Source organism: Lissotriton helveticus, chromosome 3_1, assembly GCF_964261635.1.
Source record: "Lissotriton helveticus chromosome 3_1, aLisHel1.1, whole genome shotgun sequence".
In the NCBI taxonomy this organism is placed as follows: Eukaryota; Metazoa; Chordata; class Amphibia; order Caudata; family Salamandridae; genus Lissotriton; species Lissotriton helveticus.
This window is the reverse complement of record NC_136061.1, coordinates 2,006,863,595-2,006,935,683: the sequence shown is the minus strand read 5'-3', so window position 1 is coordinate 2,006,935,683 and position 72,089 is coordinate 2,006,863,595.

Sequence of the window (72,089 nt, the reverse complement as noted above, 5' to 3'; positions counted from 1 at the left end):
TGACGCTACAATCGGATGCGCCAGTGGATGCAGATACACTGTTGGTTCCTACCAAGGTTCACGCTTTGTGCTGCCCTCAAAGGCTGCCAATCCTGATGACGGCATTCCTGGAATCTTCACCACTGCGATTGAAGAGTAGTGAAGTTCAAGATGAAAGCAACATCGAACAGGTACGACCTTCTGTCAGCAATGCAAATCAGAATGTCAATGGAGACGATCATGCGCATGAATGCATGGTTACCCCTATTTCCGACTTAGTGGAACTTTCCCATGAAGCTGTTGACAGTTTTTTCGAAAGCCTGAATGATATGATGTTCTCTCCGGAACAGAAATAGAGACTTTTGAGTAAACTCGCACACGGCGTTCCCTGAATTCGGCCTTCAACTTTAAAAATAAAGTCACATGAACAATTACCATCCAGTTCACGGACAGCAATTTTTTCAGCATGCCCCTTAAAATATTTTTCTACATATTTTTTCCCGGGACACTGATCTTCTGCTTAAAGTAAGAAACTATTCCTAGAGAACTAAGATTTCTATTTTTAGATACTTTATATAAACTTTAGCTGCCCGCTGGTAGGTTCACAAATATTTTATTATGTGATGAAATGGTCTCGGACTTCCTTTCTGTATAGCCATATTAAGAGCCATTTCATGTGTATTTCTCATATACCAAAAAGCAATAATGCATAACAATGCGTGTTTACTTTTGCATTTAATTCATAGCTTAAGTGCATATAATATATATGACTGCAATTGTTCAGTATATTTGAAAATTTCAAAATGCATTTATGTATTTTGGGGTGGTAAGGTATACACTATACTCTATAGTATGTTGTACTATGTTATACTATGCATAGATTAGTAGATATGACCATAGTTAGCGTGGAGTGGGTGTCGTGTATTTCTATAGGTTCTGAATCGATCCCCCTATTCCTGACCCTATTCTGGTTAAACTAACTATCAAGTTAACTAACAGTCAGCCCATGAGGCATGAAATCCCCCATGATGCAGATACCGTTATCTGACGCAGTCACACTACGGCACAGGAACGTGTTATCTGATTAGGTCATAACGCTTGAGATCTAATTAGACAAGCGACATTCCTCCAGCCCCTGATAAGGCATACGACGTTCTCATAACAAATCAAACCTATGACAACCTGGATAATCCGTGCGGCCATTGTTTTGATTTCACAGAGAACTTTTGCAAAAGAATGTGCTAACGAGCAAGTCGTATGACATCTTTATTGACGTACCTATGTCCATCCTTACGTCAATCTCGGCACCTTTAAGGTATAAATATTGCCGACCTTGCCCTATGCAAACACACGCGTGGTGACAAGACGGAGCAGCCATACTTGCCGAAGCCGAGAGCAGAAGCAGACCCCGCTGGCAGCAGCCCCGCCTTCCTGACGCGCTGAGAGACGCGCTGATATCTCAAGCCGAGAGACCCAGCACCGGCGCTTCCGGGTAGCCCTCGCAGGCAGCCTGGAATATCGAGAGCAGAGAAAGAGATACCATTCCTCATCCATCCTAAATTCCAGGTACAGAACTGAATAACCCCTCACAGAGAATTCTTTAGTTATTCACTTGGCAAAAACAAACTTAACTTAAACTGTAACTTTCTATTCCCGCCCACGCATTAGACTTAGGTCAGGTACACGGGGTAGGCGTATTTAGAAACACCAGTTGAGTACGTTTAGTCAAATGTATATGTGTATGTAAATATATTTTAATCATTTTAAACATCATATGGCTCAGAAACCATATCAATGTTTTTACAGTATTATTTTATACTATTGCTTCTAATGTATGCACTTTACTTAACTATAAGTATTGCAATAATATCGATCCATTTCTCTTGTACGAGAAAAGAGACTGATCAATAAATAACATCTTTTATTGAACACGCCCGTCTCTTCCTTTTCTCTACATTCTGATGAGACTAAGAATGCACGTACTGACTGAGTAAAATAATTGCCTTGTGCTCACACGACTCTCGAGATTGACTCTTGATTAGGGGAGAGCAAAGTTGTCATGTTCTATGGTTGTCAGAAACTAAATCCCTTCTTGTCTAATCAGGGGAGTTAATTCCTTCCTTGAACATTCGAGAAAGTTTCTAGCGAACTCTGAGCTTAGCTGGCAAACCCAAAAATTAAGTCTAGTATCGACAGTAGTAGACCTAGTTAACGTCTGGCCTAGGCCTTTACTGCTGTAGGTACTATTCCAATGCGCAGAGCCTATTGGGAAAATAGGAGCTACACTACAGTGGGATAGCTGTTTTCTTCTCCTTCCTGCCTGGGCCATTGTAAGATGTATCCCACATGGCTTATAGAAAGGATAACATCATCTGTGGGCAACGAATGATATTTACAGTAATTGTATTGTACAGGTTAATTACTCGCACTGACACTGCTGTCACTAGACAACATTCGCATAGAAATTTCCATATTAAATGGATGTTGATGTCACTATATATTACAGAAATGTTTTGGGAACTTAAAGTTTCTCACACTAGGGTTCATTGAACCTGTTTTTTGTTTTTAATATTTTTTCATCTTGATATCAAAAACCTCCATCATTCATTGAGGTAATAGATTATGATTTCCAGCAGAATGTTTTTTTTTCCTGAGACCTTCTCAGGCCCACAGAGTTCTGGGGCTGTCCGAGGACACTGCATTTACTCCCCTTGAGTGGACCACAGTGTCTCCATTGTTGTTGGTTGCTTATGACAAAATGCTAGTCTCCTCTTGTTGCTGTTCATATTTCCTCCTGGTGGCACTGTAGTAGACCATCAGAAGGAAATTAGCATGTATACATGAAAACAGTTCAGTCTGACGATCTTCCAGCCTACCACTACCTTACGTAATCACTTAGCTTCAGGGCTTTACTGCCTGATTTACATTATCACGGGCATCTAGATGGGTGATAATGTTTAGGCAATGAAGGTCATCTAATATGTCAAAATGTGTTAACCTTTAATACTTAACTATTTGGGTGGACATCGCATAGGAAGCATGTGACATAAGTTCATGGAGGCTATTGAATAGCAATTTGGGTGGACCTCCCATTCGAAGGATGTGATATAAGCTCACAAAAGCAATGGAGTAGTTTTATGGTTTATTTGAAGGTTTGAATACACCCACAACCAGGAGAGCCCGGCATCTGCGAGGCCATCCAGCAACTGAAACTCACTGCGGTTAACCATACAGACACTGTTCAAATCCCGCATGTGGAACCACTCTTAAATATCAACAAGAGTATCCTTGAGCTAAAGACATGCATGAGGTTACTCAACATTTCCCTTCCTTTTATTTTTTTTTTAAACAATGAAACAAGTTTTGGCTTATCAAAATAAAACACAATCAAGTATGGGACAATCTATAGTCATTAAATCTGCAATGTGCTCTTCTCATGTTACTGTGGCAAGCTGTAAGCAAATTTTAAAATAATACATATTCCTTAAATCTAAAGCAATACTAAGGGCTTATTATGACCTCGGTGGAGGTGCTGACACTGACACACCAGCAGTCTGACTGCCCCATTACAACTTGAGTGGGCGGACTGCATTGGCACTGCAGCAAAAGCCAGGGATCTAAGATCCCTGGTGATGTTGCAGCAGTCTTGAAGCTGCAATATGCTCGCTGGGGCCACTGTGGCCCCACAGAGTGTATTATAAGTTTCGTCACCATCACAATTTTCATTGCGGTGCGACCGCCATGAAAGGTGTGGAGGTGAGGAAACAAAGGCCCCCTTGTGCCACTCTGCCATGGGGTGCATGCAAGGGGGCACATGTTGTGTCCCCCTGTCTACATGCACCCCTAGTTCCTGAAAGGTATAGACTTGCAGTCCATGCCCTGCAAGAACAGCCTTTCATGATCCCTTTGCTGTGATTTTTTCAAAGGCACTGCCATGGGACCGCCAAAGAACTGCCGAAGAACTACCTGACAGAGACTTTACATACTCTGGCAGGTGGTTTTTCATTGCTTTGGTGGTCTTGGAGTGGGGCGGTGGTGTGGCAGCCCCACTCCGAGAACTCCAAATTCATAATAAGGCCCATAGTCTTTAAATATTCAAGGTGTATTTCTTTGGAGAGACCCCACTTCCCTTGTAACTGTGGCGCTAATGGCCTCCTGCTCAACCAAATCCAAAGGGCTTGTTTTGTCAATATCTGAAGATAGCTCACCTAGAGAGATAGAGAACCTTTCTTGTGAGTTCTACAACCAGTTTAACCAATCACATTGATCCACCTTATCCTCAGAAGGTTTTCTCAAGGAGTCCGCCTGCACATCCGAATGATGTACAAGTCTCCTTTTTTTCTACCATCCCCTATCACCACGAAGAGCTGACCCTTTGCTCACTCTTGTGACCTGCACAGGAGACAGACCCTTTCGCACTCTCCTGAGATATCTTATTAACACCCAGTCACCCACCTGGATGTCCATATTTTTTAAACTCTTACCAGAATCATATCTTTTCTTCATGGAACATTGCTTCTGCACCACCTGGGAAACTACAGAGGCATCCTTCAATTCAACATCTTTCCACATGCTCTTGCACTGCAACCGTTCAGGAAACAAACTTCTGTGCACCTTTTTTCCACCTCTATAGTGTAAAAAGCGAAACACCTGTGGTGCTGTGTGCTGCAATGTAGTAATTCCAGATCTCAGCATTCACAAACTCCTGCACATCCTGTCCTAAGGAAAGTGCTGTTTGAATCCCTTCTTTCACTATTCTGTTCACGCTCTCAATTAAACCATTCAAGCCTGGGGTATATAAAGCACCTTAACATGCCTTACATCATTAATGCTAAGAAACGTGCACATTTTATGTAACAGTATGTATGTACTGCTGTCTGTAACAATCATTGCAGGTCAACCTTCAACTGCAAACATGTTCTAAAACTGTAATGGCATTCCCAGTACTAGGGGTATCACAGAACATATGACAAAATCACTTGAAGTGATAATCTATTATTAAAACAAATACCTGATCTTGCAAGGTAGGATTTACTATGGCCCGATAAATCCATCCCAACCATTTTTTAGTCTTTCTGGGAACGAACAAGATGGAGGGAAGTTACTATTATTTTCTACTTCTTATCATATACCAGACACTCAGCACTCATGTCAATCAAGGGTTTGACTTGCGACTCTATGGAAGGTCAACAATAGTAAAGTTTGAGAAGTTTTCATGTGTTCGGCAACCCCTAAATGTCCACAGTGAACAGCAATTATTGTGTCATTTCTTAAACCTTCTGGTGGAATGACTAAATCATTACGCATAAACATGTCATTAACCACAGACAACTCAGTGGCTCCTTGAAAAACGTTTTGAGTAACCAGACAACTTTCTTCCCTCTGGCGAACCACCTGAGATAAACTCCTTGACCTGACTAAGCATTGAATCCCTTGTATAAGCTTCCAGGTATGCTTGTTCAGTGACGGGAGCACATTCCTTCATAGCATCTAATGCAGCCACCACACATTCAGTGTATTCCAACTCATCCAGATCATGCTCATCACTCAAGGACATACGTGACATGCAATCCGCTCAAAGTTTTTTCTCCTGGCAAATGTTGGAAGCTGAAATAGTACTCTTCAAGTTTGGATAACAAACAGACCGGCCTTGCTGAGGATTTACCTGACCACTGCAGCCTAACATGTGCATTTGGGCTTTTTGGTCAGTGAAAACCTCGAACTCTCATCCCCAAATGTAGGTTCTAAATTTGTTAATTGCCCACACACAGACAAAAGCTATAGTGTGTTCTTGTCCTGACACCAACTGCCCTAGGGGCATGCTCACAAACCAGTTAGGCTCACATCAACAGTGATGAAACATTTACAATCATCCTTAAATTAATGAGAAATATATTTTCTCATCACCACACCCATAAAGAGATTTCCTCACCCAAACTGTTAGAACATGTAGTTTTAACTTCATATATCTACTGAATCAACTATTCACACATCTTTGGACAGTCACACCCCCCCCACCGAACCACACACACTTTCACACTCCCATACAAATACTCAGTTAACTAATCGATAACTAATATAGACTTTCACATAGCTAGTAACCAACTGTAGAATCAGTTTACACAACAACTGACAAAGTGATACAGATATTCACACAGTTTAGTCACTATCCACTATATTTAGTGAGACAATATAAATTGGTCAAGTAAACAGTCAATTACACTGCTACTAAATCCTCCATCCCAATATTTATTTATATATATCCACTCATTCTTCAATGTAAATTGCTATATATATAATGCATATTTAAATAACGAAGCAAACCACATTCACTGGATGATGTCATCAGTGATGTCATCAGTGATATCATTTGAGATGTCATCAGTGATGTCACTGACCATGTCATGAATGATCTAATATGTGACATCATCAGCAGTGGATTGCGGGTGCGCGAAATATAGTTAGTACAACTAACTATATAGGAGCAATTTCATTGGTTTTGTATGAGTAAAATGTCCAGCTAACTATAACACCACTAAAACGTATAGTTTTTTGAGTGAATTTCAAAGGTTTTATAAAAACTAATTCCTAACTATATAACTCCTGAAACCTATGGTTTTTTCAGTGAATATACATATATATATATATATATATATTATATATATATATTACCTACTGGCGGTCGCCAGTAGGTATATATAGTTAGGATTTTTTTGAATAGGGATTTCTGAAAATTCTATGTTGAATAACTTTGGCGTTGATTGACGGAATTGGCTGAAATTTTCAGGAAAATGGCACATTTTGTTTTTGAGCGTCCCCTGAAAGTTTGGGAGGGTTTCGTCAAGCGGGGGCCGAGAAAAAAGGGGGGTCCCAAAACGTGTTTTTAACATTGAGTTTTCCATAGGGCGGTTGGACTCACTTTTAGCTCGAACGGCTGAATGGATTTCTATGAAACTTGGCAAAATTGTAGAGACTGTTTGCCCGATGTGCCTTTGCTAGGTCTCAAGATATGTGCTCCAGTGGATTTTGAGAAATTAACGTTCAAAAATATATATATATCTGTGACAGCGTCCCAGTTAGCGCCCCGGTCCACGTACCAGACGCGTAACAGAACTTCGGGAGGCGCAGCTGATTGGCTCTCCGGTGACTGTCAACATTCTAAACAGTCCGGAGCGGCCGCCATCTTGTCTCTCGGTAGGATCGAGAGACAAGAGGTGGAAATAAACGAAGTGGGAAATGAATGAAAGGGGGCAAGGTAGACCCATCCTGACCCCCTAGGATTGATGTGGGGGCTATTAAAGGGCCCCGCGGGGCAATAAATAAAATAAAAATTTTTTTGATTTTTCGCGGTGGAAGCGCTACCCGGTACGCGAACCGGGTAGCTCACCGGTAGCGTAACGGGAGTCCGCCATGTTGTGTTTCGGACGAATTTAGTCACAAGATGGAGGATAAACAATGTTGGGAATGGGTATAAGGGGGCACGGGAGACATATGCTGACCCCCTAGGTTTTCTGAGGGTGGCTGACGAGGCCCATATATGTAAAAACAAAAAACTTTTTTTTTCAAATTTTCGCACGGTTAGCGCCCCGTCCGCTCACCGGGTAGCGTTCCGGAAAGCCTAACAAGGGGAAAACCAAGGGAAATATTAAAATAATATTTTAGAGTGCTTTGAGGTAGGGTAGCTCTGAATAGAGCTGTTGTGTTGTGTGGGTGATGTAAGTACCAACATGTAGGTACCAATGAAGAGTCTAAAATTCAATGTACACCATCTCCTCTGTAGATATTTTGTATGTTCTAATATGGGTTATTTAAATGTAAATGTGTGGAAAAGCACTTCATGCTTTAAAGCAATTGTATTTTTGAACTGATTGTTCTTTCCTCTTAGTCCTCCTCTTTAGTTTTTTTTCCCCACACTCTTCTTCAGCATGATAGTTGATAAATTCGTTCCCTCAAAAAATGTATATACATAAAAAATTATATTAAATACATATAAAATATATTTTTCCTTTAAAAGAAGAATACATTTTACAGGTTTTGATATTTGCTATTAAAAAACCATTGAAATTCACTGAAAAAACCATAGGTTATAGACCATATATAGTTAGGAATTAGCATTTACAAAACCTTGAAAATTCACTGAAAAAACCATAGGTTATAGACCATATATAGTTAGGAATTAGCATTTACAAAACCTTATTTTACTCACACAAAACCATTGAAATTCGCATATATAGTTAGTTGCACTAACTATATATCGCACACCCGCAATCCACTGCTGATCATGTCACATATTACATCATTCATGACATGGTCAGTGACATCACTGATGACATCACTGATGACATCTCAAATGACATCACTGATGACATCACTGATGACAACATCCAGTGACTGTATGTTTCTGTAAAGTCAAATTATGTCTTACATATTGAAGAATGAGTGGATGTATAAGTGTCTGGATGAAGCATTTAGTAGGTGCATGACTGACTGGATGAGTGAGTGATTAAATGTGTCTCACTGAGTGCATGGGTTAGTGACTAAACTGTCTTAATTTGTGCATCATTATGTCTGTTGTTCTGTAAACTGCTGCATGTGTTGATCAGTAGCTATATGAGTAACTATATGGGTTATTGATTGGTTGCCCAAGTATTTGTATGGGAGACTGAGTGTGTGTGTGGGTGGCTGGGAGGTGTATGACTCTGTGCATAGATGTGTGAGCAGTTGATTCACTAGATGTATGGGTTCAAAAGTGCATGTGGAAACAGCTGTATGGGCGGTTGACTGTGTGCATGAGTGTATTGGTGAGTGAATGGATATCTCAGTGCTACATGTCAAAGTAAGTACATATGTAAAACACAGTACATGTGAGAGTTGACATATATAAATAACTGTGCATAAGAGCCAGTGAATGTGTGAGTGGCTGTATGGATCATTGTGAACTTGTATCAGGGATTGTATAAGAGAGTAAATATGTGTTAGTATATGTTTGAATAAGTAAGGTGTGTATAACTGTATAGTTGAGGAAATGGAGGTGTGATTGATTCTTTGCATGACTGACTAGATGTGTGAGTAACTCCATGGATGAGTGACAGTCTGTGAGTGTCTGTTTACACTGAGTATATCTAAGGTTATATTAGAGTCTGAAGAGGTTCATCGTATTATCACATGAATGATGTCATCAGTGATGTGATCAGTAATGTCAAATGAGATGTCATCAGTGATGTCATTTGAGATGTCATCAGTGATGTCATCAGTGATGTCATCAGTGATGTCATTTGAGATGTCATCAGTGATGTAATCAGTGATGTCATTTGAGATGTCATCAGTGATGTCATCAGTGATGTCATCAGTGATGTCATTTGAGATGTCATCAGTGATGTCATCAGTGATGTCACTGACCATGTCATGAATGATGTAATATGTGACATGATCAGCAGTGGATTGCGGGTGCGCGATATATAGTTAGTGCAACTAACTATATATGCGAATTTCAATGGTTTTGTGTGAGTAAAATAGGTTTTGTAAATGCTAATTCCTAATTATATATGGTCTATAACCTATGGTTTTTTCAGTGAATATATATATATATATATATATATACATATATATATATATATATATATATATATATTTATATATATACTGATGTATGCCTCAAATTTGCACATAGCCGCTAGGTCCCTTATGGCCAAACTATATTCCTGTATGCTTTCATCTGTGCACTGCTTCCTCATAAAGAAATTATGCCTCTCAAGTATGATGCTCGGCGGTTCATTAGCATATTGCAGGCTCATGCATGCCAATGCTTATTTGTAACAATCCCAATCTCACTGTCACCAGAACATCCTTGTGGATGGAAGATTTTCAAAGATATGCTTTGCTGCAAAGCCAATGCAACTATACAAAATTGAGACTTTACGTTTAGGCAGGAATTTAACTGAGTCAATGACTACTAAATAGTTCTCAAATATTTTCACCCATTCACACCATTTAATACTTGGTTTGCCTGGTTGCTGTAGAAATGGGGGTAATTGTGCAAAATGCTGTGGCCATTGCAAAAGTAGCCTTAAAATATGAAAATGCCTTTTAAAATGTGTATAGGAACATTTTAACGATGAACCACATGGGTGTCTGTAACCATATGTACCAGGGGAATCTTACTTGTGATATGATGAAAAATGTTAGGTGGCACCAACCCGTCTCACCAGATGACCCTTGCCCACCTAGGGTCCTGCAGTTTGTTCTGGACATTATGGCAGAGGCCATGGAGAAGATCTACTTGGATGTCCTGGAGTCCAGTGTGTACTCACAGGGATGGAAGGTGGTAGTAGTCATTCCTCTGAAGAAGACGCCTGACGGAGACTCCAGCGATCTGAACATTTTCTGTCCGATCTCTTTGTTGCCTGCTCCTGCCAAGAGTTTGGAGAAACATATACATTAGGAATTAGCCAAGTATCTCCTAGATCAGAAACGCTTGGACCCTTCTCAGGATGGGTTCAGAAGGAATCATAGCACCAAATTGGCACTTATAGCTACCATGGATTAGATTCACAGGCAAGTAGACCAGGGCGGGGCAGCTATCCTGGTTATGCGAGACCTGTCGGCAGCCTTTGGCACAATATCTCCATTGTTGCTGGGGCAAAGGCTGCAACAGGCTTGGCTGAAGGACATGTCCCCTAAATTGTTGTGGTCCTTCCTGTCGGATAGAACGAGCACAGTTAGTAGTGGAAACTTTAGAGCAGCACCATTTTAGCTCCCCTGTGGGGTTCCCAATGGCATTCCCTTAAGCCCAAACCTAGTTAATTTATATGACTCCCCCCCTGGTAAAACTGATGCAATCTTTTGATTTTCATGTATCGTCCTATGCAGAGGACACCCAGATCATCCTCTCCATCTCTGATAACTGGAAAAAGGTGGCGGACAGGTTTATGGCTTGTATGCTGGAGTCCGCAGGTGGATGAGGGAGAACTGGCTCAAAATGAATGAAGAGAAAACTGAGTTCATGATGATCGGAGTGGATAGCTCAATCTGGACCAACTGTTGGTGGGCAGAAAGATGTGGAACTTTACCCGTTTCAGTGGCCAAAATCCTGGGTGTGATTTTTGACAACACCTTGGCTTTTGCCACCCACGTTAATAGAACAGTGAACTTCTGATGCTGGATAATTGGGATCTAGAAGAAATTCCTGCTTTTCTGCAGAAAGAGCTCGGGTGTCAGTGGTCGTTGCACTGATCACCTCTCGCCTAGGCAACTGTAATGCCCTATATCTTAATACCAACCAATACTTAATAAATAAGCTCTAAATCATTCAGAATGTGGCTGAATGCTTGGTCCTGGGAGTATCCAAACAGCCCTGTGTCAGGGAAGGATTGAGATCCCTTCATTGGCTCCCAGTTCAGAAGCAGGTGTCCTTTAAACCACTTTGCTTGACACACAAAGATGTCCACTCTCAGGGTAGAGCTATCTTGGATGGCTCTTAATTAGTCTGTACCACGGAGGACTCTGAGACCAGCTGAACGATACAATGTGGTGGTCCCTCGGTGCAAGAAAGTCAGGTAGGGGGAACGTGCTTTCACAGTGGTGGCTGCAAGGCTGTGGTACTCCCTTCCTGAACAAATCAGGAGCCTAAGTTTGCACCTAATGTTCTATAAGCAAGTTTAAACTGCAGTCCTCCCTCTTAGTGGGCGGATTGCTCTGGTTCTTTCTTCCTTGGGCTGTCACCTTTCACACAGTTCTTTGCTATTCTCAGCGCTATGATGCCTTCTGATTTAACGCACTATAGAAATGCTACATACGCAAATAGGTGTGCCTGTTACTGTGAGTACAGGCAAACAAATCACTTACCTGCTAGACTTGCTTTTTGCTATGAGGATCAGGTGTGGCTGTCACTGTAAGTGAAGGCAAGGAAGCTGCTTTCAAACCATTCCTTTATAACCACGGGAAAAATGCACCTGACGACTTCTTGTTGATGCCACACACCTCTTATGTAAAGCTGGGCATAAAAAGCTGCCCAAACAAAGGTAGCCGATAGCGTAATGATGCACTCAGCTCAGACATTAAATTGGGCCAAAGAATCTGCCTAAACAAAGATGGTTGCCGGCATAATGACGTATCCTTCTTCAGCGAATACACGCATCAGTCTATATGCGCACTAGTGCCCCCAAACGCAGGCCCTCGATAAGAAACACTCACTGGGGTTGTGCAGCCACACAGAATGTTACTCATTGTCCGGGGCCATCCCACACAAATGAGGAGTGAGTCATTGTTGGAAATGGCCCTTTTTCAGGGTTATCTACAACCTTTTTGCTTCTCCTATTTTTTCTGACCTGTTTTTGTTGGCTATAGGAATCTAGGCACTTTACCAATGCTGATCAGTGCTAAAGTGCATTTGCTGTCCGTACAAATTGTAATTATTATTGGTAATCCATGATTGTCATATTTAATTTACTGGTAAGTCCCTGGTAAAGTGTGCTAAGTGTGCCAGGGCCTGTAAATCAAATGCTACTAGTGGACTTGCAGCACTGATTATGTCACCCACAGGAGTTGCCCTGTAAATATGTCTCAGACCTACCACTGTGGTGTCTGAGCAAGCAGTTGTTAACTGCCATGTTGGCCTAGCAAGTGCACCCACTTGCCAGGCCCTAACAATCACTTGTTTCACATGTAAGGCACCCCCAGTTAGGCCCAAGGTACCCCCATGGGCAGGGTGCAGTGTACGTAAATGGTAGGACATGTACTAGCGTGTGACATGCCCTGATACTAAAATAGTGCCAATTTTGTTTTTCACTATGAAAGGCTTGCTGCCACATAGGCTAACATAGGAGTTATTATGTTACAGCAAGTGCTACTCCCTTGATATGATGAATTTTCTTCTTGGTTCTCTCTTTCCCACACATCATCGTAAAGGATTTTTAAAAATTAACTACCATGTCCTTATCCTCCATGTAACTACTCCTTAAAACTATTCCTACCCTCCCACTCATTTCCTCTTTTCCTCTCCATCCCACGGCCCTCAATTCTCCTTACACCTTAATTTGGCGGTTTTGTTCATTTTTTCCTGTCATAGGATAATTCACTTATATTTTTCAAGTTTAAGTGAGTCGCTGGTTTTGAAGTACTAGTCCAATTGTTATGTTATGTTATGTTAATTAGCTTTTGTAAGGCACTGGTTCACCATCAGGTCTCTTCGCGCTTCTAGGGGGGAATTTTAATACAGACAATGCGTGTAAGCTAGTGTGAACGAAATATTTCGTAGTCAGTGCCTCCACAAACAAGATAGGTACCAACCACTGCCTACACTTGATTGTTCATTGAAAGTTCGGCATCGATTTTAATACCCAAGCTTTTTACCACTGGGACTGGAGTAGGGATGGCTCCCAACTCCCTTGGCCAAAACAGGTCACACCATGGGCTATTGATGTGTGGGACAACCAGAATTTCCGTCTTATCTGGGTTTATTTTGAGTGAGTTGTCAGTCATCCAGCTCGCTGTAAAGCGCAATACCTCTCGTACGTGTTCCTGAGTAACACTGGAGTTGTTAATCCGTACAAGGAGCTGGGTGTCGTCTGCATAATTGAAGACCTGGCAGTCCAATTGGGCCAGAGTCTCCACCAATGGTTGTAGATATAGATTGAAAAGCAAGGGAGACAACGCCGAGCCCTGCGGGACACCACACATCAAGGAGCCGGTGAACGATACCTGATCACCTAACTGCACCCTCTGCGTCCGATTGGACAGGAAGGATTCAAGCCATTGATAGGCAGGTCCCTCTATACCCACATTGGCAAGACGGGACAAGAGGGTTTTATGGCTGACCGTAACGAATGCTGCTGACAGATCTAATAGAATCAGGCACTCGATACTTTCTTGTCAGCCATAACCCTCATCTCATCCAGAACAGATTCTAAAGCCAGCCTGTCTGGGATGTAGCAGTCTATGTTCCTCAAGGAAGGTGGGGAGTATTCGGAACTAGCAAAGGCTGTCAAGAAAAAGAGCAGTACCATAGTGATGCAGCTAGGGTTGCCTCTCACTTCATCCCAGTCTTGCTCTGTAAACCGCCTTTCTCATAGAGAGCTACTAATCTCGATAGCTTTGCTGTCTGCCTTGTCTTCACTTTCACAACCCACTCTTCTCGACGAATTGCCTCTCGCCATCCACATTTTACATGTTTACATTTCTTTTTTGTTTGTGGTCTATATGTACAAATAGCAATATTGTTTGTTGTTTCTTTTTTATATTTATTGAAGGATTTTAACTGCTACATGAAGGGCTGCTGGGGACCTTGCATTGTGTGAACCATCTCAGGAAATTACTACTTTCTATAAAGTTCATGGAAAACCATAGTTATGCATGCATTACCTTTACAAGAGAATGATTTAATACAAACGGCTACCATATATAGGCTCAGGTCCACTTATTGGCCCTGACGGCTTAATTTTGCTCGAGCCACGTATACTTATTAAAAAGTGATGTCTGCCCATTGTTGCAGAAATTGTTTTGCCAGCTGTTATGAGAAGAGACTTCCGACAGAATGACAAGGAAAGAAATTGATGTTTCTTTATACTGCAAGATCTTTTTTTTAACATGCATGTCGGTCCTCCGAGACCCCTGACCTTAAAAAATCAAATCAGTAAATTCACTCCTGTTCATTTCCTCTTCCTGTGTCCAAAGTCACGGGAAGTGGGTTGTGACCTTTAACAGATAATGTGGCCCACGCGCGCTGGAGAGGAAGGGAGAGCATCGTTTAAAACAAAGGCCTGGACCTTTGAATTAGGTATAGCAGGAAGAAGAGCACGAGGGACTTTTCTACAGGAAATGGCTGTCACAAATAACTGTAGTAAAGGGAAAGGCTTCTGGCACGAACACACGAGCTAACTATTAGGTCATCTGTAATAAAGACGGAATATAAAACCTTCTTGAGGTGAACGCCTTCGTGACTCGCAAAACCAATTAAAACTGCACTTAAGTTCCAATAATCAACTGTTACAGAAGGTATACGTGTTGCATCTCTATAGTGCAGAGGAATTAATTAATAAGGTAACAACTTCACTTTAGGTCCTGGCCCGCATTACTATCAAAGCATCTTACTGCTGGATTGTAGTACATTCTGTAAATCTGAAAACAGATCACATGGTGTGAATGTGTGAATTGAACATGGGCACTGAGTGAGGTTTTGTTTAGTGCCATGAAACCACAAACTACAGAAATAACGTTTTATATTAAAGGCACCTAAGTACAGTCTTTCCCCCTAAATCAGAGACTTGTTTCTTCTTACAGTGGCAGTGCAGTGACACACGATTAGCCTGCATCAATTGCGCAATGAACTACTTGATGGCACATGCTCCGGCTTATTCATTGGTTAGGAAAATATGCCTCCTCCGAGCCCCCTAGCACAATAGGAGACCCTCTTTACTTCTGCTTGAAGGTGTTTTGCAGCACTTTGGAGTTTGGACCGCTCACGTCCACGGCTGCTGTCTTTTACTGTCCTATTCATTTCATTGGCTTTAAATAATCATCAGGAAAGACCTTTAAAATGCAGACTTGCTCAATTATGAGCCCAGCCCTGCCCTGACACGCTACGGACCTTTTGTCTGAAATGTAAAACTCAAAGTGATGTCCCCTGCAGCCATTGCCGGATCCATTTGTGTGGAGGGCCTTTTGTCTCTTGTATGCCCCTCTCCTGGGATGGGCCATGGTTATCCAGTGAATGCTGAGTAGGTGGCATTGCATCAGCAGATTTACTGTTAATGGAGGGAAGAGCTTGACAGGGTAGATCAGAACTGGAGTTATCAGTCCACTCACTCTCCTTCACATAGGTTTAGGTCCCTACATGACTAGGGTAGGGTGGCTAGGTTTAGGAAAAGGTAACATCTTGATTTTTGACCTGATACACACCAAGGTAAAGTGGCTTTGACTGGCCATGTTTGAGGCAAAAATGCAATCTTCGAATCCAACAAACTCACTGTTGTTTTTGTGATAGGCACAAAAGATTCCGGTCACAAAAACACCAGGTGCCCATGGTCTTTTATTGCTAGAGACCATCAGGTCATAGTATCCAGCATCACTGTACATCACAAAAGGAGGATATTGGTGTTGGAGTCTTAGTAGATTTCAGTTTGAAAGTTGCACCCAATCTTATGTTTTCTTATTATTTCTGTATTTATAAAAGACATGGCTGCCCTATAAGGCATGTGAAACAGAATTGGTGGAGGGTCTAAGGGGAAAAAAATGGTTAAAGACCGAGAGTACAGACTAAACCCCCTATTCACAATATGACAAAACAAAGAAGACTGTCATTGGTCTATACGGCTGATATGGGCGAAGGAAAATGCAAAAAGCTCTGTATCTACCTATAGAGTATATACAACAAAATGGAAATGAATCCCATCAGCCCACCCACATGGCAGAGCATCATCATCTAGGATAAATCCAAAGATGGTCCGGCTAAGGAGCTACACACCTGTTGGTCTTGTGTGCTTCTCCAAACCAAAGAAACCACCAGTGATGGATCATACCAAAAGACAAATATGTTTGTAGTGGTGTGGGATGTCAATTGCAGTGAAACATTTTTTTTGTGTGAAAAGAAATCAAAAGTGAAGTGTAAAATTGGCTACCATGACATAAAGAAAATTTTATTGGGAAAAAATCATGGTGCCATTAACCTGAATATTCCCACCGCCACATCAGGATGGCGGTGGGAATGGGAATGGGAATGGTACGCCGTCCGCCGTGGTCCCTCAAGGTGGTCCTTTCCCGCACGCCTTGCAGGACATGGTACAATGAAGCAATGCAGCAGTGCCGTGCAGGCACCGCCATGGGCATTACGATGCCTGTCTTTTTCGATGGAGATCCCGCCGCAAAAAGAAAGGCGGAGAATGCCTTAGGGGCCTCCCCTCGCGGGCCCCTGGGGGTGGGGTGCTGCACGTGGAGGGTACTTATGGTACCCCCCTGAATTTGCATGTACAAGGTGGCAGGCACTGCACTATGCCTGTCAAGTTGTACATTCAAATGCACAACATGTATTTTTATATAGTGGCGGTTGCTGACGCCTGCCGCAATGCAAAGATACAGGATGCATCCGCCAGTGTTGCGGGTGCATCCTAATTGGGATCCTAATTGCATCCTAATTGGTATAGCCGGACCGCCGCACCTATGGCGGGTGGTCCCTTTTGCAGCTGCGATGGTGGGCGGACTTTGTCCTCCCGCCATCATAATCAGCCCCATAATTCCAAACATGAGAAGGGAAGATACACCCTAGAAAAGAACCCTTTCCTTCATTATGACCCACTCCAAACGAGAAAGTCATACACCAAGTGCGTGTGGTCTATCAAGATGGAGCTTTTTAATCACATGAAAAATTGCTCAGAGAATTGGGAGGCACTTGCATAAACCCAAGGTATGTAAAGCAGGAAGGTATCACAGATTGCACAGCAAGTGAGACTGTAAAATATACATACAACATATGGGCATGAATCATCGATTATAAAGAGTTCCACATTGAGGATCAACTCCTCCAGTTGCATGACCTTAATGCTGGTCATACTACACACAGCAAATATTGTCATTCATATTCCTATACATGCTTCACAATAGGTCTAGGCGAGGGATGGAAATGACAGATTAATACAAAAACATACAACACCAGATAACCGCATATTGCACCGTCCCTGAATGGGCACCTGTGACCAGATCAGCCTCTAAGTGAAAAACCTGTCAATAGTCAATCCCAGGCAAGGCTGAAAAGTCCAGGACCACCAGCAGGTCATCTCCCCTCTCCAGCCAGCCCAGTGCATAGAAAGTCATTACTCCGTTAATGGGCCAAACCATCAAAGTAGCTACATTTATTGAGTAGGCCGGTTCTTATCTGCAAAACGTTCCGCTCCTGTTGCCAGGTGAAGGTAGGTGGGTTTTTTGCCTAGTGGCCTCCAGTCCCAGAATCAAGGTGTCTGGCGAGGCTTTCTCTTCCATCATGTGGAGAGGAGAACAAAGAGACAGCTCCTTGCTGCATTTAGAACCCCTGCCGAGACGCCCCCGGATGACATTGCCATTTGTGGGGGTGGGGGCACTAGACCTTGAGCCCCTCACTTGTCCAGCCAATCTGTTCCAGCCCTGGAGCGACTAATGGTAACCCTCTGCTAAGTGCAGGAGTCACCACCCCAGGAGACACAGGGAAATGGGCAGGTGGTCAGAGGAGACTCCATGCAGCAGGGGATGGGGTCAGGAATGACACAGGCATATGGCGAGAGAGGTCAAGGAGTAAAGGCGTTATGGAAGGAAGGGGGCAGAGATGACAAGGGGCAACTGAGGAAGGGGGGCTAGAGGAGACAAAGGACCACGGGGGAGGTAGGCTAGAAGGGACTTAGGCTTCAGAAGGCGGGGGACCAGAGATGACTCAGGCTGATGCGGAAGGAGGAACAAAGGAGAACCAGTGCTACACAATGGAGTGAGCCCCATATAAAATGGTGCAACGAGGGGTGCAGGGATAGGATGTTGCCAAAAGGAGACCTGCACTTTCACATATCTGCCAATCCTAATCACTGAACCGTTTACTTGAAAGGTCAAATCGGTCATACAGGTCCTTTTGGATGGCATAGTAAGCCATACAGGCAAGACAGGAAGTTACATACCTATCTTTCCTGCAGCTCACACCCCTTTCTTTGGCCTAGAGATAGCGCAATGGCAAACAAACGAGGATTGTAAATACTGCAGAATTTTGTGATTGTTTGTGTGCTTTTTTTGCAGGCTGAAAATCGCAACTTCATCAGACTACTTGTCTGCTTAACATGGGTATTTAATATGCCTGAAGATTTAAGTGGGACCACGTGTTCATACTTTGCTAATGTGCTGTCCATTCGGACACTGTCGTTACATTATAATTATTCATTTCCTGAAAAACGTCTGTCAGCAGATCTTAAATGCAAGACTTCTCTGAGTGTGGCGGGACGGATGTCTGGGTGGAGGAGGGGTTGTATTGGGCTGTAATGTAGCCGTTGGTGCTTTACATGTGATTCACAGAAGTCATGTACATTAGACAGCAATAACACTGCCTCTGTAATTTGCCATCCATACTTATATCACACGCATAATAAAGAGGCCTTGAATTATCATAGTGTGTTAACACAGTTGTCTGTCAAAGGAATGGGAAAAAATGCAGTTCCGTGTGTGGGATCATTGATTAACATTCATGCACTGCAGGGAAGAGAATACAATAAACACAATTCCATTTTTTCTAACTGCATTATTGTTTACAATGCTGTGTAAGTATCAACCCAAGCGGTCAAAAACACTTGCCCACATGAATCGTGTTTAGGACACAAGACCCACTTCCGTATTCAAACCAGATTATTTATTATAAAAATTCATACATAGACTAATCCACAATAATTATATATATAAAACAAGGCATATAATGACATACAGTAAATATGAGCAAAAATGTAAAATACATAAACACAATTTTTAAACAATAATCATAAATTTCATAAAAACATAATAATTCCTCAGTCAAGTATTAATAAATGTGTTGTCGACGCGCGTTTCGGCGACCAGCGCCTTCTTCAAGACAGACCAAAATATCAGGTACCTAAGTACAAAAACATAATTACTGATCACAAAATTACATTCATTAATTTAACTAAAAAAGAGAACAATTTTTATTTAATAATAGACACCATAATATATACTGGCACCATAATATCATACAGTGACTTTAAAGAGCCAATATAACGGAAGTGGGTAAAAGTATATGTTCCCCAAAATAATTAGCAAGTTTTGGCCCTCAAAATGAGGGATAATTAATTAATACGGACTTCGGTGCTCATATGAATAAGGATAATATTAGGGTTCCAGATGCCAGATAACAAACAAGTATAAAAATAGCCATATAATAGTAGTCGGCACAAAGAAAGGATACAAATGGTCCTAATTAAAAAATAAGGGGAGTGTAGGGAGAGTGCTACAGGAATCCTGCATATGTCCCTTGGAATATTCTAGCTGGATTTATTCTAGCTGGATTTATTAAACAGCACATATATTCTGCTGGTACACTTTTATCTTATCGATCGGGACTAACTAAGACTGGATTTGTCAACCATATTCTACACTATGTTTGTCTAAGGACCCAATGCTGACACTAATTGATAATGAATAATTGCAAATGCACTTACTTGTGATAAAATCTATGTACGATCCTTTTCTGTGTTTAGTAGATAAGGGTGACTTGTCACATTAAGTTAAATAACTCTGTAAGATGAAAAGCCACTATCAAAAATGAGATGACATACAGTATTCTCGTGAATTACTTAACGTGAACACAACATGTTAAAGTGTACCAGCAGATTATATGTGCTGTTTAATAAATCCAGCTTGAATAAATCCAGCTAGAATATTCCAAGGGACATATGCAGGATTCCTGTAGCACTCTCCCTACACTCCCCTTATTTTTTAATTAGGACCATTTGTATCCTTTCTTTGTGCCGACTACTATTATATGGCTATTTTTATACTTGTTTGTTATCTGGCATCTGGAACCCTAACATTATCCTTATTCATATGAGCACCGAAGTCCGTATTAATTAATTATCCCTCATTTTGAGGGCCAAAACTTGCTAATTATTTTGGGGAACATATACTTTTACCCACTTCCGTTATATTGGCTCTTTAAAGTCACTGTATGATATTATGGTGCCAGTATATATTATGGTGTCTATTATTAAATATAAATTGTTCTCTTTTTTAGTTAAATTAATGAATGTAATTTTGTGATCAGTAATTATGTTTTTGTACTTAGGTACCTGATATTTTGGTCTGTCTTGAAGAAGGCGCTGGTCGCCGAAACGCGCGTCGACAACACATTTATTAATACTTGACTCAGGAATTATTATTACTATGTTTTTATGAAATTTATGATTATTGTTTAAAAATTGTGTTTATGTATTTTACTTTTTTGCTCACATTTACTGTATGTCATTGTATGCCTTGTTTTATATATATAATTATTATGGATTAGTCTATGTATGAATTTTTATAATAAATAATCTGTTTTGAATACGGAAGTGGGTCTTGTGTCCTAAACACGATTCATGTGGGCAAGTGCTTTTGACCGCCTGGGTTGATACTTACACAGCACTTTTTCCCTGACCTAGGGGTTATCTCTATCAGTTATACAGGGTACCCTTGTTTTCCACAATTATTGTTTACAATGCACATGTATACAATCAGCAGCCCACAAACATAGTATTGGAAGGATAGGCATTAGTCACTGGTGTATGTAAGCAACATGCTGTTCAGATACATTGTGATATGCATAGTGCGCACCTGAGTACGATGAAAATGGTATGTGAAATCGATACTTCACAGTTTTTAAGCAAAACGCATTGGACTTGGCTTCTGCTCTGTATATCTTACACAAATAAAAATGGACCTTTGTGAACTGCCACTTTGTGTTGAAAGTAATGTTGAATCAAACTCTCTTTGATGTAGAATGAGGAAGGACAGTGTAGTTCTTTTTTTTCTCTGTCCAAAAGTTGTGTTCTGCAACTACTATTCTCTGCCCGTGGTTGCACTCTCTGCTTACAAATACCCATGTTTACACCCATATACTGCAGAAATAAGAACAATTCCGATTTTCTGTGGTGTACAAAAAGGCTTCAAATAGCAGCTTAGTTCAGTGCTACACCCTCGTTGGCCACTGGGGGTCACTTCCATATTTATGTCTGCCGGTTGCATTCCCACCACTCCCTACTTCTATATAGAAATGCACGTGCTGATCTATCTTTAAACCAATATATGCAATGTTCCTTTTCTAATCTGCTCTCGGGATAGACCAACATACCTTGTTGCTCAATGAAACTATAATACATTACATTGATAACTCCACACTGAGTACACTGCCATTTTTTAAATGTTTGTTTTTTATCTATGCCTATTTTTTTAATACAAAGTTCCTCGAGAGAGTACTTGCTGTGTGGTGCCTCTGCACACATGCTTTCAAGTTCCATCCCTCTCCTGACACTTGAAAGTTGCTGTAATCACCATGTACAAGGAAGATTGTTTCTTGCACAGTAGAATTGGCCTCAAGACGGCATTTGTTCAGATGAAAGGAAGGGTTAAATCTGCTCTTAGTGTATAAGGAGGCTTCGGAAATAAATGTCTAGGTTGAAGAGTTCAGATGCTAATTCTTCTGTATCCTGACTATAAACATAGTGTGATTTATGACAACCACTAATGGTATCTGAGTTTAGATCAGCCGCCTTTGCTTTTTTCTCATCTGTTGCTTTAAATTCATCAGATTCCTTTACTCCCACCATGAATCGTTCACTACAAAGAGACGCTTCTATCAAGAATTTGGGAGTTCTTTAAAAACCATGCCACTGGTAAATGTTAACAGCCCTTATCCATGCAAATTACTGTCGAGCATTCTTATTTATAATACACGGTGGATGTGCTTATTTAAATATGCTCAAAGGGCCCTGACAAGTTCATACTCACCAGACTACATTCCCTTAATGACATTTATTCATATTTGTACTCCCCTTCCTTGAGTCGTTTTGATGAACTAATTTCATTATTTTGGGCATATTTCGATCTTTAGACATTTTAGTGGAATGCAATTGAAATTTTCAATTGCAAGCATAGGTAAAACGTATTTGACAAGGCTTCTTCTCGACCAGTAGTGTACTTAGATGCTCAAAACTCTTTGGGCCTCATTTAGCGTTTGATGCACAGAAAATGCAATCAAAACATGCAGGATATCCAGTGCCATAGGCTATAATACAATTTCAATATGGCGGACCTGATATTATATTTATTTATTTGATTTCTACAGTGAGGACTTAACCACAAGGCAAGTGGAGCCCATTACATCCAACAAGGTAGAACAGAAACATTAAACCAAAAGAGCAATACTACTAGGAGAGAGAGAGAGGTTACAGTTTTGCGAGGCTTCTTCAGGTTCTTACAGAAGCAAGGAGAACAATATGGCATTTACACGTTATAATAAAAGAGCAGTAGCGGAAGGAGAATACCTGAAGCTGCGGGTTGTTGGACAAGCTATTGCATCAAGTGACACAAATATCTGTCTTAATATATTGTGATGTCAAAAATATCAAGTATTGTAACCAAGAATTGCATGCAAGTGACTAAACACAGAGTTGGGATTAGTTTGATGCAGTTGTTTTTGTTTAATGTGTGTAATCATACGATACTGGATAAGATGTGGACTGCAATTTTTCTCCTTTATATAAATGTGATGATTTATAAGTCAATCATCATATGGAAATCCTGTATTGACCTTCACAGACTCAATAAAATGTGTTTAGAAAAAAATATCAACTATTGAGTAGAAACCAAGTAAATTTTTTAAAACAATTTTTTATTATCATTGTTGAAAATTTTGTTATAGTGTTGTAATGTAAAGAATATACATTTATTTTTATTTTTTGGTTCCATTTATTAAGGAACGGTATGGTGAGAAAACTCAATATTTATTTTTTACGTTTTTCATGTTCAAAGTTGTGTGAATTTTTCAATAATACATTTTTTTATATTTTTTTCAAATGATATATGTATTTTTATTTTTAATTCTTTTGAATTTCATTTTTTGGGATATCATGTCTTACATTTTTAGGTTGAACATCAGCGCACATGCGCTGCTGCAAGACTTGTATCTAACAAAACCACTGTACTCCTACCCGCTACTTAACATTCGTCCCCTCCTCCATTGCTCTTCTTTGCTGCCTCCTAAGTTGTTAACGCACCAGATACAACACTTCCATTCAAGGCTAAGGAGCACCAACCAAGTATGGTCTCCTTACGCATCCTTTTTTTCATCTGTTGTTTTACTGAACTTTTTTTTGAACTGTTGCCTTTGGCCCCTTGCAGCTTCTGCCCCCCCCGACCACCGTCTGACAGAAACGTAGCATTTCCCAGCATTTGCAATGTGAATGTCACGGTGCAGGATACCAGTTTGTTTTAACCCCTTGCGTGCTGCCGACGGCCCCACACATCATAGTGGGAGTGTGTGGAGGATGGCCGGGGGCCATCCGAGCCCCGCCCACTCTTCATTTCACCCGCACAGCACATAAATTTGGCCAGCGCACAAGGGGTTCGTTTGCCCATCCCGCTTCTTTTCATTTGAATATTTTTAAGATATATTGTTGACTTCCGCCTGTTACAGTTTATTTTCATTGCACAACCCCTTCTTGCAGTCCCTTTGACCATTTTGGAAAAACAGTAATGATGTTGCTGAGACCTAACTTGCACTTTATAATCAATCCTCAAAATGTGCAGCACGAAAATGGTGAAAGAAGAGATTAACGTGTTGCTTGGAGACCATTTCAGGAAGAACAATAAATGTAAGCCCAAACCCGCTTTATGGTACTGTGACTCACTTTCACTTGTTTTCTTTGTTGCCAGTGCCTTAAATTAACTTTGACATGGAAAAATAAAGATCAAACAAGGTCTTGTAGACCTTGGGATTGTGCTGAAATAGGTCTTTTTGAGTAGGAGTGCCATTTTAGAGCTTTGTGCAAACTGCCCTCACGGTTTTCACTTACACATACTATCAGTATTTTGCTGGTGATAACTGTGAGAGAATCGCATATTTTGGTTCTTTATATAGCATGCACATAAACAGCATAATTTTAATTTGCACAAATTATTTCCCATGTTTGTGTCAATGTAAACATAGGGCTCTAAACTCAGAAAACAGCACATGGAAAATATGTTGAAGCAGCATGATTTTTTTAAAAGAAGAACTTGCATTTCCAGTCAAAGAATTTTCAGTTCATCTGGTATCAGTGAGATATCTATGGGCATCGGCGTTTATGCTAAAACTGCATGTTTTCTGTTCACACCCTGGAGTTAATCTCCCTCTGTACGATATGTCTCGAGAATACCTAGAGCGGGTAGTTAAGACCCTGAGTGATGCCCACTCATGAGAACAAACAGGGAGTCACTCATTCTTGGAAAAAAGAAAAGCCATGATTTATTACACAGTGAAACCTCGTGATCACAAACATTCATGACAGTACACACAAAAGAACTAATATGGAGCTAATATACCCACCAGTTATTACATATTGAGGTCCTGTCACATTCAATTCTCCTAAATGCTAGCATAAACATAACACTGTGCAACCTGGATATCAAGGCCAAAATATCACATCCAAATCATCAAAAGCAGTCGCGACTGGCATGACTGGCTGGTGGAGGTGGGGGAGGTTGGGCGGGGAGTGGGGTAATTACATTTTTTTTTTAAATGTGCCTTCGCCTCCAGTCTCGCGTCGCGTCTCTCTGTGCCGCCGCCTTACAAGAAGCAGGCAGCCTCTCTCTTCTTCCCTAAGCCAATCACAATGCTGCAATGGCAGCGTTGTGATTGGCTAGGACGCCAACCCCACAGGCATCTATCGGGAGGCAATTTTATCTATATAGGCGGCATGCATGTATGACTTGTTCGTTCGTCCTGGGGCTGCCCAAACACAGTCAGTGCACTCAGAGTGAGCAAGCCACTCCTCCCCTGGAGGACCGACCACCCACCCACCACAGCCAGCAATACCCTTCTGAATTCTCCCAGTGCGAGAAGCAGAAACATAAAATGGTATTTTAAATACCATTTACATTCTGCTTCACACACCGTGAAAAAGCAGTGGGGTGACGCTCCTCCACCCATATGGAGGAACCGTCCCAGTCAAAAGGTAAGTATGTATAGATTTTCTGTACCTAACACTAGCAATATGTATCTTGACGATATATATATACACATATATATCTCCAAGGTATGTCGATGTGGATTTAGGAATAGTTAATCTATCCTTCCTCCATACCCACTTACGTCTCAATAATTTATATCCCGCTATTTTGTCCATGATATTCTTTTACCGTGATACTCATTACCTCGATATTCAGTAGTAAAAACAACAAAGTTGTGAAGAATGCACCTTTTCTGAGCAATAGTGATGAGTGCTGGGTGGACAAAAATGTTGAGACCCAGGCTCATGCCACCACTGCCAGATTTATCTACTGCCTCACCCTTATGCTCTCCCACAAACCAGTACATAAGTGCTTGAGTGTCAGTGGCTAAAGATGACCCTGCCCTAGGCATTAACCCCTAGCCCACAAGGTGGGGGAAAAGTGGAATATGTGGAGGGACTTATTGGCAGCAGATTGACTTCACTGAGGAAAAGTTAATTAAGAAATGATGACTGACAGCAACAACTACTTGACAATACTGTGGCAAATTTAACCCCAGTATAATTGTATGCTGGTGGCTTCAACTTATTGTTTACTGGTCTATCATTAATTGACATGCTGTGTTTTGATGCAATGTTGTTCTGGTACATTTGTTTTTTAATCAAGATCAGTCACAAGAGGGTACTGAGTGTAACCAAAATACATAATATCATTTTGTCTTGCTCCACTGAGGCTTGGTATTGTTGTTCTGTGGTTTTAGAATCTTCTTTAGAGATCCTTTTTCATGTATTCGAGCCATTCATGAGTGCTGGACCAGAACTTATTTTTCATCATTAGACTTTGAAACTGGGCAAGAGAGAGAAAGGCAGGAAAGGAAGCAAGGAGAAAGAAGAAACAAAATAGGAAAAGAGGAGTGCTTAATTTGTTAAAAGAAAATGTGCAGGGGCTCTTAGTCATTATTGCAAGCAATCTCATGAATATCAGGTTGCCAAATACCAAGGTGTTCAAGTTTTGGTTCCATTAACCTACACTTCCTGTTCATTTATCTCATTCTTGCAGGCCTTTTTTTTTACCTATGCAGACCTTACACTGTCTCATTGAGATATGCTCATCTAGGCTATGGGATTCAAAAAATGCCCATCTTTTTCATTGGTTCCTGTTGCTGTCACTTAGAAATGCTGGATTTTCTTTGGTAAATACTGCTAGTTGTCCCTACTTTTGGAATGTTTTATCCTGCCCCTCTTACATGTGTTCTTACTGTTCAACTGATCTTTTTACTTGTGCAGTGAAACTTCTCTCCCATCATTTGCTTTCCATTACTTTATCTCTGTGCCTCCCTCTCACCCTTCCCATAACACTGCTTGGTTACTTCATATCCTTTAATCTCTCCGTGCCCCCCCTTGCCCATGCCACAACACTGCTTGCAGGCAGCCACCACGCCTCTGAGGCCACTGTTGTTTTGCTTGTTTTTTTAACTTTAGAAATAGCGCTCATACCCATGGGCTCAGAGAAATTAAACAATCAGCCCATTATCACAGGATGTTGAGCCTGACAGCAGACTCAAGCACGGATCCCCAGCTCTCCAATCTCCAGTTCTCACCACTGCGCCATATCCTTTGCCTAGCCATATTGCAGGGTGAAATACTATATGTGGCCACAGGACACCTGTTGACAGCCTGTGGTACTCCACCCTCACAACACTGCTTCTTTTATTTTATTGGCATTTGTAGTGTTAACACATGATGCTTCTTGAATCAGACACTTATCTCAAGATTTTTTTTTAAGGTATTACTCTGCATCTTTGTAAGGCCACATTAAATTACACTGTACTCGGTCTAGCACACAAGTGATACAATCTTTCAGTAAACTTTTACCATAGCTGTTAAAGATCTGCAGCCTTCGCAAAAAGGAGAGTTTTCTATTCATCATCATTTTGTATCTATTATAATTTGTTATCTTTCTTTAGCTGTTCGTATCATTAACATGTATTTTTTGAGCAATTCACACTTTATTTCCATACAGAATAAAACCGATGCATCCATTTTCTGGGCTGCATCAGAATCTCACAAGAAATGATAGCGTACTTTCTTGGTCTCTAGGGGTGGGTTTTTTCAAGGGAAATAATAAGGCAACCACTACGAATGCCGTTGAAGCAATACCTCATGTTGTGGTCGAATTTGTTCGGTGTGTAAGATCTTTGCGTTTCTCTCATCATTATATTCAACCCTTTCTAATGGTAGTACTTTAGTCTGTTCGCATAACTGAATTAGCCTGTTTTTGGTTTTTTATCATTGCTTCGTTATTTCAGTTGAAGTTTTTGCTTTTAGAAGTTTGCATGAGAGCCTCGAAGTGGATTCTCTATTCATATATGTATGCACTCGGAAATGTTTTTGACACTAGTGACTATATGTATCAAGCTATTTAGCATTCACAAAGGCCGAAATTATGCGAATTTCGGCCTTTGCGAATGCTAATTAGACAAATGGTATGTATCAAACATGTTTGATGCAAAATAAGGAATAGCAAAATTTGCAATTCCTTATTTTGTGATTGCACTTAAGGAATCGCAAATTTTGCGATTCCTTCAATGCAATGTATCAAACCAAAAATATTCAAAAAATGCCATTAAGGATTCGCAAATTACCACCAACTTCTAGTTGGTGGTAATTTGCGAATTCTTTTCAAAAATCTTTTTTCCCAAAAAACAAAAGGTGCTATATGACGCCCATACATGCCCTTAGGGCATGTATGTGCGCCATATGCCCCCAAATGTCTTTTTCAGGGGTGCAGCAGGGTGCTCTTGAGACACCCCTGCACCCTTGAAAAAATTCCTAATTTGCGATTAGCTAATTGCTAATCGCAAATTGCCCCTTCATTCCTATGGGCCTCCTGGCCCATAGAAATGAATGGGTAATTTGCGTTTAGCAATTTGCTAATCGCAAATTAGGAATGGTAAGGAATCGCTATTAAATAGCGATTTTGTACATACATACCGTTTTGCGAATTCGAAATAGCGATTCCTTAAAATTCGCTATTTGGAATTCGCAAAACGGAAGTATGATACATATGGCCCTCGGTCACTTGACCCTCACTTTCCATATGCGCAGTTTCTCAAACACAAAGTATTCCCATTTTAACAGATGGACTTCATTTATAAAGTTCAAGTCTCTCAGGGGCCAATATTTGCATATCAACAGATGAGCTACACTTGTAATTCGTGAGGCATGGGTTCGAGTGTTGAGGACTCGCAAACATATCATTATGACCCATATCACTTTGACTGTTTTAAATGAAAAAAATAACTGCACAGGTTTTTTTTTACATAATGCCAGTTTCAATAAATCAAACACATAAAATGGCCTTTGGTACAAATGCCTAATTTTGTCAATGAACACAATCACATGCATAAGTGAAATATAAAACTTGATTATCTTGTCTAATGCTTATGATGATGACTGATGATCAGTTTCGTTTGCATGTATTAATATGTCCTGATACTGTATTTGATTTGCATTTCGTTTGATGAAGGGCATTGCCCAAAATGCTTTGGGATTCATGATTTATCTATTTATGGATGGCTTCGCAGGACTATGGGAATGGAATGAAGATATCATGGAAGAATTAAATGTTGAACATCAGTCTGATTTTTATTGATACTCAGTTGAACATTGGAGCTACCAAATTGCTTAATAAGTTGAATAAACATTTGTCTTATTCAAGTCTCAATCCCTTTCGGATAAAAAGTAGTGCACCTAGGGGACACTTTTCCCTGCACAGGACAGCGCAAACAGATTTTTTGATCATACACACCCAAACAATACGTCTCGCATTACTAAAAGTTTGAGCATTTGACATTGAAACAGATACCGTTTGTTAGTTTTGTTTTAAATCCCACCTGTAGCATAAATAATAAAATAAAATCCATGAAGCAAGAAAAGGATGCAGTACCAACGGCTGTTACTAGGTGTCCCTGTGGAGTTGTAAAGGGACCTCTATTAGTCTCATAAGGTACTGCACCCTTACTTATTCTACAGCTATGATATTTTTTTTACAAAAACAAATCTAAGAAACATAATTATTTGTAACGCCAATAGCTCAAACTTTCACTAATTCGAGACCTATGGCAATGCAAATGTTTATTTTATTTCATTTTCTTATTTCTAAACCTTCCGTAAACATACTTTTCTGAATATACATTTATAAAAACTTTTTTTAAATAGTATTTAAACATATTTCGATATTCAATATTATTTTCTTAACATCATTCTTAATATTTTGGTTTTAAATGCACATTTCTTTGTAATTTGTATTCTTATTTTTTATTGGGAGTCCAAATGTATGTAATGTGATTTTAAAAATTTGAAATTTTGTAAATATATAATTTCTTTAATTATTCTTACTTATAAATTATAGTGTTATAGTAAATATGTGTCAATTGTTTTTAGGTGCTGATTCCAAGTTACCTTATTTATGTTATGTAGTGCACCCTTTTGGGAATAATTAAAATAACTTCCTGAAATATAGTATTGTTAGTGTAATATGTATTATAATTCTGTGGGAGTAGGTAATTTTGAACCCTAAAAGAACAGCATTATCCCCAATGAAATTAAGTTTGGAGTAGGATAAGTGAACCTGCCCTACCTCCATGTTTAACACTCTACTCAGTGTGGTTCAGTTTGGGGTTTGGAATATTAAATGTAAGCACTCCATAGTCCAACACTTTACTCAATGTAGTTACATTTTTGGTTGGGAGTAATGAATGTGACATCCCTAAAGTCCAGCAATTGGTTAAGTTTGGTGTGGGAATTGTAAATAATAACTCTCCAAAGTCCAAGACTTTCCTCTGTGTCATTATTTTTAAGAGTAGGAGTAGGATATCTGAACCCCAGTAAAGTCCAATGATTTCCCTAATGAGGTTAAGTTTGGAGTTTGCATAGTCGATCTGACTCTTCTAAAGTCTAAATATTTCCAAAATGTGATCAAATCTGAAGTGGAAATAATGAATAGGAATCCCCCAAAATCTAACTTTTCCCCAATGTAGGTAGCATAGGAATAGTAATTCTGACACCCACCACCCCCAAAGTCCACTTTTACCAATCTGGCTGAGTTTTGAGTAGGTGTATTAAATTAGACCTTCTCCAAACTATAACACTTTCTCCAGTGTGACAAAGTGGCTTAATATGCTGTAGGACAACCAAAGCTGTGGTGCTGCCGCCTGCCAGATTAGAAGATCAATCCTGGTCTGGCGGGCAGTCCTGTGGTGGTCTGACAGCTACAGTCTGTTAGGTTCAAAGAAGAGCCTAACAGACCACAGCTGTCAGAGCACTGACTGCACCTTCCTGCATCGTGATGAAAACAGCGGTGCAAATTCTGGGGGGCCCTCATGTATTCCCAGAAGTGGCAGGGGGCCCTATTAAGACCCCTTTAGTTGCCTCACCACCACCACCCTTTTCATGGCGGCCCACCTCCTTGGAAAGAGCAATGGTTTGGCAACTCATAATACTGTTGACGATGCCGCACTGCCAGCATATTACTATGCCTAACCACCACACGAACCTGGATGCCGGTGGTGGCAGCTGTCTTGTGGAGGTCCAGCAATCACACTCCTAAGGCGGTGTACTGTGCCTCAGTATGATGTGGTAGAACTTCCACCGTGAGCACGTACTCATAATAAGGCCCGAAGTTCTTATTGCCAATAGTAAATGCGGTACCTTAAATTGTTAGCATTTTGTTTACATTTTATTTCATTTACTGAATGGCAATAGTGATTTTGTAGTATACATTGTGTGTTTGTTTATTAATATAGTTTTTGGAAAGTATGCTTTCTAGATAAAATTGTTAAATACATTTTCCAAACTTCTCTTATAGTATACCATTTTTATTTTTAATTATTTGCCAATATTTACAACAAGGTTTTCTGGGGTTTTGTATTTCCAAGAGAAAATCCTTTGTTTAATTCAGAATAATTACCATTAATCATACAATGTCGTTGTACTGTATTGTACTGTATATCTATGTTTATTTTAGCTGTTAAAGTTATTTAAACATGTTATATAGTTAATTTTATTAAACTTTGCTTATATTTTTGTAAACAGTATATTACAAAATGAAGTAAATATTTTAGCAGCATTGTTTAATATATATTTATATATAAAACAGTTGTGTTCATTTATTTCAATACAGATCTTTATTTTAACATTCTTAGCTAATTTTATGAACATGAATACATAGAATACATTTTTTACATAGTTTTTTATGATTTTCAGTCTTTTTTATTCATTTTCCTGCCAATATTCAAAATGTTTTTTTCCTATTTTCTTGTGTTTTGGGTTTTTCTTGATGTCCCTGGAATATTGAACTCATATTGGACATTACATGTTTCTCTGGTTATTTTAGTAATGTTGTGTGCTTTTTATTATCATTTTTCAGATTTGATTTTTTTGGATCACCTGTTCACTGACAAGGACTTTTGATACGAAATTGTGTCATCTAAATCACATTTTTATTTGTTTATGCAATTGGGTAGGCAATGCTAATTGTTTGATGCATTGTTTGTTTACTTGTGGCAGGGTTGAGTTGTCATGCAGTGAGGCTGTGCTGCTCATCAGTGATGTTAACACCCCTCATACACTCTGAATAAGGTGCTAGGTGGAGCGCCAGTAATGAGAGAGAGTTGTGTATTAAGATGAGTGTGCTACGTGGTACGTAGACACATCCCTGTGTCCTGGGCACACTTATGAAGTTCAGGATAACTGACTCAAAAAGAAGTTCAAGGGAAAAGGTTAATGAGGAGTCAACACGAAAGTTTCATCATATGGTTGATTTTTAGTGTTTCATAAGTTCTTGTATTTAAAGCGTTACATCACGCCAAACAATTGAAAGTAATCCAGCAAAATTTTCGAAGTATGCTCCAATGCATTTCGGACTAATGGAAGTCCTTTATCAAGGAGCGCTGCGGGGGGATACAAAAATGCAACTTAGATCAACGATACAAAGAAGTGACTTAGTCAGGTGACATGCGGTGTGCAGTGGTGTTGAATTCGACATGCATTAACGGGTGGGTGAATGGGATCGAGTGGCATCAACCGGTGCGTGTGAATGAAAGTGACGGAAATTAAACCATGCAAGGTATCTAGAAAAGGGCCGGTGTATGAGCGGTTTAAACAGGAAGACTACCCATGCAAGTGAACACGGAATAAAAAAACAGTGTGTGATAGGAAAAATAAAAATAAAAAAGCGGGTCTCACGTTTACAAACTCAGCGGGAGGCTCACATCAGTGCTGCGAAAAAGGACAGGGAATCATAAGATATCAAAAGCGCATCGTGCGTGAAGTCAAAAAACGCTATGGGCATGCAGAGATAGGTGACTTACTGTGGAGAGGTTCAGAAAGTGGACCGAGTGTCACGAACTTCGCGGAGTTACTGCGGAGTTCGCTAGGAAGTATGAGTGAGGTTAAAATAGATGAAGGACACCAAAGTGAAAGCAGGTAGGAGCGGCCATCTTGTAGTGGAGTGTAGTAATTGGGACGTGTAGTAGGGTGTATATGCAGAACAGGAGGCATAGCATCAAACATAATATTGAACACAAATCCATTACAGGTAACAGCTTAGTTCTGTCCGGTCATTAAGACCAAAAGGTTTCAAAGACTGAAGTCTATAAATCCACGAGATTTCTCGTTGTAGAAGAGTCTTATTGTTGTCCCTGCCCTCAATATGGGCAACCATTTCCAGTACGAGATATTTCAGTTGTGCCACGCTGTGGTGAGCTTCATTGAAATGGACAGCCACATTTGATTTGGTGTTCTTTGTCCTGATATTAGACTTATGCTCGTTAAGTCTTATTTTGATTTTTCTGCTAGTCTTTCCCACATAAGACTTTCCACATGGGCATTTGAGCAGGTAAATTAGGTTAGCTGAATCACATGTTGCATCTACGTTGAGGTTGATGTTGAAGCCTCTCATGGGGTGGTTCAGGGTGTTACCTCCAATGACGTTGTTGCAGTTACTGCAGTGGTGGCACGGGCGGGTGCCCGTGTGAGTGGTTATCATGACAGTTGGTTTAGATAATATTTCTTTGATGTTCATCGGTCTGCTATACGCAAAAATAGGAGGTTCTTTGAATAGGTCACCAAAATCTGGTTCCGATGATAAAATGCGCCAATGTTTTAAGATGGTTTTCTTGTAGATTTTGCTTGAGGTGGAGTATCTGGAGACCAATGCCATTCTGGACGTTGAGTCCTTCTTTTTGCTTTTCAACGTATCTGACCGTGGGATCAATTTTACTTTGTCCTGAGCCTCTTTGATAATGTCGGGTGGATACCCTCTAGTAGAGAATCTACTGGGCATTGATTGTAGTTGAGTGTCTCTTTTTTCAGCATCGGATACAATCCGGGTCACTCTGAGCATCTGACTGAACGGTAAGTGTCTCTTTAGGGAGTCCTGGTGAAAGCTGCTGTACAATAGGGTATTATTGCGGTCGGTGGGCTTTCGATAGAGGTCTGTTTCAATGCCCTCAGGAGTGATTTTCACTAATACGTCTAGAAACGTGATTTCTTTATCAGAAATGTTCCAGGTCAGTTCGATCCGGTCATCTTTAGAGTTTAAGGCATTCAATGCTGATTCCAAATGGTCTCGAGAATCTTTCCAGATGAAGAATAAATCATCTATGTACCGTGCGTATAGTTTGAGGTTGGCATTCCAGTCAGTGTTGGTTAGTATGTGGTCGAGTTCGAAGTTACCCATGTAAATGTTCGCGTACGTAGGCGCGGCACAATTGCCCATGGCCATCCCGGACATCTGGAGATACCATTGCTTTTCGAAGGAAAAATAGCTGTGGTAAAGGGTAAAAACCATGAGTTCTAAAATAAACGATTTCATGGGGTCCGTGATGTCGGATTTCAGTAGTGCTAGTTCGATGGCCTCAATCCCGCCAGCGTGGGGAATGGAGGTGTATAGGCTCTTGATGTCAGCCGTACACAACAAAATTTCCTCATCCTCCTTGATTTCAATAGAATTCAGCTTATTGATGAAGTCGGTAGTGTCTCTGGTGTAGCTCTTTAAGTTGGTAACCATCGGTTGTAAATAGCGGTCGATGAACTTGCCAATCGGTTCGTGAATTGAACCCCTTGTGGATACGATGGGTCGGAACGGTGGATCCATCAAGTCTTTGTGGATTTTAGGGAGCATCGTTAGAGTGGGACTCCTAGGGTGATCCACTATCAGGTATCGCCTGGTTCTGTCGTCAATGATGTCTTGTTCTTTCGCTTTGTCTACAATGTTGAGTAGAACAGCCTTGTATTCATTGGTGGGATTGCCCTCAAGGGGTAGGTAAGTGTTGATGTCAAGAACATGTTCTCTTGCTTTGCGGTTGTAGAGGTCAGTGTTGAGGATGACTAAAGCGCCACCCTTATCAGCTTTCAGACATTTTATATTCGGGTTATTGGCGATGTTTTTTAGTGTGTCATGATCCTTGTTGGTGAGATTTTTACGAGTTTTTTTCCTGAAGTTGATCTTGGCGATGTCTTGTCGTACGAGAGTCTCAAAAGTGTCGATGCTCTTATGACTGCTGGGAGGCATGTAATTGCTAGAAGGTCGTAATCCAAGTAGCAAGTCTGGTTTGGTTTCTTTGGATGGTTCCAAAACTCTCTCAAAAAAATGCTTAAGTCGCAATTTCCTGGTTAGCTTGAAGGTGCTGACTTCTAATTCGAGGAGATTGGTGTTACTGGTAGGAATGAATGACATGCCCTTCTGTAGAACTTTGGTTTGGTTCATTGTAAGGTTGGTATCTGAGATATTAATAACTAGCGATTCTTCCTCGTCTTGGGCTTGCCATGTGGTTGTGGTGGAGTTTTTCCGTTGTTTTTTGTTTGTCCTTTTGCCCCGTCTGGGTCGTCGGTTCTGTCTGGGCGTGACTCTAAAAAAGGCACGGTGGTGGTTGTGGCAGTTTGAGAGGTGGAAGGCGTCGGTGTTTGTCCAGATTCGTCTCTAGGTGTCGTCCGTTGGGATGGTTGAGATCTTGGTGGACGGTTAATTTGATCGCTGTCAGAGGAAGAAGTGTCAGTGTTTTGGGTATATGGTCTGTTCCTGCGACGTTGGGCGTACACTTCCGCCCAAGTATACACTTCCCCTAGTTTATAATCTAATGTATCGCGCCGGAATTTGCGCAATTTCCGTTCGTTGATCTCACTGGTATGGCGGTCAATTTGTCTGTTGATGTCTTCCAATGTGGTGCCTAATTCTTCCGGAGTGAAAAGATCCTTTAGTTCACTTTCCGTGGTGGAGATTTCAAGAGTAAGTTCCTGAAGAATACCAGACAGTTCTTCAATAATAAGTAATATCAGATCCAGACTACATTTGTTTAGTATGGCGTACCATTTCTCTAAAAAAACTTTGGAATTCTTACATAACGAGGGCTTAAGGGCGATCCGGAGGCCTCGGGGAATGCGGAGCGCTTTATGGTACTTGATCAGTGTGCTTGCGTGGAGTTTTTGATTAACGCGGCGTTTAGACAGGTAGAGTAAATTCTTGATGCATTGTTCCTTCGTTCTGCTTGAAGGTGTTTGGGTTAGGTCATCGTTGATCAGTGCATAGATCCTTTCCGTTGCTTCTGGATCAAATGCTAGTGTTTCAGCATGGGCTTCAGTGGATTTTGTGATGTCGTCATATTGCATGATTGCTGTAGGATCAGGTGGGCGTGCTGCCAGCCAGGCGGGCAGTAGAAGGACTAAATCAAAGAGAAGAAAGGCTTAGGCGCACAGCGTCAAATTGAATGAATAGTTAATGGAGAAGCTGATAATGGGCTGAAAAAGGGATAAAGGTGCTCCAACAGGCGACGCAACTGGCCAAATGCGTCCACTGATGCTTAAGATGAGTGTGCTACGTGGTACGTAGACACATCCCTGTGTCCTGGGCACACTTATGAAGTTCAGGATAACTGACTCAAAAAGAAGTTCAAGGGAAAAGGTTAATGAGGAGTCAACACGAAAGTTTCATCATATGGTTGATTTTTAGTGTTTCATAAGTTCTTGTATTTAAAGCGTTACATCACGCCAAACAATTGAAAGTAATCCAGCAAAATTTTCGAAGTATGCTCCAATGCATTTCGGACTAATGGAAGTCCTTTATCAAGGAGCGCTGCGGGGGGATACAAAAATGCAACTTAGATCAACGATACAAAGAAGTGACTTAGTCAGGTGACATGCGGTGTGCAGTGGTGTTGAATTCGACATGCATTAACGGGTGGGTGAATGGGATCGAGTGGCATCAACCGGTGCGTGTGAATGAAAGTGACGGAAATTAAACCATGCAAGGTATCTAGAAAAGGGCCGGTGTATGAGCGGTTTAAACAGGAAGACTACCCATGCAAGTGAACACGGAATACAAAAACAGTGTGTGATAGGAAAAATAAAAATAAAAAAGCGGGTCTCACGTTTACAAACTCAGCGGGAGGCTCACATCAGTGCTGCGAAAAAGGACAGGGAATCATAAGATATCAAAAGCGCATCGTGCGTGAAGTCAAAAAACGCTATGGGCATGCAGAGATAGGTGACTTACTGTGGAGAGGTTCAGAAAGTGGACCGAGTGTCACGAACTTCGCGGAGTTACTGCGGAGTTCGCTAGGAAGTATGAGTGAGGTTAAAATAGATGAAGGACACCAAAGTGAAAGCAGGTAGGAGTGGCCATCTTGTAGTGGAGTGTAGTGATTGGGACGTGTAGTAGGGTGTATATGCAGAACAGGAGGCATAGCATCAAACATAATATTGAACACAAATCCATTACAGGTAACAGCTTAGGTCTGTCCGGTCATTAAGACCAAAAGGTTTCAAAGACTGAAGTCTATAAATCCACGAGATTTCTCGTTGTAGAAGAGTCTTATTGTTGTCCCTGACCTCAATATGGGCAACCATTTCCAGTACGAGATATTTCAGTTGTGCCACGCTGTGGTGAGCTTCATTGAAATGGACAGCCACATTTGATTTGGTGTTCTTTGTCCTGATATTAGACTTATGCTCGTTAAGTCTTATTTTGATTTTTCTGCTAGTCTTTCCCACATAAGACTTTCCACATGGGCATTTGAGCAGGTAAATTAGGTTAGCTGAATCACATGTTGCATCTACGTTGAGGTTGATGTTGAAGCCTCTCATGGGGTGGTTCAGGGTGTTGCCTCCAATGACGTTGTTGCAGTTACTGCAGTGGTGGCACGGGCGGGTGCCCGTGTGAGTGGTTATCATGACAGTTGGTTTAGATAATATTTCTTTGATGTTCATCGGTCTGCTATACGCAAAAATAGGAGGTTCTTTGAATAGGTCACCAAAATCTGGTTCCGATGATAAAATGCGCCAATGTTTTAAGATGGTTTTCTTGTAGATTTTGCTTGAGGTGGAGTATCTGGAGACCAATGCCATTCTGGACGTTGAGTCCTTCTTTTTGCTTTTCAACGTTTCTGACCGTGGGATCAATTTTACTTTGTCCTGAGCCTCTTTGATAATGTCGAGTGGATACCCTCTAGTAGAGAATCTACTGGCCATTGATTGTAGTTGAGTGTCTCTTTTTTCAGCATCGGATACAATCCGGGTCACTCTGAGCATCTGACTGAACGGTAAGTGTCTCTTTAGGGAGTCCTGGTGAAAGCTGCTGTTCCACGCGAACATTTACATGGGTAACTTCGAACTCGACCACATACTAACCAACACTGACTGGAATGCCAACCTCAAACTATACGCACGGTACATAGATGATTTATTCTTCATCTGGAAAGATTCTCGAGACCATTTGGAATCAGCATTGAATGCCTTAAACTCTAAAGATGACCGGATCGAACTGACCTGGAACATTTCTGATAAAGAAATCACGTTTCTAGACGTATTAGTGAAAATCACTCCTGAGGGCATTGAAACAGACCTCTATCGAAAGCCCACCGACCGCAATAATACCCTATTGTACAGCAGCTTTCACCAGGACTCCCTAAAGAGACACTTACCGTTCAGTCAGATGCTCAGAGTGACCCGGATTGTATCCGATGCTGAAAAAAGAGACACTCAACTACAATCAATGGCCAGTAGATTCTCTACTAGAGGGTATCCACTCGACATTATCAAAGAGGCTCAGGACAAAGTAAAATTGATCCCACGGTCAGAAACGTTGAAAAGCAAAAAGAAGGACTCAACGTCCAGAATGGCATTGGTCTCCAGATACTCCACCTCAAGCAAAATCTACAAGAAAACCATCTTAAAACATTGGCGCATTTTATCATCGGAACCAGATTTTGGTGACCTATTCAAAGAACCTCCTATTTTTGCGTATAGCAGACCGATGAACATCAAAGAAATATTATCTAAACCAACTGTCATGATAACCACTCACACGGGCACCCGCCCGTGCCACCACTGCAGTAACTGCAACAACGTCATTGGAGGTAACACCCTGAACCACCCCATGAGAGGCTTCAACATCAACCTCAACGTAGATGCAACATGTGATTCAGCTAACCTAATTTACCTGCTCAAATACCCATGTGGAAAGTCTTATGTGGGAAAGACTAGCAGAAAAATCAAAATAAGACTTAACGAGCATAAGTCTAATATCAGGACAAAGAACACCAAATCAAATGTGGCTGTCCATTTCAATGAAGCTCACCACAGCGTGGCACAACTGAAATATCTCGTACTGGAAATGGTTGCCCATATTGAGGGCAGGGACAACAATAAGACTCTTCTACAACGAGAAATCTCGTGGATTTATAGACTTCAGTCTTTGAAACCTTTTGGTCTTAATGACCGGACAGAACTAAGCTGTTACCTGTAATGGATTTGTGTTCAATATTATGTTTGATGCTATGCCTCCTGTTCTGCATATACACCCTACTACACGTCCCAATCACTACACTCCACTACAAGATGGCCGCTCCTACCTGCTTTCACTTTGGTGTCCTTCATCTATTTTAACCTCACTCATACTTCCTAGCGAACTCCGCAGTAACTCCGCGAAGTTCGTGACACTCGGTCCACTTTCTGAACCTCTCCACAGTAAGTCACCTATCTCTGCATGCCCATAGCGTTTTTTGACTTCACGCACGATGCGCTTTTGATATCTTATGATTCCCTGTCCTTTTTCGCAGCACTGATGTGAGCCTCCCGCTGAGTTTGTAAACGTGAGACCCGCTTTTTTATTTTTATTTTTCCTATCACACACAGTTTTTTTATTCCGTGTTCACTTGCATGGGTAGTCTTCCTGTTTAAACCGCTCATACACCGGCCCTTTTCTAGATACCTTGCATGGTTTAATTTCCGTCACTTTCATTCACACGCACCGGTTGATGCCACTCGATCCCATTCACCCACCCGTTAATGCATGTCGAATTCAACACCACTGCACACCGCATGTCACCTGACTAAGTCACTTCTTTGTATCGTTGATCTAAGTTGCATTTTTGTATCCCCCCGCAGCGCTCCTTGATAAAGGACTTCCATTAGTCCGAAATGCATTGGAGCATACTTCGAAAATTTTGCTGGATTACTTTCAATTGTTTGGCGTGATGTAACGCTTTAAATACAAGAACTTATGAAACACTAAAAATCAACCATATGATGAAACTTTCGTGTTGACTCCTCATTAACCTTTTCCCTTGAACTTCTTTTTGAGTCAGTTATCCTGAACTTCATAAGTGTGCCCAGGACACAGGGATGTGTCTACGTACCACGTAGCACACTCATCTTAAGCATCAGTGGACGCATTTGGCCAGTTGCGTCGCCTGTTGGAGCACCTTTATCCCTTTTTCAGCCCATTATCAGCTTCTCCATTAACTATTCATTCAATTTGACGCTGTGCGCCTAAGCCTTTCTTCTCTTTGAGAGAGTTGTGTATTCCCATAGTATTCTTAGTATTCTGCAGTCTACAGCCCGGCCTCTCCAACATTTGGAGCCTGCAGCATGTGTGTCCCATGAAGCTTAGCTGGTGACCAGTGCCAGCTACGGAGGATCTTGAAGTAGTTTTAGTCTGGCTTCAAGTAATGTTTCATTATGATTCTCTAGAAGTGTAAGACACTCATCATCTAGAATAGAGAGGCCTAAAATGGTTTTCCATCAGTGACATATGCTCTGTATGGTCGGTTGAGAAAAGGTATGTCATCATTGTAATGTAGAGCCCTGACAAGGTTCCTTTAAGTGTTTTCATGTCATAATGTAATGTTGAATCTGGTCAGCCTCCAAGGTGTAGGGTGGTCTGCCCTTCACAGTTCATAGGCTTTGGATGAGTTGAATATTTCCAATGCTGCAAGGGCTAAGTGTAAAGAAGGCCATTTGTAAAGGAGGCAAATGGAAGGCAGTCCGTTCATGTAACTGTGTGGTTCCCTCCACAGGGACCACACGAGTCCAAACCCTCCTTTTGTGATGTTCTTATTCCTCTACATGGGTGTGTGCAGGTGTATAATGTGAGGGGTATTAAGGAATGAGTGTGCCCATTCCCATGTGTGGCCTGAGGTATGGAGTACACGGTTACCCTTGGGGCCATTTGGGCATGTGAGAAATAAAAGATTGCACAATCACCTGCTGTGTGTAGCACTTTACAACAGTAAACTTTTATCAGAGATAACAAGTCTATACAGAGCATCTGAGTCTGATCATTTTACAACAGTAAGTGTTTACAATATAGATACCATGTATAGGATCATGCTTCTGCTCTGCTAAGATGATCGGTTGAGTCTGTTAATGTTGTAAGAGGCATGCCAAAATAGTTTGTGGTGCCTCTGATATGGCCTTTTCAGATGTACCAAGGGCCAAAGTCAGTCGCAATTTACAATTTCTGCATTGTAGAAATTACAAATTGTGTCCATGATTTAGGAATCACAAATCGGGATGAACTATTTGCGGTTCCTAAAGCACATGAACAAAGCATTTCTGAAATGCAAATTGGGCATTTAGGAACTGCATGTGTAAAATAAAAACAATGCATTAAAAATGCATACTTTTATTGTGACATGAAGTGCTCATTTGCCCTTAGGGCATATATTTGCTTACATGTGCACTAGGAAATTCGGGGTGCCTCCATGGGGGCCTTAAGCCCAGAGGCCCCCTTTGCATTTCTTAATTTGTGATTTCTTATTACAAATCGCAATTTAGGAAACACAAAACCATTTCCTATTTCACCCATAGGCCGTAATGCCATGGCATTTCCTATTTGCAATTCCCTAACAGTGATTCCTCATCTGTAGGAATTGCTAAAAGGGAATCACACATTTTGTACATATCCGTTTGCATTTTTTTAAATAGTGATTCCTACGGAGTCGCTATTCATGAAATGCAAGCGGAATCGTTAGTACATCAGGCCCTTAACTCTCTGGTCCTTATGTATCTCCCGTGGCAGAACAGAGAACAGTCCCAGGAGACGCGATAGGAATGCACCAAGGAACATTATCATGATTGGCTCCCTCAAGTTTTTTAGGGATGCCAGTGATATTTCTATTGTCTCTCTTGCTCCTATTCTCTTGATCAGTCACATTACACTTCAGGGCCCACATCTCCGATGATCATTCCTCCAATTTATCCAATCAGGTTTCAATGTATGGATTTCACCGCTGACGTCATTTTAGATTCTCTAGGCCTCATTTCGAATTTGGTGGTTCTACTGCCCTACCGCCACAGCGGCGGTCCGAAGAAGACCACCACAGCAGCGTGCTTCCGCTCTCTGTATTACGAGTTTTAAATGGGTCGACGGCAGTCTTCATGATGGCGGTGAGTGTTGTTTCATATTTATCAATGCAGGTGTCTATATTTTGACTATACATGTGTTGAATACACACATTTACATGACATATGTTAGAAAATACCCATTGCTAGAGTCCTGACCATATGAGTCCAGCCCAGTCAATGGGTATACGGTACAAGGAGGACTTACTTGGATTTTGGTGCCAACAGGGTAATTTTCCTTGGGGTCAACATGCTGCTGTGAAGGGGGGACCTGTGGAAATGGAGCCACGTTGGAGTCTGAAGTGAAGAATAGGAAATGGGAGAGTATGCACCCGAAATACTTAGATACTGCTGACTTAAAGCAGGTGGTCCCACCGCCATGGTCAGCTCATCGGACAGCCAACATTGAAGAGAATAGAAACCTTCTCAGCGGTCCCAATTGATACTTGTTCCTTTTAAACCAACAAAGAAGAAATTGGCACAGAAGCTGAAATATAAAAGTAACATCTTTAATAACCTCAAATGAGGGAAACTAGGTCACACAGAAGCCTTAGCAACTGAATGAGGCAGTCTGAGGAGTACAGAAAACAGAGGCCTTATATATGCTTAGGGTTACATAGTCAGTATAAGACTAAGAGGCAGTCCTGGCACATGTAAGCATGCAAAATGACTAATATGGGCATACAAGATCTGCTTGCTCAACAAAGTGGAAGGAGAGTTACTTCTCCATACAACAGCAAAAATAACCTGACAGTTCTACAAGAAGAGCAGGTGCATTCTACTAGCTAGGCCCTTCTGAGCATTTGCGAAGGTGGAAGATGCTAAATATAGTTTGTTTCTAGGCAGATTACAAGAGCAGTCAACACTGAGGGAGGACAGAGCACATGGGGAGCACGTGGCACACATGGCAAACAAGATGGCTGCCAGCAATACAAAATGGCTTTCAGCTCATGCTAACAAATCCCTGCAATATTTAACAACATGTAATAGGAACAATGGTTAACTTCTCTGTATGGTCCTATGGCAGCTGCTTTTCCCCTGACCATCGGAGCTGAGGTCTGCGAATGGCTGGTGGTATTGACAGTCCTCCAGCAGTCTTTTGAACTGCAACCCATCAACAAGGTCGGAACACCACCGCGGGCATGATGGTCTTGAGACTGCCAAACTTGTAAACAGGCCATTGGTCATTTATGTATCCCATAGAGACTGTGGTGTCTGACAGTTCTGTCAATAAGGTGCCTATGGCAGTGGTGGATATGGATGAGAATCACTGGCTTTGCTAATTGGAGACCGCCTCTAAGAAGAGGAGCTGGTTGAGTTTTATCGGTCCTCTCCCTGGCAAAGTGCGACACGAGACCACAGGCCCAATTTGCACAACTGTAGTGGTTCTCACCAACAAAGTGCCCTTGGAGTCTCCGGCCACAGCAAGCAAGCCTTTCAAGTCACAGGTATAAGAGGTGCGACCCACCACAACAAGGGGGATACACCACAGTCACACCAGGGCACAATGGCGCAAGACTCAGAGGTCCCCCCAACAAGGAGCAGTTCGCCGCCCAAAGAATGCCAATACTGCCCAGTTACAAGAGGGGTTGACAAGGCATAAAGGACACAGCCTTCCAAAAGTAAGTCCAAGCCAAGTCTATGAAGCAGTGGGAGGCCATCACCCACTACAAGGGCACAAAGTTACTGCAGCGTCTAGCAATCACTTGATGGGCTTCAGCATGACAGCAGCCGCACCATACCCCAGACTGCAGCAGTAATCCTGATGCAATGTACCATGAGTGCCTCATATGATCACTGCCAGCCAGGTAGCACCTCTCACCGCCTCATCATTAACCCACCATCCAGCGCAGTCCACCACACTCCTGCTCACTCCCACATCCAACCACAGCTCTCAGGCCGCGGCCCGACCTCCACCAGTGCTGCCTCTACAGTCAGTGGCCAGAGGGTAGGCCGCTGCCCACTCACCGCAGCCGGCGTCGAGCACCCAGAGTGCCACGCAGCTCCTCCACACAGCTCCGGGCGGACCAGGCAGGCTCCATGGGCCCGAGGCAGCAGGGGCAACGCGCCGCTAGTTCCTCCGGCGGCAAGGGCACAGTCCACTGAACAGAACGGTAGCCTCTCTAGTGAGTGACCATCTTGCCATGCGCTCAAGCCACGCCACCAGTTTGTAAAGAATTTTGCAAGCAAAGTGAGAGTTTGAAATTTTTGTTGAGAAAAGGCATGAGCTTTGAGTGGGAGAATGAACAGAAAGATTGTTTCCAAAATATTAATGACAAAGTATCTAAAGCTGACAATTTGGCACTTTACGATATAAAACAAGCATTGGCATAGCGAATAGGTCTCACCTTTGGGACCTTGCAAGTGTTTATTTATCCAGCACAATATCCTGGGCGCAACAACATCAAGTGTTGCATGGCTAAACACTTATAAGGTCCCAAAGGCGAGGCCTATTGGCTATGCCAATGCTTGTGCATTTACGTGTTTCGGGTGCAGGAAACCGGAGGAGCGGCACAGCTGCAGGATATCTGGTGCAATAGTGTTGTTAGAGTTTATGAAGAATATTGCTGGCATGGTGAAACTGGTAGCTTTGATGCTTTGCTTTTGCTAGCCCTCTTCAGTAGACATGGGTAGCGAACGGATAGAAAATAGATCAGGGAGACTAGGGTTGAAAGAGTGATGCGTTAACACAAGTCTACTGGGGAGCCTTAGGATGGTCAAAATGTTAACTATGTTGCACTACACCAGTTCTCCATCTGCACTGCGCATTTCTCACAACATGGTGGAGTTGGACAAATTTCAGTTATTTTGTGTGATTTGTGACAGTGAATAACAAATGCAGAGAGAGCGACATGACTTCTAGTGTTCTTAATTAGATCACATTTCCTTGGTGAGATCCAGAAAGCACAGCTGCACAGCTTAAAGAATAGCTGGAGGCCAAATGGTTTAGTAAAACAATAAAATGTATAGTAAAATCAAATACATCACATGCCAATCTTTAGGGGCAAAGAAGTTCTGCAATTCAGGGGATTTTACATGTAATTATTTATGAATTTGGAGCAAAGCACCATGAAAAGAAATGCTGTGCCTAAGGCCAAAGGGATCGATGCAGGATGGGACAAACAGTGACAAGACAGCATATGTAATGCAGCAACAACCAACCACTTCAGCAGGGGTGGGCTGCCTGTGTTGCTTCACTGGCAGCTGGAGCAGGTGAGAGAGAATGTTCAAAGACTGTCAGGGGTGAATGACCTTATATTTTACCAAGATGTCGGCTGAGGAAGGCGATTGTGCGCTGCTCGGTCTTGCCTTTTAAAGCTTACTATCCAAACAATCCTGCAAGAGGTTATGACATTAGAGCATGACCTATGGTGTGGGGGTGGGTGTCATATGGAGCCCAGAGGTCAATGCTTGATGTCAGGGGACAAACAACAAGCCGAGGTATGACGGGATGGCTGATGCGGTACAATGTAGGCGTTACCTGCAGCAGCTCCTGAGCTTTGGCCACGGCAATCTGCACCTTGACTTTCTCCATGATGAGGCCCGGGTCCACCTTCCTAGAACCCCCTGTTCCCCGATGGGGAAAAGTCAGACGAGAAACCGTCCATTTCTGCAAGCACCAGGATCAAAGTCACAGCATGCAACGGAACACTCTTCGAAACCGGAAGAGCAGGGATGACGATTCCGGTCACTAGCATGCTGGGAAGTGGGGTCACGAGCAGTGGGGAATACGGCAAACAGAGCAGAGAAAAGGTAGAAATAGAACAAAAGCGCGTGCACGCCAGCAGGGGGGGAGAGAGAATGGGACCTGCGCCGGATTCACTTCTGGGAGTGAGCAGCAAGGCACGTTAATTGCTATCATATGGCGCCGCTGCTCGCTCCTGCAAGTGAATTGCCAAACGTGCACGCAAAGCTGTGCCGATTGCTAAAGGTCTCCTTCATAAGCAGTGCATGCGCACTGCATAGGCGAGACCTAAAAAAGCCTAATATTACAGTTGATGCAAGAATAGTGTGGTGCTTTCTCAAAGACATGGTTATATGGAATATATATGTTGCCTTTGCCTCATGCTCATTGACTTCCATGGAGCGCCATTACGCTGTAATTGAAAGAAAGGCTCACGTTTGTGTGGGGTTGCCACATAATATTACACACAGATCACAAGCCTCTTTTGAAAATATTGTTCCCTGGAGGAACGGGAAAGGGGTCGGCTAGCCTTGCCAGGCTGGCCTCTCGTTTGGAGGAGTATGACTATTCCATTGAACACATACCAGGCTGGAAGAATGTTCAGGCTGATTGTCTTTCATGCTTGCCATTGGACGGGAGGTTGGTGGATGAGGAGAGGGTGGTTTGCAGTGAATTTGAGGATGTGGTAGCAAGTGCAGGGGATGTTGTCTGTTGGAGTGGAGGTGATGTGATGGGACTGAAGTGGACTGTTGCCATGAGCAATGATTAGATTTTGAAGGAAGTCAGTGCTATGATCAAGAGAGGTGGCAGATTGGTGAGTACACTGCCTGTTGCCCTAAGGCCTTTTGGAAAGGTGTTGGAGGAACTTTCTGTTATTGGAGATCTCTTGGTCATGCGTGGTAACAGAATTATACTGCCTGGAGAGGAGCGTAAAAGGCTCTTTTGTATTGCTCACGAGGGACGTCTTGGACAGACCATCACGAACAAACGGTTAAGAAAATAATTTTGGTGGCCAGCTAATGACAATTATATGGTAGATTGGGTCGAAAGGTGTTCATAGTGTAATGAGAGCAAAAATAGGCTTAGGCTTGGGGTGCAGTCTCATTTGGGTAGCACTGGTGATCCGGGGAGTGCATGGCACGCTGTGTGTGGACTTTATTGAACCTTTGTCAGGAGTGGGGCGGGGTATTAAACTTGCCATGGTAATGGTACAGGTCTACTGAAGGTGGTTGGTGGTAACATTTTTGTCTGATATTAATTCCAGAGCCACCATAGCGGTGTTGTGAGATGTGTTTAGAGAAGAAGGTTACCCTGTGGTCTCTATTACTGATAATGGGACGCAACTCACTACTCCGGAAATGAAAGATTTACTAGGGTTGTGTGGTGTCAGGCATATACACACTGCTCTAAATAATCCCCAGGGAAATGGAATTGTGGAGAGGGCCAATCACATTATTAAAGGAGCCCTCCAACAGGTGGACATTAACAGTTTGAGTTGGGAAGCAACTGTTTTTGACCTACCTCGTTTGGGCTCATCGCATGACAGAGAACTCAGTCACTGGTGAGGTGCCTTTTTACATGATGAGAGGTAGGAAACCCACTTCCAAACTTAATCCCTCATGATGCGAGAATTGAGAGAAGGAAAGAATGAAGCACTTGGTGGCCCCCCAGATATTGCTGCAAATTCTAGGATTGTCCCCAGAGATTGTGTCAAAATCAAGGGAGGGAGAAATACAAAGGGTTTTTGTAAATTCTGTGGACCATTTAAAGTCAAGAATGTTGGTAGATGGCATGTGGTGTAAACCAATGGTGAAATTTGACTCTTGCGAAGAGTGGCTAAGTATGCTTCAGGTGAGGTTGATAAAGGAAGGAAGTAAGGTTGATGAGGGTAGTGGATTCATGTTGATGAGGGATGGTGAAATGCAATGTTCAAGTGGCCTCTGCTTGGGCGGTGGGAATGGTTTGCCTCGTGCTTCCAGGGCAAAGAGTGTTATTGATTTCACTGTGAACAATGCTTCTGGTATCCGGCCTAGCTGAATCCCTAGGTTCAGGAGACCTCCCTCCTATTTACAAGACGTTGTTCAAAAGTAAGGTCATGGGGGTCTTCAAATTGTTTTGGTTTTGCTTGTTTCATTATAGGAGGGAGAAAGAATGTTACTTCTTATCATTTTGGATCTCCTGTTTCAAAGGTTTAATGTTATTTCAATTTTTATGTCCTAGTTATGGTCTTTTATTTTCATGTTTTTTACGTGTACATTACGTTCATGTAATCCTGTTTTATCTGTAAAAAAGAATGTAAGCGGATGTGTTGTAATGCTTATACATGCTCTGTAAGAAATGCCTTTGTTAAAGGTTCTTAGTTCTATTGCTACGGCGTAAGTGGGTTCCATTCGTTGGCAGTTGCCTGCTGACTGGCATAGGAGGCACCACAATTTTGTGTATTTGTGCTACAATAAAAGTACAGTAATCCTACTCCATCTACGGCCGTTTTTCCAACAAAGTTCCTGTTCCTTCTTCCTGCCATATGCCAGAAGATGGTTGTTCATGCCTTTGTTCGCCCTAAGTTGGCAGAGTATTCCCAGATGTGGGCCCCTGGCTCACTTTGCCACTGGATTCAAGCTAGCCTGACTGATGAGGGGTGGCAGTTTGGGCTGGACTGTTACCATGTGGCAAAGGGGCAAGACTGATTTGCATATAGCTGGGTCTGAACTGGGGTGGCGAAGTGAGCTAAAGAATGATGATGGATTCAACCCAGATCTGTGACTGGGGGTGAGCGTCTGAAAAGTTTCAGCACTCCGTCCATCCTCTGCTTGTGATTGCTTTGTTCGGCCTAAGTTGGCAGGGTATGACCTGACATGGGTCCCTCGCTCACTTTGCCACTGGATTCAAGCTAGCCTTGCTGATGAGGGCTGTTACCTCGAATCCGGTCCCAGGATGCTTGTATCCGGTCCAGAGAAGAACTGGCTTGGCAATTTGGGCTGGACTGTTCCCACGAGGCACAGGGTCAAGACTGATTTGCATATAGCTGTGTCTGAACTGGGGTGGCGAAGTGAGCTAAAGAACGATGGTAGATTCAACCCAGATCTGTGACTGGGAGTGAGTGTCTGAAAAGTTTCATCTCTCCGTCCATCATCTCCTTGTGTTTACCTTGCATGCCTTTATAACTCCTCGACTGGACTATGCTAATGCATTATACTGTGATCTCCCTGTGTATCTACTAAAGTGACTCCAGTTGGTGCAGAATGCTGCTGCCCGGCTCCCCCTGAACATTCTGAGTAACATTTCTGTTCTGGTCTATCTTATGGAGCTGCATTGGTTTCCCATTCAGGAATGGGTGAAGTTCAAGGGACTGGTCCTAGCCCATAGAGCTTTATATGGACTGGGCCCACAATATCTAACTAAACGACTTCCTCATAATCATCCATCCAGAAGGCTACAGTCTGCCTATGTATTGCTGGCAGTAGTGCCTAAGACTAGGAGGAAGAGATGGGAAGGCTCCTCCTTCTCTGAGCAAGCTGCCGCAAGCTGGAATACTCTTCCCCTGTAACTTCCTGCCACTAAGAATGTGAGCACTTTCAAATTAAGCTTAAAGCATGTCCCCTTCCAGTAAGGTTAGTGGTTAACGATTCTACAGCGCCAGGACACTCCTGGAGTAGCCCTGAGCTTTATAAGTTCTGCCTTCATTTGATTTGGTTTGATGATGTCTGCAAACACTGAGGTCTAAATATCTGTTCTCATATGACACATTGGCCACACTGAATACTAGTTCTATTAATTATATTCAGGGGTTTTGGTTCATTTATTTAACACAAATCAGTAAAATTAATGATTTAATTGTCAGTTAATTGTGATACATTGTTAATTCACTGTGTATTCTTCCACTCCAACTTAACTATAGAAATCCCTTTGGATGACTGCCTTCTGAAGTAATTTGACATTGCTACAATATTCATTGTAATTTCTATATAAATCAAACAGTAAGAAATGCAGTTTAGAATGTGTTCCCCAGGTGTTAATTGAAGGTCGAACCTCAAATTTCAGACTCAGGGGCATATTCTCAAGGAGCTATCGCCGAGTTAACGGCACTTTATCACAGCCAAAGTTGTGATGAATATATCAGCCCATTCACAAGCTAGTGCTAACAGCCCATAGCACCAGTTTACCTGCGATAGCAGCCACAAAAAACATCGCCACAGAGGACCCCCGCAACTATCGCTAATGAGATGCAGAATAGGCGTTCCCGAGCAAAAAGCCATGACAACACCACTCTGCACATTCTCAACGACCAGCCACATCGGCGATAAGATCTCAAAACATGCGATAAGGCGCGTTAGCAGCAGGAAACTAAACACCTGCTCTGACCTGGTGTAAAGTCAGACCACAGCCTGCACCGCACACTGGAGCCCAGCTCAGAGCCACACCTGAAGAACAATAGATGCCAGGGACCAACTCATCATGCAGCCCGGACACCTAAGAGGGCCACAACACCCACCGCCGCCACCCCCAGGACCCCACCACCACAGCCCCCCCCCTCGGACAAAGACATGCCACATTGACTACACAGAATCATGTACCAAACATTCCGCCTGATTATGCACAATCACATCTAGTTACATGCATGTAGCGACACAAAAATTTGCATCACACATTCACCTTTAAAGCAACAAATGAAAATGTATTAAAACAAACATAGAACAGAAATGAAGAAACATGGCGGCACCCCTCGGGACACTCCATTGGTCACAGCCTGCCAGACAAATACCATGATGAGAAAGTGTGCCTGCACACATCAAGGGACAGAGAGAGAGCGAAGGAGAGAGAGAGAGTGAGAGAGAGATAGACAGACAGAGAGGGCTGGAGAGTGATAGAGAAAAGAAGAGAGGGACAGGGAGAGAGAGTGCCGACACTGCGCACCCAGGCCACACTGATCACCTGCTGCCACCTGTGTGTCTCCACCACGTGCAGGATGTAGTGCAGTTCACCAGGTCCCACTTCTGAGACAGAGCCGTCATCTGAAACAGAGTCCATATACCTGAATGGCAAAGTACATACGATTGCACACAACATCATTGCCTGTCAACCCCTGCACACCCAGGCAGCTGCACCCTAGCCCCTGTGAACCCAGGCGCTGCACCCCAGCCCCTGCACACCCAGGCAGCTGCCTCCCAGCCCCTCCCACCACCCAGCGGTGCATGCCCGCCCCTGCGTACCCAGGCCTCACTGCACACCTGCCGCCACTGGCGTGTAGAAATGAGGGCCCACCACGTGCCAGTGCAAACTCCAAGCCTGTCGCCCGCGGACATGGCACCCTCCACATCATGCAGCTCCACTTTGCGGGCCCCCATATCTCACATTTGGTGCTGGATGTTGATTTCTCCACGGCAGAAGACATACCAGTGCACCCCGCATCATCGCAGGCTGCACACCCGCTCAGCCTCATGGGTGCCACTAACTCTGTGATCCAGGAGGCGACGCCACGGGGCGGTAGGCCCGCACTGACCGCTGGCTCAGGCCTACACTGCAGTCCAGCAGGGCACACAAAACCTGAGCCATCCGGACCGCCGGGCCGGGGCATCATCGCAGGCTGCACACCCGCTCAGCACTTAAGGTGCCCCTACCTCAGTGCACCGAAAGTCACCATCCCGTGGGGGTGTGCCTGTGCCGGCCACAGTGTATCCGGTGCCACCAAGTCTGTGCCCCGCTAGTCATGGACCCTCTATTATTGGGTATTGTGGTGCGGACGCCATCATGTCACTTCCAGGCCTACGGAATGTGATGTCGCAGGGCCCTGGGCCCCTATGCCTACATGCACACCACATGGATACACCCCGAAAGAGGTTGGAAATGGCATCGTGCACATGCGCACAGCCCTTTTTATTGGCAGGGTGACATGTGCTGTTACGTGTGTGCTGGATGAGTGTGGTGTAGGTGTAAACCAACCATGAGGGAGTGGCTGTGGCATGCTGACATCTAGACCTGTGAACAGCAGATCACTACAGGGGAGACCTGGCACAAGTAGAGTTGTCCCTCCCCCCCCTGTGAACGTAAGCCTAGTGGGCTAGCCTGGCATATGCCAGTCCAGCGTAAGAATTTGAACAATGACCCCGGGCTCTGGGCGTGGTTCCATACAGGGCTGAACAAGAAAGGAACTAATGTGTGTCCCCGTTGTTGCGTCGGCGCAACCCGGACAACATTCGGCAATGTGTCACCCTGAGACCCAAGTCCAACGAGATGAGCCACATGGACGTAGGGGGAATTCACTGACCCAAATTCCTCAATACTATTACACATGAAAGACCATAGATACGACACATCTGTGTAATTCGGAATGTTTAATGCACATTCAGGGTTGTATGTCATTACAAAGCGGGCTTTTACCCCGCATGCCATTACAACGTGGGGATTACAACAAAAGTCGTTACAACGACTTTATCTGGAGGGAGCTGGATAGTGGAATAGTTTCATTTTCTATTCCAACTCCAGCCCACGTTGACAGTAGGGAAGGTGTTGGATAGAAAATTAAAATATTCCCTATCCAACAGCGCCCTCCAGCGAAAGTCATTGTAACGACTTTCGTTGTAATCCCCGCGTTGTAATGGTAGTGCGGGGTAATCCCCGCGTTGAAATGGCTGTTCTCCCACATTCAGTGGAGTGTTGCATCTGGAGCAGTACAGGGCCTTGCAAACCCCACATGACGATGTTGGCCCGGGGAGGGCAGACGGAGTCCTTCAGGGAATGACAAGACCAAAGGACGAGGAAGAGTTCAGTCCACAGTCTGATTGCTGTGTCATTGGCGATCAAACAGAACATGGCAGTCCATTGTGAGGTCCAAGGTGAGTGGCGCAGAGGGCATCGGGTACAGTGTAAGGTGATGATGCAGAGGGCAGAACCAAGCTGAAACCGGCCATATGGCATAGATGACTGCTACTGTGTCTTTCTTACCATGATGGTGCTTTCATCTGCCTCTTCGTCCTCTGCTGTACCATGTACTTCACGTGTGGGTGGTGGTGGTCTTTCTCCAGCACTGTGTGGCAGTGACACCTCAGGGCCTGGAGGTGGAATGTCTGCCGCACTGTGTGGCACTGGCACTGCAGGGGGTGGAGATGTGGATGTAGTGATAGCAGCAGCATGCATCAGCGCCAGTTCTTGTGACAGCAATGCCATGACGATGGTTTTGAGATCATTGAGGAACCCGGCTACCACTCGCTGGTGTGCCACCATGGCAGCAGCTCTTTCCGCATTTGCCCGCTCAATGGTCTTTATGAGCCGCTGCATGTTTCCCACCTCACGGGCAAGCTCATTGGAGCCACTCTGAGTAGTCAGTCATTCTTGTCTCTGAGTCAGAACTTTGGCGACGCCAGCCATGGTTCGTTGGAGAGCATGGAGCGGACTGAGGGTATCCGTTAGGGACTGTGAGTGGTCCCTGATGGGACTTAGACACCCACGTATGGCACCTAGTTTGTCTGCCATGGGGTCAAAGCCCATCCGCACCTTTTCAGCCAGCTGCTCCTGGCATCCCAACACACGTCGTTGTCAGACAATGTGTTCTTCATGGGGGTCCTGGGAGGCAGCCATTATGGAGGGTGTCGGCTGCTGTGTAGTCTGTGTAGGGGGTGGCGGGTCCTCGTTGCAGCTGGGCTGCCATGCTCCTTTAGGTGGGTTGACGTAGCTGTCAATGAACTCTTGGAGGGCGTTGGAGTCACAGCTTCATCATCAGAGAAGAGAGGGTTGGGTTGCTCTGCAGGAGGTTTTGATTGTCCCTCTGCAATGTGAAGGGGAGATGCAGTTTCACAATGTGTTCACATGTGTGTTGTCGCATTGTACATGTTTACATACAGACTGCATGACTGTGTACATCGTGGCTGTTTGGGAGGAGCTGCCTATTTGATGGGGGACAGTGGACATTTTGACAACAGATGCGTGTATTTGTACTTGTACATTGTCGTCTCACATTTCCCTGCAATGCCACTTGTGCTTGGCCAGTGTCTACGCCCAGTCAGCACCTGTGTCCTGTGTTCTGTTGTGGATGTGTTGCGGTTTATGCCACATTGTTGTCAGTGTTGCTGTGCTGTGCATGTTATGTATGTGTGCTGCATTTCTGGGGTTTGGCCCCTGCTGCTCTGTTTTGCTGCCCCTTATCCCTTTTCTGCGATGTGCCTTTGCCTTCTGCACTTATACAGTGCTGAGGTGTGTCATACTTGGGTACATTGGTCTCTTGGTGGGTGTTGGTGGCCTGGGGCATGGTTTGTCTGTAGATGTGCTCTACTTATTTGTGCATGTTTGCTATTGTGGCCTTATCCCCCATTCCCCCAGTCCCTGGTCGTTACTCACCCTCTTGCTGTTGTGTCCGGTCTTGTTGAGCAGTGTTAGGTCCCCCAACTCCAGTCACCGTCTCCCCACTGATGACTGTGGATACCATTTCCTCCATGTCATCCAGCTCCTTCTGTGGCGCAGGACTCTCACCTCCAGTCTGCATTCTGCCTTCCGGTTGTTGTCGAGTTTCAGCTTGGTTTTGAGCTTGAAGTCATTCCAGCGCCTCTTGACCTCTTGACCTCTTCCATTCTCCTCTTCAGCACTCCGACTGCATTCACCTTGTCCACGATGGACTGCCATAGTGAAACAGATGTTGATGGTGTCCGACCGCCTCCGTTATCAGGATCCTGTTTTCCTGCGGACTGAAGCGCTTCTTCCTACTCTTCTTCTCCTTGACCTTCCCTGACCCCGAGGTCCAAGGCAGGTCCTCCAGGGCTTGTGGGGTTCTGGTTCTACTCCGTCCTTGCTCCGGCAAACGTTCATTGTGCTTCGCTGTTGTTTGGCATTTGTTTGTCAGTTTTTTTTCTACTTTTATGGTGGTTTTTCCCGCCTTTCGCGTGTGACTTGCAGGCCTGCAGCTGGTTTTTGATGATTTTAGCCTTGCGATTGGCCTCATCGCAGCTTTTTTTGCGTTCGTCTTTCGCATTTTTGCAATGGTTATCACACGTTCCTGAGAATATGCCCCTCAGTTTTCTAAACACAGCCACCTTTCGCAGTTCAATATTTGTCTGAGGTCAAAAGGTGCTATATTAGGTTTAAGTAAGGAAACACATAGAAACAATTGCATTAATATTTGTAAACCCCAGATGACAAGTGTCACTATTTCAGAGGTGTTGTCAACAGATATATACCATAAATAAAAAGACTATTCATGCACACATGTTCAAACAGGTACTGTATTTACAAGAAATGCAGAGCAATGAAATAGTCTTCAGGCTAGTGCATATCACATTGTTTATTCACCCATTGTTTATTCAGTGATTACAGAAAATGAAAATAGTATTCAAATCTATACAGTCACGTGTGTACTGTATCCATAATCCCTATTTTGCCAGCTGTTGGACTTGGCCCTTTTTGCAGGGTCATCCCTAAACTTTCTGCCTTTCTCCTAGACATAGTGTTGGTGGTTTTAGGACTCTGGGCACTTTAGCACTGCTGTCCAGTGTAAAGTGTGTGTGCTCTCTGTGTTAAATATGGTAAGATTGGTCTACACCTGTTTGGCCTATTTAATTTACCTGTCAGTCCCATGTAAAGTGGTACCTCATATACCCAGGGCTGGTAAATTAAATGCTACTGGTGGGCTTGCAGCGCTGATTGTGTCACCCACCAAAGTAGCCTGGCAAACTTATCTCAGGCCTCTGCCAATGGCAGGGCCTGAACACACAGTGTTACTGCTGCTGTGATGAGGCACCTGAAGTGTGTGCCATGTCTGTGACCCCCCTTTTACTAGATGTCAGTCACCACCAAAAGGTAGTTAATAAATGCTATGCAATGGTGTGCGCAGATTTATTATAACTATTTTATGAATGTCACTTTTAGAAGTTGGCATTTCTGTGTGCTATGTGTCTGCCTGCCTGATGTGAATTGCATGTCTGGCTTTTGAGTGACAAGGGCTGGTGAGGTGTGTGTGGCTCCAGGAAGGGCAGGGTGAGTCAGCACTAGGCTGAATGGGACATCTGCATTTGGAGTAGTGGGAGGAGTAGTCCCTGGTCCCTGAATATATCTGTGCCCAGCCTGTACAATGCTGGCTCCACCTCCAGTGGTGTGTCTGATGACGAGCTCCTACCTGACAAAGGGGAAGAGGAACCTTGTAAACAAAGTGCTCCAATTCCCCCTTGAAGCAGTTGCATCTGGTTCCCCTAAAGCCCTGTACTGCAGACAAAGGAAAATGTACTATAAAAATAGGGGCTGTGACCCCATGAAAGTGTTGATCCTCTGCTTGGGGGGCTTGCTGCTGCTGGGCCTCAGGAGGAACCGCCACGAGGGACTAGACGGCCATGTGTATTGGCCTGCCTGGGCCCAGCTTTGCCCCCTTCTCCTCTAAGGACTATTTGCATCAGCGCCTCGTGAGTACTACCTTCAAGTTGCCAAAGAAGAGTGCGTGGGCTCTGCAGCTCGGAGCTTCCACTGACTTTGAAGGCATCCCGACATGGGGATTCCCCGACCTGGATGCCAGGAGGAGAGGGAGCCCAACCTGCTTTATGCCTTTTATTTCAGGCGGATACCCATCCCGCATTGCTGAGTTATTTTGACAAGCGGGTGCCCACCCTGCGTTTGTGGTTTGTTGCGGGTGCCCCCCGCATTGTGGTGCCTTTCACGGGTGCCCACCCCGTACTAATGAGTTATTGGACGAGCAGGTGTCCACCCCGTGTTTGAGGTCTGTTGTGGGTGCCAACCCCACCCTTCATTCACTACTTAGGACCTCACATACAACATCAGTCATGGTGTGTTCTATGACTTCATTTATTACATCACTGATGACATCTCAAATTACATCACTGATGACATTACTGGTAACATCATCCAATGAGTGCACTCATTTGTTTTATCGTTTAGATTGTGGCGGACAACTACCATATTACTTTTCCATTTAATTTTGTACAAAACAAAAGTGAAAAAATGTTTAAAAGCAACCCATGACCCTTAAAAGGGACAGATGCTATTTTGCTTTGAAATGAAAGTTCCTGATTGGGAAGACATTTGGGAATATACAGCAATTCCTTTCTCCCATGACGCTTCCCTTTGGAACATCCTTCCCTTTGAGAATCAGATAACAGTTCAAATCAGCTGCTGGTATCTGTTCAATGGTTAGTGACAATTACGGTCATAAACCATTGACATGTTACATTAAAATCTGCAGTTAGAAGGGGGTGCCATGCGACCTACAAATTACAATTCATTATGAGTTAGTTTAGGCTGGCAGTTTGATACTTTTCTTCTTCTTCTTTCCGGTGTTTCAGGTTGTAGGGACTATTTTCTTTCTCTAATAGTGTGCATCGGCATCAGGTTGCTCTACAACGTTGGACTTTTAGACATGTATTTAAGGGGCTGGTGCTTTATGGCCTCTGCATTAGGTGTTGAAGGTTGGATGATCCTTGAACTTTCATTTTGTATAATAAAACTAATCAACTTGCCTAATGCACGGGAACTTCCTCTTAAATGGTGGTGGTACACGATAGGGGTAGTTTAACAAAAGAACAGTCATCGCTATTTCCTGTTTTAGTCTCGGAGCATAGTGTACAGTGTTAACTATTTCCCAAATCATCAAGCTTTCCTACCCTCGAGACAAACAGATCCCTCGACCCCTCGCAGTCCGGCTTCAGAGCCAACCACAGCACCGAGACCGCCCTCATCGCAGCCACCGACGACATCCGGACCCTGCTCGACAAGGGGGAAACAGTGGCCCTCATCCTCCTGGACCTTTCCACTGCGTTCGACACCATCTGCCACCGCACCCTAGTCCAGCGCCTCAGCAACATCGGTATCCAAGAGAAGGCACTGGAGAGGATCATCTCGTTCCTCGCCGGAAGAACACAAAGAGTCCGCCTCCCCCCGTTTCGCTCCGAGGCCACCGAAGTCATCTGCGGCGTCCCGCAAGGATCTTCACTCAGCCCCACCCTCTTCAACATCTACATGAAACCTCTCACAGCCATCGCACGCCAGCACAACCTCAACATCATCTCTTACGCCGACGACACCCAGCTGATCCTCTCCCTCACCAGAGACCCCGACACCACCAGAACCTGCTTACACGAAGGGATGAAAGACGTCGCCAAGTGGATGAAGGACAGCCGCCTGAAACTGAACTCGGACAAGACGGAAGTCCTCATCCTGGGATCTTCGCCCTCCGCCTGGGACGACTCCTGGTGGCCCCCAGCCCTGGGCACCGCACCCAAGCCAACCGACCACGCACGCAACCTGGGCTTCATCCTGGACCCCTCCCTCTCGATGACCAGACAAGTCAACGCCGTCTCCTCATCGTGCTTCAACACCCTGCGTATGCTTCGCAAGATCTTCCGCTGGATCCCGACGGAGACCAGGAAGACTGTCACCCAGGCACTCGTCACCAGCCGACTGGACTACGGAAACGCCCTCTACGCCGGAACCACAGCCAAGCTACAGAAAAGACTCCAGCGCATCCAGAACGCCTCCGCCCAACTCATCCTGGATGTCTCCCGACGCAGCCACATCTCCAGCCACCTGAAGAACCTGCACTGGCTCCCCGTCGACAAGAGGATCACGTTCCGGCTCCTCACCCACGCACACAAGTCTCTCCACGACCTGGGCCCCAAGTACCTCAACGACCGCCTGACCTTCTACACGCCCACCCGCCAGCTACGGTCCACCAGCCTCGCCCTCGCAGCCGTACCACGCATCCGAAGAGCCACCGCCGGAGGAAGATCCTTCTCTTACCTGGCTGCCAAGACTTGGAACTCCCTCCCCATCCACCTTCGGCTGACCCAGGACCATCTCGCCTTCAGGAAACAACTCAAGACCTGGCTGTTCGAGCAGTAGCATACCCCTCCCCCCAAGCGCCTTGAGACCCTCCCGGGTGAGTAGTGCGCTATACAAATCGCATGATTGATTGATTGATTAATTTCAGATTGCATATTGTATGTTCTACAGTAAAATAAAAAAGCTCCCAGCAACAATGCATCAAACATCCTAGCATTTTCTGAACATCAAAGTACCCTTTTACATTAACAGCACATCAATTTGACCATACCTTTTACCTGGCCCACTTTTAAGGTACAGCCCATGCTGACTATAATGGTGTAGTAAAGAAGACGATTAAAGCGTTATTCATGCATTCAAGGCACAGTTACTCACCTAAAACAATACAGCACTTATAATACTGGCCTTGCTAGGAATCTCTCAGGCCTCAGTGTGTCAGTAGTTGAGTTATAGCTTGTAGATTCGAGGATCCTTTCTAAGATTTATTTTAGGAGCAAAGCTATTGCAAGTATTTTTGTGGTCTATGGTGATTTGTTGCCCCACACTTTAGATGCAGGGCAGAGTCGGAACTTCCTTTCTCTGCGGCCTTCCATTGAGTTCCCTTTTTTTTTATATAGGCCAGCTCTTCGTCAGTAAAAGCATATCAATAATGGAACATCTCCTCATCACCAGTTCAGGGTGAATCCTTCTGTTGGTCACTGTCGTTCCTCGTGTTCTAATCACCAGCCCCTCAGGGTCTTCACATCGGATACTGGTTCGTTGATTGAAGGTGTCACCTCATCTCGCAAGACAATGTATCTGTAAGGTTCATCTTTACACTGCAATTTTTGTGATTGTCGTGAAGCCACACCCTCCCACACATTCACTCTGCCATTTTCTATGTTCCATTGTTTTCCTATGTTGTCGCACTAGGGGCCAGATGTAGGTAGCCAAATACCAGTCGGTAACGGACGAAAATCGGTAATTTCGGCCGTTACCGACCGGTATTTTGACATTGAGATGTAGCTAGCCCAAAATTTACAGAATCGGAAAAAATACCGAATCGGTAGATTACCAGCTCGGTAAATAATCCAAATCGGTAATATTACCGAATCGGTAAAATTACCGAATCGGAAAATATACCGAGTCGGAAAATGTTCTGAATCGGTAAAATTACCGAATCAGAAAATATACCGGGTCGGTAAATGTTCCGATTCGGTAAAATTACCGAATCGGAAATTAAGAAATGGAAAAAACAACACCATCGAGATGTAGGTGAGCCATAATTTACCGAATTTCACCAAAATTCGTTATTTATGAATTGGTATTTAACATGGTGTGACGGAGGGGCCGGGGAAGGAAGGACTCAACCCAAAACGTGTAGTCCACAAGCTCTTTATTGATAACAGAAGGGGCTTGGCCCGGGGCAATGTCACTATCCACTCAAGGGTTCCTTATATCCTGTAAGACGTCTTCTCCAGACAAGATGCACAGCAGGGTCCCTTTGTCTCTCTTCCTGAGGCTCCACGGCTCCGGATATAAACAGGGAGGAAAGAGACACAGGAGAGCCTCGTTAGTGGCGTGGACAGGGGACACGTATGAAAGAGGGGAAGGGCAAGTGAGGGAACACCAGGTTCCACCACCGTGTGTACAGCTTCGCTACTAGCAGTGCGTGCAGGGCCCCGTGGCTACCCTCGTTCTATCCTGTCCCACCCCGTGCAGTGAACAACCCCTGTAGACGCCCTCGTACCTTGGTCAGCCACACTTCTCCCCTGGAGGTGTGGCAGGGCGGCTCGTGGGTCCGGTGGCCTCCTGGCTTGTCGCGTCTCTCCTTCGGTGTAACCGGCGATGTTGCTTCACTCCGTCCGTTTTCCTCTATGTCGGCGTCCTCCTCGCGGGTCGGCGTCTTCCCGTCAGGCAGCGCCCCAGGGTACATGTCCAGCACTTCCTTATTCTCCGCAGGCCCTGCTGATTGGTCCGTTGGTGATGACGATGATGCACCGGATAGGCTGACCGGTGGAAGAGACAGGGGACTCCCCCCTGACGTCAGAGCGGGGAGGGCCAACAGCGTAGGCAGCGAAGGAAACTCGGAGCTGCTCCAAGCCTTCTCACGGGGATCCTGCGGACGGGGCGGAAACGGACACAAGTTAGAAGGTATGTCCCGCCCGTCCAAGTCAGGGGACACGTCCTCGTGACACATGGATTGTAAGCAGGTGGTAATCAGGTGCAGCCTATAAAAAAGGGCCCCAAAATGCAACACTGGAACCAGAATGGCGGCTTTCTACGTCATAGCAAGACGGCTAAGGCTACAGGCGTGAGAGGGAATGGAGAAGGGAGGAGCAGGTCTACAGGCAGAGGATTACACTCTTCCAATTGACAGAGCCAGAGATACTGCAAAGATACAGACTGCACCCCCAAACCATCATGGACCTGATCAGGGACCTGCACCCACTTCTGGACCACCCAAGAGCAAGGGCCCACGCCATCCCACCCCATGTGCAGGTGCTCTGTAGCATACACCTCCTTGCATCTGGGAGCTACCAGAGTGTAGTTGCTGTGGCAGGTGGGGTGTCCCAGAGCTGCCTGTCGCGTTTATTCAGAAAGTTCCTGGATGCCATGATGCAAAGAATGGAGCATTACATCCACTTCCCAGACACTGATGCGGACTTGCTCAGGACCAAGACTGACTTTTACCTCATGGCAAATTTCCCACACGTGATTGGCTGCATTGATGGGACCCACATCCCCATTTGCCCCCCAGCTGCCACTGAGCACATATACAGGAACAGGAAGTCATCACACACAATCAATGTACAAGCAATCTGTGATGCCAAGTACATTATCACCGATATAGTGGCCAGATACCCAGGAAGCACCCACGATTCATACATATTCCAAAACAGTGGGATCTATACCCGCCTGACAGCAGGTGAATTCGGGGAAGGATACCTGCTAGGTAAATAAATGGGTGACACTCCCTTGATAGATGAAGCAGATGTATGTCAATGTGTGCCTCTGAGTAATGTATCTTTTTTCTTTCACATTAGGGGATAGTGCATATGCACTCCGTTCCTTCGTCCTGACACCCTACCTCAACCCCACAACCCCCAGCCAGAGACGTTACAATGTGGTACATAAATCCCACCCAGAACATCATTGAGCGCACTTATGGGCTCCTGAAGAGCCGGTTCCGCTGCCTCCACAAAAGTGGGGGGGCACGGCAGTACTCACCTGTAACATGCTGTAAGATAATTGCTACCTGTGCAATGTTGCACAACCTCGCAACTAAGAGGGGCACAGAGGTGGAATTGGAGGACTATGAAGACCATGACGATGAGCAGGCACTACCAGCAGCCAACACAGTAGGAGTACCAACACCCACAGACGGGAGACAGAGACGGGCAGAAATCACACACAACTACTTCTGAGTTAGTATAGAGACAAAGCACGTGTTGTACTTCAATGCACGTAGTTTATTTTGCACTACGTTGAAATGACATAAGCCACAAATGACACATACTAGTGTGCCTAGCACTACTGTGTGGATGGGGGTCACCTCACCCTCACATATCCATCTGAATATGGCAGACTCACTGCTTGCGCCCATGAACAGCCCCGCGTGATGCCTGAGGTTGGCTTAGTTCCGAGTCTGCTGTGCCAGCGCCGGCACTCTGCTCCTCATTACTTCAGGGACAGGGGTGCTGCTCCTGCTACTAGGGGTATCTGTGTCCCCGACACCTTCTGCTCCTGTGGTGGCTGACTGGTTTGTCAGCAGCACTTCCATTGCTGTAGTGACTCTCCCCATCCCCCGTGTGAGATCAGTACAGCAGTGCACCAGCCCCTCCTGCATCGCAACTGAACGGCGACATATCAGTGAAGTCGCAGTTGCAAGTTGGCGCATGCCCCTTGTCTGCTGATGCATACGATGGCTCTCCCTGCGCCTTTGTGCACGGTCCTCTCGTAGTTCCTCACAGAGTGTCATCAAACACTGAGACATGTCCCTGACTCCATCTGCCATGTCCCTCATGCTGTCTGCCATTGATGCTATTCCCTTGTTCATGTCAGTGAAATTTGTGTTTAAAAGGCGTATTTGTCTGTGCACTGCACTTATTCCTTTTGCCTGCAGGCGCTGCACCTTGACCATTGTGGTCTCAAGGCCTTGGAAGACATCCCCATCACGGCCACTGATGCTTGACTCCCGGACCCTACGACGTCTTGTTCCTCCGGATCGCCTGACAAGAGTGGATGTATGACCTGGTGCATTTCCTGCCATTGGCTGTATTGACTCCACACACTCCCTTTCCTCATCGGAGGATGTTTGTAGGATCCTTTGCGGGGGACCCTCATGCCTCACGGGCCTGCAGATGTCTGACACCTCTGTGTCTGCTGGTGTGTCTGGTTGTTGTGACTCATGTTGTGGTGAGTCAAGGAGCACTGGAGATGCTTCATGTTGCATGGTGTTGTCTGCCTCTGGTGTGTCAGCTGCTTGTGTGCAGGGTGCTGTAGGTCTTGCAGTGCTGGGCCCTGCATCCCTGCCTTCTTGCTCACTCCTATCCCTTTGGGGATGTGTCTTCTCCCTCACCTGCAGTGACTTGCGTGATATCTCCCCTGTGGACAGATATGGACAGTGTCTTAGTGGTGCTTTCACCGTGTAAATCACTATTAAATAACATTATTATTTCACTATTTCCTGCTCCTCCCATGTCTCTGATTGTATTGTGTGGCATGCCTGACAACATTTCATGTTGACTGCTCATATGGGTATTCTTATGACTACCACTCCCATAATGCATTGCAGGTGAATACTGAAGTCAGTACTGGATTTCCTCAACACATAGCCACATTGGGGGAGGGACACAGGCAGGGGGTGTGGGATGATGGACATGTCCCTTACCTTTCTTAGCTGCAGCTCGGGCTGAGCTGTCTGCATCACCAATCCCCACAACGCACTCTGGCTCCAGTGTGGACTCCACAAGCTATTCCAGGTCCGTGAGAGCAGGTGCCCTGTTCTTCCCTCCACCTGTAGCATTGGCCTCCTTACTTCTTGCTGCAAGTTTTTTCTTAGTGATGATCCTTAGATCGTACCATCGCTTCTTGAGACCGTCCACTTCCCTGGTGGTCACTCCTATAGCGTTTACTTTGGTCTGGATCCCCAGCCAGGTGTTCCTCTTGACAGCCTCTGGTACCTGCAGGGACTGCTTTCCAATCAATCAATCAATCATGCCATTTGTATAGCGCACTACTCACCCGGGAGGGTCTCAAGGCGCTTGGGGGGAGGGGTATGCTACTGCTCGAACAGCCAGGTCTTGAGTTGTTTCCTGAAGGCGAGATGGTCCTGGGTCAGCCGAAGGTGGATGGGTAGGGAGTTCCAAGTCTTGGCAGCCAGGTAAGAGAAGGATCTTCCTCCGGCGGTGGCTCTTCGGATGCGTGGTACGGCTCGAAGGGCGAGGCTGGTGGACCGTAGCTGGCGGGTGGGCAGCTACGGCAAAGATTTTTGGGTAGTGCTTGACGACCTCCTCCACCAGCACCTGAAGTTCACCAGTGCTGAACTTCATCTTCCTCTTCCTCTGTGCAACTTCCTTCTGAGAGTCTTGGGGATCCATTTGTATGTCCTGCAGGGCTCTGCTTCACAACAGCCTGTCTCTGTGTAACTGCTCTCCTGTGTGATCAGGTACACTACACCTGCATGGGTGTGGCCACTTCCTGGTTGTGGGGTGGGGTGGATGCACAGGATTGGTCTATTGCTCTGTTGGTTGGCTGAGGGGCGGGGTGGAGGCACGTGATCAGTTGTAACTTCAACTGCCTGATATTTTGTATCCCGACTCGGTATTTACCGATTCGGTATTTACCGAGTCGGTAAATACCGATTCGGTAGATTCAATGCATTCCTATGGGCCTCTGGGCCCATAGGATTGCATGTGAATTACCAAATCGGTATTTGCCGTATCGGTAAATACCGATTCGGTAAATACCGAGTCGGGGTTTCCGAATTTTACCGATTCGGTATTTTTTACCGATTTTTTTACCTACATCTCATTTCTCTTTTCTAAAATACCGATTCGGTAAAAATCTGTATTTTAGAGTCGGTAAAAATGAATTACCTACATCTGGCCCTAGATTTCCAATGTATGGAATTTTAGTTAGTGCATTTAAGCGGGTTGTGGGGTGTGTGCGTGTGTGTGTGTTTGGGGGGGTGGAACAGCATTTTTAAAGTGAAAGCCATTTTCCACAGACTCAAGATGGCAATTGCTATAACCCTTTTTCCCATGCATACCCAGAATAAGGAAAGTGGTAAATTAGTGAGTAGAATTTTACTGCATACAGACTCAGACTATTAGAGACAACACAGAAATACGAGCCTATGGGCCAGATGTAGGTGGCCATTTACCGGCCGGTAACGGCCGATTTCGGCCGTTACCGACCGGTAAATGGGTTATTGGGATGTAGGGGGCCAATGTTACCGAATCGGTAAATTTACCGAATCGGTAAATTTACCGATTCGGTAAAATACCGAATCGGTATTTTACTGATTCGGTAACTTCTAGATGTAGGTGGGACTCTTCTGAGTCCCAAAGGCCTTTCAGATTCGGTATTTTACCACCCATTTCAATTGGGTGGTTAAATACCGAATCCAGGTGTGCATGCACATGTGTGCATGCACACCTATGCCATGTGACAGACAGACATGCCCTTAGGGCATGTCTGTGTGCCACATGGCACACATGCCTGTATTTGGGGTGCTAGAGGGTGTCAAAGTGACACCCCCTGCACCCTTGCTGGAATCGGTATTTACCGAATCGGTAAATACCGATTCGGTAATGCCCATTGATTCCTATGGGCTTCAATGCCCATAGGAATCAATAGGCATTACCAAATTGGAATTTACAGAATCGGTAAATACCGAATCTTAACAATTCGGTATTTACCGATTCTGTAATACCTACATCCCCCCCCCCCTCTATTTTACCACTTCTTAAATACCGAATCGGTAAAATTCGGTATTTAAGAAGTGGTAAAATGAAATTACCTACATCATTTCTTCTTTCAACATACATCTGCGTTTCATTTGTAGTGCTTCTATTATAACGAATCCCTGTTACCCCCTAATATGTACTTACTCAGCAGAGTTGGGGCTGCAGCTGGTGACGCAAGAACTGAACACAGCAGTCCCCAGGAAGCCTGCAAGAGAATAATACACAACACCCCAGAGGCAACCTTCAAAACAGAACAAAATATACCAAACGCATCCTCCATAAATATGGACAATGTGCCAGAGCTGGCTCCCAGAGCTTTAAACAAATTACTTGAAGCACCCCCATAAATGAACACAACACCGCACATACAACAAGCCTCAGAACCAGATCCCAGAGTTCGTCTCTGCAAATAGCATGAAAATATCTGTAACTATCTCCAGACTTCGGTGCAAAAGACCAGCGGTGGCAGCCAGAAATGAACACATCCCTACAGTTGCGGCCTCTATCATCAAACATTGAGGGGGTTATATTCCAGTATGTGTGTGTCTGTAACACATACAATACTTCATGGCTGTGCATGAGGGAAGTTGGAGCTGCTGGCCGTGCTCCATCTGTGTTTTTGCATGAAAGAGCCCTGCACTGCCACCGCCCCCACTGCACCGGTCCAGAGTGGGTTAGAGAAGATGTTTTAAAATATTTTCGTCGTAGAAGAGTCACAACGCTTGGCTTTGTCAGCGCTTGTTCTGATTGCAGTGCTTGACAGGAAAAGCCTCCCAGCAGAATTCGTATCCCCTGCTTCTCTCACTATCTGTGCTTAACCAGCTGGACTGCTCTGCGGAAGCACACGAAGAGGCTTTGAATGCCAGATGAAGATCTTTTAAGTAAATATCATGCGCCAACATGGCAAAAAAGCAACTGATGACATGTTCTTGAAATGATAAGGGCATTATAAGACTCACGCGGGGAGGCAGTGATTATTTGGATGTTTATGCTGGAAGTAATACAAGTATTAGCTCCGCCGGGCCCCCTCATTTTCAAAAGGCCACTCGCTCAATTTTCTCAGAAGAATCTCCAGAGGAACCAACTCAGCAGCTTTGAAATTTAATAAAACGAGACCTGCAACTGGTGTGGAAGCAGCTGTAGCATCTGCGACAAAAGTAATGCTTACAAATAGTACACACAGTTGTAGAACACTTTATTCACAGTACATAGTTAAATAAGAAAGTCAAGCCGGCTTGATTTGATTATGCTCTATCTGAATTTCATGTTACCTTCGAAAAAACGAAAGCAACATTGTCTATTTGACAAAATATCTCACCAGCCCTGATCAGAGTGGTATGCCAGTCATAAAAGACTGTTTCAGCAAAGCAGAAAGGTTAGTTAATTTTGGCGCTGTAATAGCAAAACATACCCATGTTATTGTTTGATTAAATGCGCATCCGGAGAATAGATAAGCATTGGGTAACCTTGGCAGTCTTGGATTTTTTGTTGTTGAAAAAATGTAATTTTTGCTATTGGCTTTAAAGGAGTAAACGTAATACTAAGTGAAAGTGCTGCCCCCTGAAAGTGGCATACATATCGGAAAGAAAAGGTAAACAACTATCTCATTACAAAAATAAATAAATAGAAACATAAAAATGTAAATGAAATAATGTGTATGTAGATTCTAGTACTTGTAGAACATAGCTGAGCATAGGACATGGGTCTACAAAAAGCAGAAATTAGTCTAATAGGACACTGAAGAACCGGTCTGCCAGTTCATTAGTCTTGGTCTATCAGGGTAAGAGCAAATTGCCATTATGCACAGTGAGGGGAGTGGAATACATATCATAAATATGAATGTACTATGATGTTGTGCAGTACTGTTTGTCAATGAAAGTGGTGCTCCAGATGGCATATAGCAGAACACAGGGTATCCCTGAAACTGAAGACACGTTTTAGAACATACTTGGGATTTGCTGAGAAAATGAGGCAAGCCTATTATTACATGTAATTTGTGCATTCATGTTTATTTTCTGTTGCGCAAAACATAGTATATATGTTAGGCATTCTCTGTCATTCTGGCAGGCAGCAAGGGTGCTCCTGTTGGTCTTATGCTTTCATGGAAGAGATTTTCATTAATTGGTAGCCAGGGGAGAGGTGTTGGCCTAACGGCTAGGGCTGTCGCCCTTGAATCTGAGGAACCGGGTTTGTGTCCTCATGTAACAGTGCTATGTAAACTGCTCTGATACCCGTGCCGGGTCAAGTGCGCGCTATATAAAAAACTCTGTAAAATAAAAAAACTGTGCGAATAGGACATGCTGAACGTGTACAGTTTTCTTCTTAGGAAACCAATGCTTTTTTGTACCATGGTACTCTATTTGTATCAATTTGCTAAAAAAAAGTTAAATAGCAAGGTAATGATGTCACAGAGTGTGTTGCATAATTTGCTGTTAATTTCATAGTAGGTCACATGAATTGTCTTTCCCTACTTTTGGGTATTTTGAAACAGTGGACTAATGTATATATTAGGCCGTCAAAAATTAGGAGTGAGAAGACTTTGATATGGGTAGGCAGGCACTGAACTTCACAAACTATAAACCGTAACCAGCAAGAGGGAGGGTGAACCCAATTGATCCTCTCTACCACTTCCTGTAGCATGGTGTGCGTGGATGTTTCAAATATCACAAGTGGGTGAGCGGATGGAACCAAGGTAAATTAGTGCCCATGACACATTTCCTGGATATATATGTATATATGTTTTAGCTTCCTCACCCACAGGTACCATCCACCTGTCACTTGCTTCATCATTGGACCCAAACCCAGATCACCTAATGTGATTAGGCGGGCTCTACTCGTTTGTAAGAGGAACTCTTGAATAAGTATGTGCTGGGAATTGGGTGTGTTAACAATTCCTATAAATCCTCTGTTAGAGTTTTAATGTACGAGTTCTCGGGCAAGATTAAAAACAGTGATATGTTTGTCAGGATCCCATGGCCCTTAACATGTATAGGTCGACATGCTTTATCCGTGTAATTGCTCATAAAGGGTCAAGGAGCTTTCTTCAGGACTGAAATAGGTAGTATACTCCATGCAAAAAAGGTTGATTCACCTAAATTTATGCTTTCATCTTAATCCTTTATGAAGCATGCATGCCAAATAAAGACCATATTTCTAAGACTCTTTCTGGTATGGCCATCGCTGAGAGAAAAAATGTAATAGAAATAACTGGAACACATTCTGTGTTATGATGTCTCCTGTTTGTAGCACCAAGTACAGTGCAGTAAAAAACATGCCACAAATTACACATTTTTTTCAGCGGTGGCCAAACCGGAAAGAGTCTGAGTAGTATGGTCTGTATTTTGCATGCATGCTTCATAAAGGATTAAGATGAAAGCATCAACCTTTTTTGTGCAGGGTAAAATATCTATTTAGGTCCTGAAAAAAGGAAAATGATGAGCTCGGTGTCGTCAGCATAGAATATCATGTTGATTACTTGGGTTCAGAGGATGTTAGTGACATTGAACAGCGTGGGGCTGATAGATGATCATTGGAGCCCTGCTCAGATGATGTTGATTACAGTCAAGGTGCAGGCTGACCATCTGGGTGTGTCCGGGGGGGAAGGAGCGGACTATCATATGCTGGGGGCTTTAAAGCATCGAATGAGAATGGGGGGGAAGACAGTGTTCAAATTGGTGGATAAGTGGAGTAGGATGTTGGCTGGGTAGCTTTTTTGCCATAACCAGTTGGATGTCATCTGTGATGGCACAGTGTTCTATGTTGTAGTTGGACCTGAATCTGGAAGGGTTTAGTTGAGGAGGTGGTCATTGTTTAGGTGGTCGACTAGTCATTTGTTGATGATTTTAGCATGGTAGGGCGGTAGGAGATCGGCCTATATTTTGCCAGTGTCTTTGGGGTCCCTAAGGATTTCTTCAAAAGGGGGAGTATATTGGCATGCTTCCAGGTGTCTTGTAAAGTGACTGTGCACATGGAGTTTATGGGTATTGGGGTTAGAGATGTGCTGAGGGGATCCGATTCTTTGATGAAGATGTAATGTGGGTAGGGGTTTGATGGTACTACTGAGTGAATGGTTGCATGTTCCCAGTAGTTTCCACCGTGGTGATGGTGAGAAGGGCAGATGGGCTGCAAGGATGGATGGAGCTGTCTGGTGGTCAAAGTTGTTGTAGGTGTTGCTAATCTTGTTGCTGAAATAGAGGAAGACCTGGGTGCAGAGGTCCTCAAAAGGATTGACAGTTGTGGAGCTGGCAGTGGGTTAGATGAAATCCTGCACAATGGCAAAGATTTCTTTGGCACTGTGAATGATTTTTCGGTTTGGTTGGTCAGTGCTGATAGATTAGAATCTGGTTTGCTGATGATAGAACCTGAGGGATGATTTGTTGGTGCTTTTTTTGGTTTAGTCTTGGGTCTTTCGCCATATGCATTTGAGTTGCTTGCAGTGGTGTTTCATGAATCTTTGATCTTCTGTGTACCATTTGCACATGTCCCTGTGGTGGTCTTGGGTGGGGCCATGGTGTCAGTGCAGGAGGCGATCCAGTAGTGCAACTTGATGATTGCTCATGCAAGGTTTTTGAGGTATTCTGGTTGGTGGACTAGGAGCTCTGTGGTCCATGTTTCTTCTGAGATCCTATTCCAATTTTGAAAGTCAGTTTTAGATGGTGCTGTTCCATTCTAGTGAGGGATGAGCAGGTTGAAATGGGCAAGGAGGTGGTAGGTCCAGGTGCGGTGGCTGGGCTTGTTGACAGTGAAGATGAAGATGGGATGCAGGATGTGCGGCATTGGTGGGGTCCTTCACTCATTGGGTGAGGCGGAGTGTGTTTAGGTCCTCTAGTATGTTTTTAATGTTGGGGTTGGTGAGGTTCTCTAGGTGGCAGTTGACATTGACAAGGAGGATGAAGGAGTTGGAGTGAAGTACCAGAAAATCGATTACTAGAAATCTGGTTATCTGGTACGATAAGGTTTATGCCTCAGCCAGGCAGAACCCACCACTCAGGATAAACTGGATACCCACTGAAGATAAACTGTGCTCACCCTCTGGGAGCTTGGCGGAGAGCTGGCAGGACTATCTGTTAGAGAAAATGGGTGAAGTATTTCTGCAACTCACAAACACAGTAACACAATGAATATACCACAAGAAGACTCCAAACACGTTTATAAAAAAGATTATTTTATTAGAAGCACATTAAGACCAAACAATTCAAATACAGTATATACGTTCCTAGATTTGCACTTTAAAATATATAAGAATACTCTTTGTTGTCTTGAATAAAACAAAGGTAAAACAATCAAAATTGGATTCGTAATCTGCAAGTTAGGCAGTTGGTAAAATATAACATTAAGGGCATAAAATGACCATCATGTTCTAAAGCTCCTTCACTTCATTTAGTTTCCTTATGATAAGTAGAAAGCACAAGAACTGCCTCCGCATGGAAGCACAAATGAAATACCCCAATGGAACCTAGTGATAACAACAGCTCTCCCAGTCAGCCAAGTATGGACCTAAAATAATTCTTGCACCAGCACTGAACCACTCAGTGCTTCATAGGTCTCCGGGGACCAGTGTAAATGAGGATTTCAAGCAGCTGTAAACATGTGGGTCTGCTAATGGGGCCCCTTAGGTCCTGTTTCAGGTTTACAGTACCTTCCTCAGCTCGACAGGGCCCCCCATCATGGTTGCTCTCCTGCAAAAAGGCAAGGAGGTGCTGGATCGCTTGGGTTGGTGCTGGCAGTAGATGTAGTAGTCCCTTTGTTGACAAAGAAGAGTGGTTGCTGCAGGCTTGCAGGCAGCTTTGCCCACGGGTGTGTCCAGCACTTGAGGGCACCAAGCTTCTGCAGTCATTGAGACCAGGCGGGGTCTTGCTTACGGAGCTTCCCCTGGCGCTGCTGCATCAGAGGTGATGATCAGATGCTCAAGCTGGCCACAAAGCAGTCCCTTGATCCCAGACAGAACAGAGCTCTGAATCTCGATGTCAGAGGGCACCATATCACTAACAGGACACACCCTGGGTCCCCCGCTCCAGAACATTTCCTGCTAAAAGTTGTATGTTTCCAAGACTCTGTATGAGATGCAGTAATTAAACAGTTTTTAATTTAATGGTGTATGGAGGCGCTAGGGGGCGCACAGCGGAATGGCTAGGTGATTGCTCAGCTCCGCCGGACGGCTTGCAAAACATATCCTAAGCTGTCTATATTGGCACCTACGTCCGCCGAAAAACGTAGATTCGAGGTTGTGAGCACATCTAGCCTGGAGTGCGACGTGTGCAGGTGCCTCCACGGCGATAAATCGACATGATCAAGCAATAACGTCGGAGGTGACCGGCGCGAGATGGCAAGATG